This window comes from Miscanthus floridulus, chromosome 7, assembly GCF_019320115.1.
Source record: "Miscanthus floridulus cultivar M001 chromosome 7, ASM1932011v1, whole genome shotgun sequence".
Lineage (NCBI taxonomy): Eukaryota > Viridiplantae > Streptophyta > Magnoliopsida > Poales > Poaceae > Miscanthus > Miscanthus floridulus.
The window spans coordinates 93,833,581-93,905,296 of NC_089586.1; the positions used below are offsets into that span (position 1 = coordinate 93,833,581).

Consider the following 71,716-nt stretch of genomic DNA (forward strand, 5'->3'; position numbering starts at 1 on the left):
CCAGATCTGCGGCAAGGAGGGTCATCATGCCGGCAGATGCTACAAGAGGTATGACTCCTCTTATTCAAGGGGTGCACAGCAGCAAAGGTCCGCCTCAACTGCAACAACTGGCTATGGAGTGGACACCAATTGGTATATGGATACCGGTGCCACTGAGCACATCACCAGTGATCTAGAGAAGCTCACCGTGCGTGATCAATATCATGGTGGAGATAAAGTTCACACTGCTAGTGGATCAGGTATGAAAATCAATCACATTGGTCATAGTGTTTTGAGTTCTCCTTCCACTAAATTACACCTTCGTAACATCTTGCATGTTCCTCAAGCCAACAAAAATCTTGTTTATGTAAATCGATTTACTCGTGATAATCATGTCTTTCTAGAGTTTCACCCTGATCGTTTTCTTGTCAAGGATCAGGGAACGAAGAATACTCTTCTTCAGGGCAGATGTGAATATGGTCTTTACCCAATAAAAACTCCACACAAAGAGGTGCTCGGTGCTGTCAAGCCTCCTACCTCTCTGTGGCATCATCGTCTCGGTCATGCTTCCCTTCCAGTCGTCTAGCGTGTCATCAGTCGCCACCAGCTCCCCTTTGCCCAAGAGTCAAATAAAGCTCATGTTTGTGATGCATGCCAGCAGGGTAAAAGCCATTAGTTGCCATACCCTAAGTCCACCAGTGTGTCTAGCAATCCTCTTGATCTTGTTTTCTCGGATGTATGGGGCCCTGCTCCAAATTCTGTTGGTTGGAACACATATTATTTAAGTTTTATTGATGATTATAGTAAGTTTACTTGGATTTACCTTCTGAAGCATAAATCTGAAGTTTTTCAACGCTTTCATGATTTCCAACAACTTGTTGATCGACAGTTTGATTGAAAGATCAAGAGTGTTCAAACCGATTGGGGTGGCGAATATCAGTCCCTGAGTACCTTTTTCCAACGCATAGGCATAGCTCACCATGTGTCATGTCCTCATGCTCATCAATAGAATGGGTCAGCCGAACGCAAACATAGGCATATTGTTGAAGTAGGACTCACCTTGTTGGCCCACGCATTCATGCCTCTAAAATTTTGGGACAAGGCTTTCTCAACAACTGTGTTTTTAATAAACCGGCTGCCTTCCAAGGTCATTAACCATGATACACCTTTTGAACGACTTCATGGTCAGTCACCAAACTATTCTTTCCTTCGTATTTTTGGGTGCGCTTGTTGGCCAAATCTTAGACCATATAATTCTCGGAAACTTGCTTTCCGTTCTAAGCAATGTGTGTTCCTTGGTTATAGTGATCATCACAAAGGTTATAAGTGCCTTGAGCCCTCTACTAGTCGAGTCTATGTTTCACGTGATGTAGTCTTTGACGAACACGTATTTCCTTTTTCTAAACTTCACCCAAATGCTGGTGCTCAACTCCGAGCCGAGCTTCCACTTCTTCCTGATTTCTCCTTAATCCTACTTTCACTCCCGGGAGCAACTCATCACATGATCATGTGTTTGATTCTTCATTACCTGCTAATATATTACCAAGTTCTTCTGGAGATGTGTTACAGGATGGGGAACGTACTGGAGGAAATTTGGCTAGAAATTATGCTCAAAATGGTGCTCAGATCGGGTTAACCAACCCTTATTTCATGTGTCACCAGCCAGGAGACAACGGTGGCATGGCATTCGGAGCTGATTCGATCACGTCAGCGGATGCAGGCACGGCAGGCGGGGCCAGATCACCATCGGGGTCATCGCCGAGCCCCGCATTGTCTGGATCTGAACCGGCAAGCCCATCTGGATCCTCTGTGTAGCCTCATCCATCGCCGTCGCCTGCCTCATTGAGTGCAGCTACACAAACTGATCCCGGGCCGGGGGGATCAGGATCTCGGCTACCGAATGGATCGGCTGTGGCAGCTAACTCTGCTGGTGATACTACGTTTTCGCTGCTACAACCTGGATCATCAGGTGAAGTACCTACTGTGCCTCGACCTGCCACTCAATCTCAAAGCAGCATTGTCAAACCCAAGACCTACTCCAATGGTACGGTTCGGTGGTGTAACAGTGCTGCTGTTTTAGAAGAACCAACTATTCTCAATGATGCCTTGATTATGGCCATGAACGAGGAGCACCGTGCCTTGATTCAAAATGGTACATGGCACCTGGTTCCACCTCCTCACGGCAAAAATGTTATAGATTGCAAGTGGATTTATAAAATAAAGAGAAAAGCTAATGGTGACATTGAGAGGTACAAGGCTCGATTAGTTGCCAAATGTTTTAAACAAAGATATGGTGTGGACTATGAGGATACCTTTAGTCCCGTCGTTAAAGCTTCCACTGTTCGATTGATCTTGTCTGTTGCAGTCTCTCGAGGATGGTCTCTCCGACAACTCGATGTTAAGAATGCCTTTCTCCATGGTGTGCTTCAAGAAGTCTACATGCGTCAACCTCCTGGCTATGTTGATCATAGGAACCTTGGGTATGTGTGCAAACTTGATAAAGCCATCTACGGTCTTAAGCAGGCTCCAAGAGCCTGGCATGCTCGCCTGTGCGGTAAGCTTGAAGCCTTGGGTTTACTCCATCAAAGTCAGATGCATCACTCTTTTACTATAACAAGGGCCAGCATACATTGTTTGTTCTTATTTATGTGGATGATATAATTGTGGCTAGCTCTTCATCTAAAGCAACCGCCGCTCTTCTTGCTGATTTACAGAAAGACTTTGCTCTCAAAGACTTAGGTGACCTCCATTATTTCTTGGGCATCGAAGTCAAGCGGGGAAGCAATGGTATGATTCTCAGCCAAGAAAAATATGCTAATGATGTCCTTAAGAGATCCGGTATGAACAGATGCAAACCGGTTAACACACCATTGTCTAGTTCTGAGAAGCTAAGCATTACTGATGGTGACTGTCTTGGGCCTGATGATGCAACAAGGTATCGAAGTGTGGTTGGAGCCTTACAATATCTAACATTGACTAGACCGGACATTTCATTCTCTGTGAATAAGGTCTGCCAATTTTTGCATGCACCTACTACAGTTCACTGGAGCGCCGTGAAACATATCCTGAGGTATGTACAGGGCACCATCAAACTTGGGTTACATATCAAGAAATCAGAATCAATGCTTGTTAGTGCGTTCTCAGATGCTGACTGGGCTGGTTGTGTTGATGATCGAAGATCCACTGGTGGCTTTGTTGTGTTCCTTGGCAGTAATTTGGTCTCTTGGACAGCTAGGAAACAACCTACTGTCTCTCGGTCTAGCATAGAAGCCGAATACAAGGCTTTGGCCAATGCAACTGCAGAATTGCTATGGATTCAAAAGTTGTTGACAGAAATCGGTATTCATCATCCCCCAAGAGCACGGCTATGGTGTGATAATCTTGGAGCAACCTATCTCTCAGCTAATCATGAGTTCCATGCAAGAACAAAACACATAGAAATAGACTTTCATTTTGTCAGAGAAAGAGTGGCTCGAAAGTTGTTAGATGTGAGATTCATCTCAACTGGTGATCAAGTAGCTGATGGTTTTACCAAGGCTCTTCCTGTAGTCAAGTTAAGAAAATTTAGAGACAACCTCAACCTTAGAAGTGGCTGAGATTGAGGGAGGATGTTAGAAGATAGAAGTCTTCATGTAAGCCGTATGGCACATATGTAAACCGTAATCAGTTCCTAGATTAGTGGATCTGATTATTGTAATCTTGACAAACATGTAAGCCACGGTGGGGGCTCTTCCCACCTCTATATAACACGGAACCGTGTACCCTAAGGGGTGACACGTTAACCCTACTCCTTTTACGTGGGCCTTCCATGTTGGAGTTTGCAGCTTATGTACCACAGACACTGTGTACTCGTATTAGTAGATGATTTTTTATTTGAGCGACGTTGCTTAATGAAGTTGTAGATTGTTCAGTCTTTTCTTTATAAATTGTAGTTTGTCCGTTGTTAGTTTCTTTGTTTTAGTTGTTCTTGTAGATGCTCAACCCGTTGAAGTTGATGTCGCCGCTTCATTGTACTGTCCAGTCTAAGATTTTTCTTTTTTTAATATAAACTAGATAAATACCCCTGCATTGCACGAAAAAATATAATATCATGATAATGCTAGTATGAACGTGTTACAAAAAAATTATTTTCGAACGTGATGTTCTGAACAGCCTAGAACTAATATGAGCAATTATGTTTATTGAGTCAGCAACACCAGCAGTCAAGTAGTCCTTCCGTTTGTTGTAGTTGTGTTGGTAGCATCCTGCATATATTTTTGTTGTTAATATATATAAAGCTAGATTATTGTTGACCATATGGACTAAAATATGTATTGTCGAAACAAATTACCTCTTTTATAGAGTTAGAACCTCTTTATAAACGATATTCTTTGTGAATATATCATTTGCCAGTTTCTTCTTCCTCTTTCCCTTTTGACGCCCTTCTCAATCGCTAGCACGATCAAGATCCTAATATTCGATCTTGTCGTGACTCTTGATAGCGCTACATATAACTGGCCATGCGAGAACATTGGTTCTGGTAAGTACACCTCGATGTTAGGGATAGTTTGTCCCTGTGCCTTGTTTATCATCGTTGCGAAGCTGAGCCGAATGGAAAATTACCTGAGAGCTGGCGTTTTTTTAATAGACAAAGAGGTGAGAATTACATGAGAGCTGGCGTTGTTCCTGTTTGATTTGGCGTGAGGCGACACTTTTATTTATAGCCGAAGAGATATTTTTTTGAGACCGATCAGGCTTTTTTTTAGACCGAGCAGGCGTCGTTCCTGTTTGATCTGGCCGAAGAGTTATTTTTCAGACCGATCAAGATTTTTTGGATTTTTTTTACACCGATCCGGCTCCGTATTACACTAACTGTTTGCATGTGGGCATGCAACGGCCTGGGTTTGGACTCTGCATCGGTCTCGGTTCCGTAGACCGGGGACGGGGCGGCCGCACACACGAAATTTAGGCTCCGTTTGGCAGGATTTCTTCATCGGTTTCAAGAGTTGTTTGGAGCCGTTTTCTATCAAATGAGGTAAAGTAAAATAGTTTCACTTGTGAAGCCCCTAAAAACATGCTCTCATAGTGATTTGGGTGGGATGGAGCAAAAAAAAGTGGCTTCTCTCAGCTCCTCCTCCAGACCCCTAAAAACATGCTCTCACAGGGAAGCCATTTTGCCAAACGGTTTACCTAAACCGCTTCAGCTCCACTGGTGTAACTGTTCGTGGAGCTGAAGCAAAAAAAAAATGACTTCACTAGTGAAGTGAAGCCCTGCCAAACGGGGCCTTAACGTGGACTAAGCCACCTCTGACATTTTAGATGGTAATAGATAATGATCACCACTTTGGATTGGGTCATAAAAAAGTTTGCTGATTTGCACCTGCTGCATAATTTTTTTTCTCAAACACGCAAAAGACTTGTGCATCATTATAGTTAAGAAGAAGAGTTCAGCCATACAAACGACACGCTACTGACGAGCGCCCTTGGAGGTCGTACAACCTAGAAAACAATTTCAAGCTTTGATATTACATAAATGGTTTACAACCAAGCTAAGAGCAGGGCTACCACCTATGAGGTTGGGCGTCTCCGTTGCTGGCTGCGTGACCCTCCATCCGCATCCAAGAAGAGTGTTCTTCTGCCAGTCCTGCTGTTGGTCGCTGGAAACAACTCGTCTAGAGCTAGAATGTGGCTCGACGTGGCGTTCCCTGCGAATATGGCGTCGTATGTTTGCTTGGACGTGGATGAAACTGGTGCCGCCGGTGGTAGGATGCCCATCCTCTTCATGAGGAGTACTTCGGCCCGCTTGGAGGTCGGTATGTGCGCTAGCGGCTGAGCGGCAATCCGCGGGTTCCTGAGTGGCAGGGTTGCTTTGTGGTTGCAACCTTCTGTCTGGCTTGAGCTGTACCTCCTTAGTGAACCATGCGAGACGCCGAACAACCTCACCTGGTGTGGGCGTCGCGTCGCTCGGAGTGGGTGTGCCCACTGTGATCTCATATGCAACTCCAGATTGCCCCACCCGTGGTGGCGTGAGTTGTGGCAGCCCCTGCGGCGACAACATAGACGAGTCTAACACCCGTTGAGCCGTCGCCGGAGAACAAATGTCCACCATCGATGCTTCATTTTGAGGGACGATTGCCTGAGTAGATTGGCACCTAGGCGTCGGTGCTCCTTCTGGCTGGCTCACAACGAGCGAGGCGTCGAGCTCCTCCAGCATTGGGTGTACCCACGTGGGTGTCCCTGCGCTCATGCACAACTCCAACACCAGCGGGTCTGGCTCAGGGGAGCAATACGTAGCAGCAGAAGGGGGCGGTGTCGGCGTAGTCGGCAGACGCGCCCAACACATCAACGTGCCTGATCTAGTCTCTAGCAATGGCCAAGGTGAAGGCCGGCGCTGCCTGGGCTGCCCCTACTGACCCCCATGATGCCTCAATCATCGTCAGCACCGGCGACTGCCTTTGGCAGGAATGGCATTATCCATCTCGGCCCCACTAGAGTCTCATGAACCACCGTGGTCCGCTGGCCAAACAGAACAGGAGCTACGGGCACCACAAACAGGGCGTTGTGGCTGATGACCCACGGCGCCTGCTTCGCTCGAGCTCCTAGAGCTCGCGCGCCGTGGCTGCTTGCAGTCGCGCACAACGTGTTGAAACCCCATGCACCATAGACATCGTTGAGGCAGCTTGTAGGTTGCCACCAGATGCACGACTGAGACACAATTGGGGCACTTGTCGTGAAGGTCTACCGGGATGCGCCTCGGGGGTTGACGACTCGTAGGCTAGTTGCGTGTTGTCCCCTCGCCGCCGCTTTCCAGCACTTGTGGTAGGACCTTGCACAACCTTCTAAGCTTGGGGCAGAGATGTGGCTAGTACCCGCGGGCCAAGCCTCTGACGGACCAGTAAGCGTTGTGTGCCATTGTTTGTGACCCAGGAGGCTGCGCCACCCACGTCCCTGCCACGGACAGATAGCCCATGAAGGAGCTATGGCTGAGCCCAGCGATGCTTGGACAACCTGCGCCGTCCTTCGGTGTCGGCGGCAGCACCCTGACCACCCATCTCCTTGTCGTTAGCGCCGCATGTGCCCCCAATGACCGCGCGCGGTTGAGGCAACGCTGGTCGCGGCTGCTGCATCCGGCGACCCGTGTCAAGGTACGGGAACGAGGAGGCTATCAGCGAGGTCTCTTCGTCAGAGTCACCGGAGAAGCTGTCCTTTGCCCAATGACGGGCCTTGTGTAGGGTCGAGATGACGGACTAGAGGTGGGTGAATAGTCCTTTCTAAAATTAAATGTGTTGGCTAACCAAGATAAATGCAGAATTAAAACTAACAGTCTAGTCAAGACTACACCCCTCTATCTTAGTTCACAAGCACCTTATAAAGATACTAATTAAGCAACTAAGGTGCCGGGCTAGCTAGAGCTCACTTAACCAATTCTAAAAGCAATGTCATACAAGCTTATGCAACTAGTACTTCAAGCATGGGGAGCTTCTACACAACTAGTAAGCAAAAACACAAAGCTCCTAAGCTCACTAGCAATGCTCAATAACAAGGCAACTAATGCCAAATTAGAGAGCAAAATTACTTAGCTACACAAACTAAGCAATATGACTAACAAGGTTACTAAAACCAAATTAGCCATGCAAGGGAGCTACTTCTATGCTACACAAGCAAGAAGGCAACTAGCAAGCTACACAAGCAAACTAATTACAAGAGAACCTTCACAAGCATAATGTATATAAAAGTAAATACAAGCTTGTATAATGAGGATGCAAACCAACAGGAATGCAAGGATGACTCAGTGATTTTTCAACCGAGGTTCACGTGCTTGCCAACACGTTAGTCCCCATTGTGTCGACCACTCACTTGGTGGTTCGGCGGCTAATTGGCATCACCCGCCAAGCCCGCACGTCGGGCACCACAAGAACCTACCCACAAGTGAGGGTAGCTGTCGATGAAATCTGGTCGGTAGTCTTCCGAGGGCTATGTCCACAGTAGTAGATGAATTGGTGGAGGTGCGTGTGAGGGAACCAGATGGTGACATAGAACGCGAGAGACAACGATTAGACAGGTTTGGGCCGTCGGCTTGACGTAAGACCCTACGTCCTGTGTCTTTGTGGATCGTATTGTGTGTGTTCCGATGAAAATGAGAGGGGTCCCACCTGCCTTATATAGCCTGGGGGGTAGGGTTACAGATCGGTTATTTCTATGCTGATCGGTTTACAAGATAGGAAGTTACAGATATCACGGTAATCTAGCATATCCGTGCAGATTTCCTAGATCTTCGAGGATCTTCAAGCCATCTTGCGTGACATGCTGACTTACGCCGTACTTGACGCGGCGTCGTCTTGCATGCTGGGCCTCGACTGGCGGCATAGCCCCTACGTGGTCTCTTGGGCTAGGCCTCCCCTAGCGGCTCGACCCATATGTAGCCCTGTGGGTATCAGGGGTTATGCCCCCATAGCTAGTCCCCGAGCGCCTTGTATTCGCTGAGCAACGCCGTCTTGAGCTTGTTTGACCAGTCCAGCTAGTCGCCGATTGTCAAAAATTGGTGTTCGTCTAGATTGACTTGTAGCCGAGCTGTTGAAACAGGCGTCCGAGTTGTTGAATACATGAACCGAGTTGTTGAACATGGTGTCCAAGCTGTAGAAATGGATGTCCAAGTGTTTCAATCTAGGAGCCGAGCTCGGGCTCACTTGAAGCTTCAAGGTTTGCCGGCAGGATGTAAGGAGCTCAAGTAAAAAAAATTGAGGTCTTAGCCGGTGAAGTATACACACTTAAGTGCCTATTGCAATAGCTCTGGCAACATGGTCATTAGGGTAGAGCGGAGGCATCAGATGGTAGACATGACGAAGTTGAAACACCGTGGGAAAAAAGCAATACATGCACCACAAGGTGCATTGTACACAATGTAGTCCCCGAGCCTGCTAGAAGATGATGAAGGAATCTTGTAGCGGGTCAAAGAAAAATATATAGACCAAACAATCAGTACATTCACCACTAGGTGAAGTGTACACACTTAGTCCCTGAGCCTAGCACTAGGTGAGCAGTCTCGTGGTTGTAGGATCCAAAGAGGCAGTCTACGGGTGCTGAACCTGTTTCTGTCTTAGCTGAGAAAAATAGTATAGTCATCGCAAGATGACGTGTACACATGTAGTCCCTGATCCTGTTGTAGGATGATGAAGGTATCTTGTAGCAGGGTCAGAAAATATCTTGACTCCGTCAAAACAACACGTAGCATTAGACTCTGTTTCATCACTCCACGTTCAACGTAGTTTGGCACAGCGCCCTATAAGGCCCACTCGATGGCCCAACGACACATGGAGGTTTTGGGGGAGAAAGCGACAGGGGAGGCGCGGTTTCCCAAAAACCCTAGAAGGCGAAGGGTAAGGGGTCGAACCGTTATAAGAGCGGCGCAACCCCGGCGCACATTCCCTTCGTCTTCTTCCTTGCTCCCACACCACGTCACTCGGTAACTGCTCCGCCATCAAAGTAACCGCAAGCTCATAGTCTCCTCTAGGCCACAAATCTATTAGATAGCGCCCAAAAGAAACCACAGGAGCTCGAGTAGGGCATCACGCGAGCTCAATCATGTCGAGGAATAGGTGAGCTCCGTTAGCAATGAGGCGGTGCTCAACCAGTTGGTGGTGGAGGCATGCTACCCAATAGGGTGACGGCGGGATGGCGTCTGGCTCATGGTGAGAGCTTTCCTACCCCCACAATGATGAATTAGTGGTTTTTGAAGATTACTTTTATCGTGGATTTGGTGTTTCGATCCATCCATTCCTTCATGGGTTGATTGACTATTATGGGATTAGTCTCTATAATCTGGGCCCAAATTCCATCCTCCAAGTCTCTGTCTTTATCCATTTTTGTGAAGCCTATCTTGGCATTCTTCCACATTTTGATCTCTTCCGCCACTTCTTCTGTTTGAAAGCTCGAGGGGGATCTAGATCTAGGATAGTAGGTCACGCGTACTTGCAGCTTTGGGATGGGATGGTTGGCCAGTACATCGCTACCCTGTTGAACACAAACATGAAGTATTGGGCGCAGCGGTGGTTCTACATGCCACAGGGGGAACACCATGTGGCATATGACATTAATCAGATTCCCGTGAGCAACGCCAAGTGGTCAGAGAGACCTGGTGTCAATGGAATGGAGCAAGTGAAGGAGATCTTGACATTGATCGACTGAAGAAGGGTGGATAGGGTCATAGTGGTGACGGATTTTACTTTTCGGTGATGCCAGCCCAGCAAGGAGAGGGCACATCCCGCGTATGAATTATGCGGGAATACTAATGGGACCCGAGAGGTGCTCGAGCCAATTGACCAAGATGAAGTCATACGGCGGGTTGGGGTTTTGTTTAACCTTGTGGGTCGCCATAAGATCGACGACCAGCAGAGGGCCTTTAGTGTAGGGAACCTCCCACCATGGGTAAAAGTCTTATTTCTAGTTTTGTTTCAATCCTTTTTTGTTGCAGCATAGTCATTCGTGCTCTTGAAGATTCGTGGGCAGGACCAGACGATGTACTTCTCGGTAGTGCTGTCAGTTGACTGGCCAAGGGGTGTTGATGCTCAGCCGAGCAGTCCCCAGCATCGAGCCAGCTCAAAAGCTAGTGGGGACAGCTCGGATGATCATGATGACGGAGATAGAGGTGAGCGAACACCACATGTCCATGAGAAACTCCAGGGGAAGTGGCCTATGGGCAAGGAGCTATCCCCTAAGAGAAGGAGAATGGGAGGGTTGTCCCATTGAGAAAAGTGGTTGGTGAGCATCGGCGCTCCTACTTAGCACCGGAGGCCGCAAATGGTGGTTTTGAGCTCATCAGATGATGATGGGCCGTTGGCACCACCTTCTCTGAGCGTTGGGACGACCTCGCCAGCCTCGCTAGCTGGAGCAGAGATGTGTGAGATGCCACAGAGGAGGGAAACCATGGCAGCAACACCTGACAGTGTTCGGGCGACTTCGGTGGCAACAACTCATGTGGCACTAGAGGCAACTGCTCGAGTGGCCGCTGGAGTACCTGAGACCATAGTTATGCCCCCTATGAAAGCAGCTTGGGTGACCACCATAGTCCCTAAGACCACCCTGGCGGTTCCAATGGCGGCGATGGAGACACCGAGCGATTTGGCTGCTGGACAGACTAGTTCTAGGCGTGGGCGCTAGTTTCAGTCTACGTAGCGGAAGTCCCAATTGTGAATGCCTTATCTTATTTGATGTATTCTTTAGCGCGGTGGTTTATTTCTTGATGAATTTTTGTTTGTTGAAGTACGGAATTGATGAAGGACCTACAACCTTCTACTGCCAATGACGGAAGGCATGTGGAGGAGCCACGAGCTCCCCATGCCGAGCCAGAGTTGGCCAGAATGGATCCGGCTGCCCCCATCGTAGAGCAACTGACAGTTGCAAGGCCGACCACCCGTACTACGGAGGAGCCCTCAGCAACTAGACCGACGTCGCCTAGCGGCAGATTGCATGACGAGGGCGATCTTGGTGTGGAGAAGGTGTGGGGTGCGATGATGACGTCAAGTGGCCTTGCCGGAGTAAGTACGGAGCCCACAAGTTATGCGCCGAGTAGTGCAGCGCGAGGCCCACTGTGGTTGCTGAACAAGTGGTGGCGATGGTGGGGGCAATGCTCGGACACCCTGTCCGAGCATGACAGCAGCCGAGGAGGGAGCCTTTGCTGGTGGACGCCGTTGAGGTCGAAGAGATAATGCGGGAGCCCACCCCGCCTCCCTAACTTCTCCGCACGGTCATTCAGCATGGTGAAGAGTTTGAGATGCTGGAGGAGGGGGAGGCGAGCACGGAAACAAAGAAGCTGAGGGCCGATCTGACGTTAATGATTGGCCATATTGAGGTAAGCTTGAGGAGATCCTTTTTGTCCCTTGAAGAGCGTAGTCTGTTAATCTATTTGTCCTCTACAGAATGTGATGAAGGTGTCCGAGTAGTGTCGGCGGTAATTGGAGGAGACGACTCTAGTACTAGAGGAGAATAAGAGTCTGCAAGCATCGGTGAACAACCTCTAGGCATGCCTACTCTAAGAGCACCACCGTAAGGAGGACCTAGAGGTGAAGGTTCTGGCATTGGAGAAGGAGCATCAGCAAATGGAGGTGGAGGGCCAGCCGATGGCCGAATAGCTTAGCTATAGCACTGATCGGTAGAAAGGTATGAGTCGTAACTTTGCTTTGCTAGTAGTCAGCGTTGTGAAATGTCTACCGATTATATGCAGCACTGGAGATAGACCTCGACCTTTCCCAAGAAGCCCTCGGCCAGCTTCTGGAGGCAGAGGAGAAAGCTGATGAAGCCATTGAAGATCTTCAATGTGAGTATTTTTCATGCTATTTTGACTTGTGTGGTGTTAGGTGCATGCTTAGCATACGGATGTGTTGTTTGCAGAGTATCGACACCAGGCCCAGGCATAGTTCTAGGTGCTCATGGAACAAGTGAAGGCACATGATGATAAGCTAGAGTTGATGATCGCTGGAATCTAGCCCATGCTGGACTGTGTCGGTCTTGAGCAACCCGAGGGGGGACGTCTGTTCGGTGATGGGCCGTACCGATTGGTCGTGGATCGTTGCCGGACAGCATGGATATACTTCAAGGATTTCACGCACAGCATGGTCCATGGAGCCATCATCCATGCGCTCACGTAGCTAAGGTCACACTACCCTTCGGTGGATCTCCAACGGGTGGCAACCGGATACGCGCAGGGCACGAATGCGGAGAAGATTGCTAGGCTGGAAGATGATGCGGAGGAGCCAACAAAGAGGTTGGCTGAAGATGTCGAGCTGTTTGTTGAGGGGGAGAGCAGTGCTCCATAGATTAGGAAAAACTCATGTAATTATGGTATGTTTATGTTTATATTTGATATAAACCATCTGATCAGTGGTGTGTAGCTGAGTCCTCATCCCTAGCTAGCATGTTAATTGTAACTGAGGCATTGGGGCCATGTGCATGTGGGAAGAATAGGGCGTCACTAAGGAAGCGCTGCCAACCACCCATGACGTAGAGGGTGAACGCTTATGCACGTGCAGGGAGAAGTCGGAGACAGGGTCGTTTTTGGAGGTGCCCAAGCGTCAACGTGTTTGATCGGGTATTTGCATTAGGCGTAGTTGGCATGTCATCTTTGAGATGTTGTACGTAGAATCAGAATCACTTAGCAGAAAAGTGTGAAGAAAACAATATGGAGAAACATCAGTGTAAAAAACTTTATTGAATACTAAAATATGAAAGGTACATATCTTTGAAATGAACACTTTAGGGGTAGAAACATCTAAGCTGGTCCATGTGCCAAGAGTTTGGGACACCTCTTTCATCCATATCGCACAATCTGTAGGACCCTAGTTGGTTGACTTCCTTGACAATGAAGGGGCCCTCCCAAGGTGAGGAGAGCTTGTGCATCCCATCTGCCTTCTATTTTCTGCGGAGGACTAAGTCTCCGACCACAAAGAATCGATCGTTAACATTACGGTTGTAGTATCTTCATAGGCCATCGAGGTATTTTGCCATCCAAACACAAGTGACCAGACATTCCTCTTCTAAGCTATCTACTTCAACGAGCCAAGCTAGGTCATAGTTCTCCTCATTGTAATTCTCGACCCTGGGTGCTCGGAAGGCGACGTCAGCAGGCAATATGGCTTTAGAGCCAAAAACCATGGAGTACGGGGAGATGCCAGTGTTACGACTAGGCTAGGTCCTTAGTCCCCAGACCATGGCTGGTAGTTCCTTAAGCCATTTGCCCGGGTGTTTCTGTTCCTCCTCAAAGAGCTATTTTTTCAATGCATCTAGGATCATACCATTGGCGCGCTCGACTTGTCCGTTGTCCCTTGGGTGTGCCACAGAGACATACTTGACTGAGATGCATCTTTCATCATAGAAATCCTAGAAGTTGCTACCAGTGAATGTGGACCCTAGGTCGGTGATGATGCTATTTGGTAGGCCGAACCGGTGAATTATGTCGTCAAGAAGCTCGGTGGCTTTCTTCGCTGTTGCTTGGACCAGGGGTTTGTATTCGATCCACTTGGAGAATTTGTCGATGTAGACATAGACCTAGTGGAAACCTCTTAACATGGGCTTGAATGGCCCGATCATGTCCAGTCCCCAGCATACGAAGGGCCATGATGCAGGGATCATTTGCAAGGACTGAGCTAGAACATGGATTTGTTTGGCGAAAAACTGGTAGTTCTCGCATCGGTGAACGAGTGCTTGAGCATTCACTATGGCTAAGGGCCAATAGAAACAAGCTTGAAAGCCTTTCTGACCAGTGTTCTAGAGGCCGCATGGTTGCTGCAGGTGCCTGCATGGATCTCCTTGAGTATCTTCTCACCTTCTTCGATGGTGACACACTTCTAAAGTACCTCCTCTTTGGCGTTTTTGCAGTACAACTTCCCTTCAACTAGGACGTAATGCTTACTGTGGTGGGTAAGGCATTCTCTCTCTGTGTTGTCAGCCAAGATGTATGTAGTGGTGAGGTATTTGATGAAAGGTTCCCTCCAATCACTGCTCGCCCTAGGGACCACTGTGACTATCTACTCGGCAGGGGGTTTTCTACAACGCCTTCTTGTTCCTACTTGATGGAAGGGGCCACATGGTCCTGGATGAACACTTTGGCTAGAACTTCAGCCCGGGTTGATCCTATCTTTGACAGCTCATCAGCTGCTTGATTATTGGCCCCGACCACGTGGTGGTATTCGATGCTATAGAATTTGTCTTCTAACTTTCTTATTGCGGCGCAGTAAGCGTCCATCTTCTTGTTGATGCAATTCCAATCCTTATTGAGCTGATTGATTACTAGTACGGAGTCATCGTACACCTGGAGGCATTTAATGTTGAGCCCGACAGCTATACAGAGACCATGAAGTGCCGCCTCGTATTTAGCGGTATTATTAGATGCTCGGAAGTGTAGGCGGAGGACATAGCAAAGCTTATCCCTCAATGGCGAGTTGAAATATACACCTGCCCCAGCGCCATCGAGGTTGAGAGACCCATCGAAGTACATGGTCCAGTGCTCGAGGTGGTCGACCGGGGCAGGAGTCTACATATCCGTCCACTCTACGACTTGATCGTGTGGCGAGTACTAAAGTCGATGGTTTAGGTGCTGAGCTCGATCACCCATTTAATAATGCGGCTGCTGGCTTTCTTGTTGCGGAGGATGTTACCAAGTGGGTACTCAGAGACTACTGCTATGTGGTAGGCATCAAAGTAGTGGCAGAGCTTCTAGGATGTGATCAGGATGGCATACAACAATTTTTGGACCTGTGGGTAGTGAGTCTTAGACTCATTAAGGACTTCACTGATTAAGTAGACTAGGCGCTAGACTTCATATGCGTGTTCAACCTCTTCTCGTTCAACAACGATGGCGGTGCTAACTACCTGATTGGTCGTTGCAATGTAGATTAGCAAGGTTTCATCCTTTTTGGGGGTGGTCATGATCTGAGGTGTGGTGAGGAACCGCTTGAGCTCAGCGAATGCCTTATCAACGTCCTCCGACTAGACAAATTTCTCTTAAGCCTTGAGTAGCTTGAAGAAGGGGAGTCGCTTTTTGCCCAGATGAGATATGAAATGACTTAAAGTCGCCATGCACCCCGTTAGCTTCTGGACGTCCTTGACGTAGGTCGGTGGCTTCATGTTGATCACCGCTGCTATCTTCTTTGGGTTGGCTTCGATGCCGCGGTGACTGACGATGTTGCCTAGCAGGATATCGGATGGAACACCGAAAATGCACTTAGTGGGATTCAGCTTCCATCAGAATACTTTTAGGGCTTTAAAAACTTTGGTGAGGTCGGCGATGAGGGTGTCAGCAGTCCTAGACTTGACCACCACATCATTAACATAAGCCTCAATGTTCTTCCTGATCTAGTCCTTGAGGCAGCGCTGGATGGCTCTTTGATAGGTCACACCCTTGTTCTTGAGCCCGAAGGACATCGTCGTGTAGCGGTAGGCACCGAAGGGCGTGATGAACGACGTCTTGATCTGGTCTTCTTCTTTTAACATGATCTGGAGGTAACCAGAGTAGCAATCTAAAAAGCATAGGAGCTCGCAGGCAGCCATGGAGTCTACAACCTCATCAATGCAAGGTAGGCCGAAGGGGTCTTTAGCGCAGTGTTTGTTGAGATCGGTGTAATTAACGCACATTCTCCATTCTTTATTCTTTTTTCTTACAAGAACCGGGTTGGCTAACCACTTCAGATGATACACCTCTTTAATAAAACCAGCAACTAAGAGCCAGGTTATCTCTACCCTAATGGCCTCCTTTTTGTTCTGCGTGAATTGTCAAAGCTTCTGCTTGATCGGCTTGGCGGTCGCCGACATGTTTAAGGAGTGCTCGATCAGCTCTCGAGGAACGCCGAGCTTGTCCACATGTTTCCACGCAAACACGTTGACATGCTCCCTTCAGCCTCGATCCAAGCAGTCTTGGACTGGTCACCAGGGACGAGGGCCACTTCCTTCACCTCCTTGGACTTGGTCGATGCTCGGGTGGCCTCCGTGGATGGGATCTCTAGGTCCTTCGAAGAGATCAGCTATGAAGTCGCAATGTAGTCCTACATGTGGAGGGAGATGTTAGTTGCCTTAGCGAGCGCGAAGCTTTCCTTCTCATAGTTGTAAGCGACGTCGAGGTTGGTGCGCAAGGAGAGGACCCCCTGCTCCATCAGCATTTTCAGCACCAGGTACGTATAGTGTGGCATGGCCATGAACTTGGCAAGAGTTGGTCGGCCAAGGATGGCATGGTACACCGTGTTGAAATCGGCGATGAGGAAGTTGACGTAATCGACGCGAAAATGCTTGGCGGTGCTGAACGGAACCGACAATGTAATCTATCCTAGGGGTAGGGACACCTTCTTAGGAATGATTCCCCATAATGGTGTGTCCATGGGAGTGGGGTCTTCCTTCTTGAGCCCTAGCTCCTCCATAGATCCGGTGAAGAGGATGTTGAGGGCGCTCCCTCCATTAATGAGGACCTTCCGGAAGCGCACGTCTTAATTATGGGATCTAGGACGAGTGGGAAACGCCTTGGATTTAGGATGTCTAGCCATAGATCGGCCCTAGAGAAGGTGATCGGGTGCTCTGACTAGTCGAGGTACTTGGGATCAGTGATAGGGCCATCATATGTAGCGACCGACATGAGGTGTCAGGCTACAAGCTTCTACTCCCGCTTGTCTTTGGAAACAGCTCTCCCACCAAAGATGGTGGCGGCAGTCTTGGTGGGGTCCTGGTAGGTTGGGCCCTTGTTCTTGCCTCATTCACCACCCGTACCATCTTTGGTCTCATCATCATGCCTTGGCTTCTTCGAGGATTTGCCACCGAGCGCTGTCTTCAGGCCTCTGCACTTTTGCATACTGTGCTTGGCATCCTTGTGGATAGGGCATGAGCCATCCAGTAGCTTGCTAAAGTTAGCATCATAGGTGCGCTTGGCTTGAGAATGGGCGGTGTTGATTGAGTTATCAAGCTAGCGACAGTGGCCTTGTCTGCCCCTCGAGCTCTTTGGGCGGTCATCACACCGAAGATCGTGATCGTCTTGGCAGCAGTCATGGTAGTCGCGGTGGTCATGATCGTCACAGTGGTGGTCATGGTTGTCGTAGCACTTGTCTTCATGTCAGTCATCGTTGTGACGCTGGTGGTGGGCAGAGCAGGCAACCCGTTCAGCTTCTTCAGCGTCAGCATACCCATTTGTTGTTTGTATTAGTTCGCCAATGGTTGTGGGCCTCTTGTGGTACAACTTTCCATGGAGCTGCTCATGCTGGAGCCCTTTGATTAAGGCAATGATGGCCTTAGCATCGGTGATGTTGAGGACAGAGTTTCTTGTCTCCGAGGAGCACCTGATGAAGTCACGCAGGGACTCCTCGGAGGATTGATGAAGCTTCTCCAGGTCGTACTTGGTGCCAGGCTGCTCTCACGTGGCCATGTAATTGTTGGTGAAGACTTTCTTGAGGTCCTCCCAAGATTGGATGGAGTTCACCCACAGGCTAAGGAACTAGTTGTTTGCAGATTGATTAAGCATGATGGGAATATAGTTCGCCATGATGTCTTCATCTTCGCTTGCAGCTTTCACAACAATCTCACATAGAATTAGCCACTGAGCGGGGTTGGCCTTTCCATCATAGGTGTTAATACCAACAACCTTGAAACCAACAGGCCACTGGATGGCTCAGAGCCTTTGGGTGAAGGGGCGAAGTCCTGATGCGCCGGCAAGAAGTGGTAATTGATGGGCAGCAAATCCCTCATGTTCGGTGTTGAATTGCTGACAATGTTCCATCTCTGCTTCAAAGCGTGCGGACCTACCATTTTCAATGCGACCGCGGACATCTATGCTGGCGTTGATGTGGTCACGAAGGTCGTGGGAGAGGGGTTGATTGACCTCCTGATTACGGTTTCCACCCCGACCTCTCTCTTGGCATGGCGTGCGGTCATCATGGCATGAATGAGCTTCATAGTTGCCTCTAGATCTACTATAGAGGTAGGGACCTCTAGCCATAGGTCGGGGGCCATCGGCACTATGTTGCTAGCCTCCTCCGTCATGACGAGAGCGGCGGCTATGAGCTAATGCGGTGGAGTAAGACAAGGCGTCGTTTTGAAACTCATTGACTTAGACTTGCGCAGCTATATTATGTGCTCAGACCTTCTCGACCTCTTGAGTGTGAGGGAGTTTGTCGAGTTTGTTGAAAGCAATGGCTAGATTAGCGCTCGAGGTCTGGTAGACTGGCTGCTCGCACACCATGTCGAATGCTTCTTCTAGATTACATTGATGGTGGGGCGATCCACGACCATCCTCATCGGCCGCTTGGGCTACTTCTGCATCCTGGCGACGTTAGCGATCGGTGTTCTTCGCCAGATGAGCTTCGCGCTCTTCAGCGGTTTTGCCATCCTTGGTGACGCTGTTGTGGCTAATGTGGAAAATCATGCCCCTGAACCCCAGAAGGAAAGTAGGGCAGCTCAACATGATCTAGGTTGAGCCCTTGGAATAATCATTGGGGGTCTCATTCAGAATGTTGTGGAGAGACTCAGTCGGAAGATCTGAATCACACGAAAGTTGGCGAATAGCCACTATGTTGACCATGGGCGTCGGCTGACAGGAGTCAGTTGGGTCGATCATGTAGAGATTGGTGGTGTGGTCACGCTCAACGTGGTCGACGAAGATTTGGTGGATGGCCTTCTAGTATGTAGATCCTGTACCCTCCAACCCAAAAGGATAGGGCCTCGGTAGGTTCTCCGTCAGGGCCTCATAGTCGGCCAAGCATAGGCCGGTAGTGGGAAGTGGTCGGCGCCGCGCCATGTGCCCCTCTAGAGTAGTCGTGATCACCATATCAGAATCTGTTCACTTCAAATTGTGTGGCCGAGCAGGTCGCTCGGTCGTAGTGGCTTGGTGATCTTGGAGTGTAGGAAAATCGTCACCCGCTCTGGATTGCTCTAGGACTGAATCCATGAGGAGCTAACATTCTGCTAGGCAATCAGTGACCCGATCGATGGATGCGATCAGATTGTCACTGCTGATAGATCTCCTAACCCAGTAGCGGGGCACCGGGATCGGAGATGTCATTGTAGGTGTCGGTGTAGGGTGATCCTATGCCACCTCCATGATCCTCTCATTGCCGTCAGGGCCGATGACCCAAGTCATGGATCCGATCGTAAAGATTTGGCCTGGCTTGGGAAGGGTCATGGAGCTCGAAAAGGTAACCATCTGGTTGGCCATGAATTCAGTACGCACACCCCCTACCTGGCGTGCCACTGTCGATGGAATATGGACAGCAGTCTACCGAGGGGTATGCCCATGGTAGTAGATGAATCGGTGGAGGTGTGCGTAAGGGAACCGGATGGTGACACAGAACACGAGAGATAGTGATTAGACAGGTTTGGGCCATCGGCTTGACGTAATACCCTATGTCCAGTGTCTTTGTGGATTGTATTATGTGTGTTCTGGTAAAAACGAGGGGGTCCCTACCTACCTTATATAGCCTGGGGGGTAGGGTTACAGATTGGTTGTTTCTATCCTGATCGGTTTACAGGATAGGAAGTTACAGATATCACGATAATCTAGCATATCCGAGCAGGTTTCCTAGATCTCCGAGGATCTTACGTAGTCTTGTGAGGCACGCTGATTTACACCATACTTCACACGTGAAAGCTCTAGTTTGGTTTTGGTGAATTGATGAAACCCTAAGTGCTAACCTAGTTTATCAAGTGATCATGAGATAGGTAGCACATTTCAAGTGGTGAAGCAAATAAAGATCATGACATGATGATGGTGATGATCAAGTGCTTGGACTTAAAAAGAAGAAAGAGAAAAACAAAAGGCTCAAGACAAAGGTATAAATGGTAGGAGCTATTTTGTTTTGGTGATCAAGACACTTAGTGAGTGTGATCACATTTAGGATCGATACCCGTACTATTAAGAGGGGTGAAACTTGTATCAAAATGTGGTTATCAAAGTGCCACTAGATGCTCTAACTCATTACATATGCATTTAGGATCTAGTGGAGTGCTAACACCCTTAAAAAATATTTGTGAAAATATGCTAACACAAGTGCACAAGGTGATACACTTGGTGGTTGGCACATTTGAGCAAGGGTTAGGAACTTCACCGGCACCCTAGATAGAAAAGATGAAGGTCACTGTAAGTGACCAGACGCTGGTCTCGGTTGGACCGGCGCATCCGGTCAGTGGCAGCAAAGGGCGCGCAACGTCGGTCTCTGACTGGACGCTGAGTCACAAACTAACCGGATGCTGAAAGCCTACGTCCAGTCCTGTTAACGTGGCAACACACAGTGTTGTAGGTGACTGACCGAATGCTGGCTGTGTCCAGTCAAGCATGACCGGACGCGTTCGGTCGTGAAAAGTCGTCTCTGGATGCTTACTAGAAACGACCGGACGCTAGGGTTCAGCGTCCGGTCACTTTGAGCTGCTGCGTCCGGTCATCACTTGACCGTTGAGATCGGGCGATCAACATTTGAAGAGAGGGGACACGTGGCATGCATCGCGTGACCGGACGCTGAGGTCCAGCGTCCGGTCGATATGACCGGAGCATCCAGTCGCCCCGTGCTGTGCCCAGTGTAGGGGTACAACGGCTCTATTTCATGGGGGCTTCTATTTAAGCCCCATGGCCGGCTCAAGCTCACTCTCTTGGCCATTTGCATTGACATAGCAACCTTGTGAGCTTAGCCAAAGCCCTCCCACTCATCTCCATCATTGATTCATCATCTTTGTGAGATTGGGAGAGAATCCAAGTGCATTGCTTGAGTGATTGCATCTAGAGGCACTTGGTGTTCGTGTTTCGCTGCAGGATTCGCTTATTACTCTTGGTGGTTGCCACCACCTAGACGGCTTGGAGCAGCGAGGATCATCGAGCGGAGGGTGGTGATTGTCTCCAGCTCCGATCGTGGTGATTGTGAGGGGTTCTTGACCTTTCCCCGGCGGAGAGCCAAAAGGTACTCTAGTGGATTGCTCGTGGCTTGTTGTGATCCTCATCTTGTGTTGGTTGTGTGGCACCGTATTGAGGGTTTGGCATGTGATGCCAATTAGCTCGTGAACCTCCAAGTGAGTGAATCACCACAACGAGGAGTAGCTTGCCGGCAAGCAAGTGAACCTCGGTAAAAAATCATTGTGTCATCATTTGATTCTGAGGTGATTGGTCTTCATTGTTATTCATTCTTGTGATTGATTGGCTTCTTCCTCGACTCGACGATATAACCTTCTTGCTCACTCTCATTACATTACCTCAAACTAGTTGTCAAGCTCTTTAGTGTAGCTAGTTGTGAGAGCTTGTTAGTTTGGTTAGTGTGGCTCTTTAGTTAGTTTTTGAGAGCACACTAACTTAGTGTAGTGTCATAGCTATTGTGTGGATAGAAACTATATAAACTAGAATTGTGGTAGGTGGCTTGCTGTTTTAGTAGGCTAGCGCAACACTTGCTTCGCCTCATAATTGTCTAACCGGTTTGTTAAGTGTTGTTGTAGAAATTTTTAATAGGCTATTCACCCCTCTAGCCATTAGGACCTTTCAACGCGGCATCGTCTTGCACGCTAGGCCTTAACTGGCGGCGCGGCCCCTATGTGGTCTCGTGGACTGGGCCTCCCCTAGCGGCTCGACCCATGTGCAGCCCTGTGGGTATTGGGGGTTATACGCCCACAATAGCTCAATGACACGCTCTACTGGAGTTGCTCTTCGTGATCTCCATGGGGTGAGCACAATCCCCTCACATATCCTCCTCTAGAGCACCGCACAATCTTCTCGTCTGCTTCAACGGAGTCACAAGCCACCAAGCCATCTAGGAGGTGGCAACCTCCAAGAGTAACAAGCACCACTGGCTTGCAACTCGATCACCTAGTGCCACTCGATGCACTCTCACAATGCAATCGCACTAGAATCGCATTCACACTCAACCGGATGATCACTATCAAGCGTATGTGAGTTAGAGGGCTCCCAAGCACACCTACATAAGCCACCAAGGCCTAAGGGTGCTCAGCAACCAGCCCATGGCTGAGTTCCACCCCTATTTATAGCCCCCAAGCCAAATAGAGCCATTGGAGCAAAGCTGCTGCTTTCTGTGAGGGCACCGGACATGGCGGTGCCCCTCCCAACGGTCGAATTCCAACTAGCCGTTGGTCACCAGGCAGGGGTGGTGGTGCCACCCAGGCAGCACCCCGAGCCCGGTTTCGCCTCCTCTTCTTCACCAACTTCTTCACCTTTGCAAATGTGCCAACACCACCAAGTGTTCACCAACTTGTGCACATGTGTTAGCTTTTCACAAATATTTCCTAAAGGATTAGTCACTCAATTCACCATGCCACTCGATCCTAGCAACGATGCAATGTTAGATCACTTGAGTGGCACTAGATGACCAATATACAAACAAGTTTGCCCCTCTTGATAGTACGACCATCTATCCTAAACCTGGTCATAAACTTCTCTACACACCTATGACCGATGAAATGAAATGCCCTATAGGTTATACCTTTGCCTTGCGCATTCCATTCCATCTCCTCTAATGTTGATGCAACACATGCACCAACTTTGATCAACAAATGATATGATCCACTTCATATCATCATGTGACCTTGTTGGTTCATCGATCTTGACCTCACTTGATTTTTACCGTTGCCTTCGTCCTTCGGCGCTAAGTCTTGCTCATGCTTCACCGCCACGTGGTCCATTGCTCCCAAGCCTCCAACTTGCCCTTCACGCTTGCAACCGGTCCATCAAGCCTTGTCTTGTCTTGATCTTCTCCACCTTAGTCACATGACTCAATGTCATATCTCATATGCAATAAGATCCTTCATCATATGTGTGAGCCTTGCAACAAATCCAAGCCATCTTCACCTCTATGGCATGAGTTGCTCACACATGATGTACTTGTGGACTGATCACCTATGTATCTCACTCAAACATATATTAGTCCACCTAAGATTGTCACTCAATTACCAAAACCAAACAAAAACCTTTCACCTTAGGGCGCCCACTGGGCTGTAGGGTTTGGCGAAGGGAGAGCGTGGACGACGCGCTCACGACGGAGTAACCCGAGGCAACCTGCCATGCTGGGCTGGTTTCGCCATGCATTGGGTTCCCCTTGACGGACTGCGACCTAGAGCAACCAAGAGGAGTGGTGGAGGAGGGGGCCACCTACGCCGGGGCAGCGGATGGCGACGGTGGCGGCATGGAGGAGGTGGCAGCGCTGGATCTGGCGGATCTTCCCATCTCCATGCATCATGGGCGGTGCGGCGGGTGTGCCATCACCTGCGGCCGCAGAACCGGCTGACCGAGAGCTAGGGCGGTGGTGGCGGCAGCGGTGAGGGGGAGCCGGGCGCCATGTATCCTGTGGAGTCGAGGGTTGGGGAGGCTGGATCCACAAGGGCAGGGGATGTGGAGGGGGCTGCCAGCGCCGGGATGGCGGCCGACGACGGTGGACGGTGGGGGGCGGCCTGCGGTGGTTGGGGCCCGAGCGGCTCAGGAGAGGAGGGGGCGGTGGCCGGCGCCGGGGAGGCGACGGCGGTGGCTGGGGCGCCGCCAGGGAGCGGGCTAGGGTTGGGAAGGGTCGGACCCCCCAGTAGCGTCGTCTTGAAGCTATATCTGCTTCATAATGAATCTGCTGATTATTGTTAGTCCACGGATAAGTTGGTAGATTCCATTTAACGAATTTGTAGTTTGTTGGTTTTTGGCCTTGTATTGGCTACACATTTACATATTGTCTCTTTGCAACCGTTTATTAACGCCATGGGAGATTGTCGGTTTGCACCCATTCATTAACGCCTTGCAGTAGATTGTCGGTTTCCATTTTGAGAACTTGTAGATTGCCGGTTCACATATTGCTTAACAAATTTGCAGTTTGTCGTTTCACCCTCTTATGATAAATACTATCTTGCTTGTCCATTTGTATATTTTTTGTTTGCAAATTGTCAGATTCTATTTAACGAACTTGTATATTGACGGTTTTCGCCCTTGGCTTAACACATTTATAGATCGTGGGTCTGCAACCATTTATTAATGCCATGGTAGATTGTCGATTTGCACCCATACATTAACGTTGTTGATCCAAGGGCGAATCCGTCATTGCATAAACGACCCTATCCGTTTCCACCCGCTTTCCGCTCTCGGCCCTCCAGCGCGTATAAATCCACGACCCAAACCACAGGCGCACGCGCTCATTTCCCTCCCTCTCCACACGCTCGCTTGCGCTTCTTTTTCCTCCCTGGTCCTACCATCCCTCCCCCGAAGTCGACGGTAGACGTGGTGGTAGTAGGCACAATGGCGAGACCCACTTCGCGCGCGTACCTCCACTTCGCGCAGGCGCCGCACGGCGTCGTCGTGCCGACGGGCCCGGCTGCCGCGGGCGAGGAGTTCGACGAGTCGGACATCTGGGGCGCGTTCGCCCCGAGCGCCGCGCCTGCCGAGCCGGCGAGGGCGCGCCCGTTTCTGGCCGCGCAGAAGGCGCCGGCGCCGGATGGCAGGGCCGCGCACGGGTCTCTGCCGGTGAAGATCCCGGACTGGTCCAAGATCCTGGGCCACGCGTACCGGCCTGGCTACCACTACGGCGGCGGCGCTGGGGACTGGGAGCTCGACGACGACGAGGATTCCGTGGACCTGGTGCCGCCCCACGAGCTGGCGGGGCGGCGCCGCGCCGCGTCGCTGTCGCTGTCGATGAACGGGGTCGTCGGCAGGACGCTCAAGGTCCGGGACGCGGTGTGGAAGCGGACCACCGGGTTCCAGGACTGATGACTGGAGAGTGGAGACGACGACGACGACTTGGATGGCGCGGACGCCATTTTGCACTCCTAGCTGTGCTTCGCATTGACAGAGGAATTTCGTTTAGCTTTCGATGATCGGGACTAGCTAGCTAGTTACTTTGTTGCTTCAGGTAGTGAGTGGTGCAGGTAGTTGATGGATGTTGTCTTTTAGTGAGAATTTCTGCTTGTAGCAGCGTTTTAGTCACCCCTTTTGCTGTGGGGCAATTCGATTTAGTTGTGTTTCTCGCCTCGCGCGCGGTAAGCCTTTGGCAATGCCATTGAGGAGATGAGGAGGTCTAGGTCTAGGTCTAGGTTTGTATTTGTATCGATCATTGATTGTTCATCGTTGCATTTGCTAGTGAATCATATTTGTGTTTTCGAACAATGAACAGAATGCAGCACTAGCAGGTGATCTGACGTCGTGTATGAGCTATAGCTAGCTAGCAGTGACATTGCGTTTCTGGTAGAGCGTATATCATGCAATGCGAGCGATCAATTCGGTGTCGTTATCCGCGGACAGTAAAACTGATTTGTCCTTGTCGCGGCGCGGATTAATGTACTCGTGAGACGGTTGTTTCGATATGTTTCTCTTCAACTTCAAGTGCGTGTGTTGTCCTCATTCGTCCCCGCAGTGCAGTGTGCAGTGATAACAGCGCTTGCTTACCTTACCAGGGAAACTCACCTCTTGCTGGAGTCGTCGTATAGTTGCAGCTAGAGTGTACTGTAGAACAGTGCTGTATCATCCTCGAGTCATCATCACCTTGACCGTGTTTAAATTTCGTCCGCGCGGTCAGTGCACTGACTAACTGTGGCTCCAGCTCCACGCACGGCGCCACAAATATCAGGTTTAACACAATCTTGGCGTGATGGGTTACGTTACTGAATACTGCAGGCCGTTGAAGTTGAAACCAGCTGGACTAGCTGGAATGAGCGAGGACGCCCCTCAGCGTGAACAAAAAGACAATCCAATCTTAATTACAACCCCGGCCTAGCTAACACGGTGGAAGAACACAACGTAATTCATCGATCTCAAAGTTCATGAGGTGCAGGTTTGCAACCAGTCGAGTGTCAACACACACATACTGTATGTGTGGTGTATATGTACATACCCACCACAGGTCTCTAGAACTGAAGCAATTTCCAGCAGCGCGCGGGGTTACCGAGGCTAACAAAAAAATAATCAATTAATTCCATGCAAAGTAAACAGCCACAGTACAACCGACGACGAACATTAGGGCATGTACAGCGCGTCTTTTATCCTCGTCTCCATGTTGCTGATTTTGCAAAAGAACCCTCCTTTGGCTTGGAGACGGCCGCGTCGTCGCCTCGCGAGACGACGCAGAGGGCTCGTGCTCCGAGGTCCAGTCGCCGGCTGCAACGGCGTTGTACGAGTCGTCTTCTCGACTCGACGACACACGTGGATCCAGCATGGGCGCACGTTGAATCTTGTATTGGCGCGCGTAGGAGGATGTTGCCCGCCGTGACCGTCTCTAGCCTCGCGATTGAGCTCCTCCGCGCCGCCGGCTGTGCACGACGACCTCCGCCGCGAGCCGCACCACAGGCTGCGCGCGACCTTCGCCCCAGCCGCCACGAGACGCGCGGTTCAGCTCCGCCCCGGCCGCCACGAGCCACACGGGCGAGCTCCGCGCCGGCCGCCGTGAGCTGCGCAGGCGAGCTCCGTGCCGGCCGCCGTGAGCCGCGCCAGCGAGGTCTGCCCCGGCCGCTGCGAGCCGCGCAGGCGAGGTCTACCCTGGCGCTGCGAGCGTGCAGACAAGCAAGCTTCCTCCATGGTAAGTCTTTCATGCGTTCTTGTTCAGATATATCCATCATGATTCAGAAATTTGTGAAAACAATTAACCATTTTGTGAATCATAATTTCATAACCTGCTCTCATTTGTTTGTGAACATGCAGCTCTGGTTGGAAGACAGTGGCCACTGTTGATTTCTCTAATTAAATTGGGTGGGCAAGAGAGTTGTTTGAACACTTGATTCAGACAGTGCTTGTTTCAGGTGGTTGCTGCTAGTGCTAGTGCATCAGCCATCTCTGAGAGAGATGGGAGCACTACAGGATCCGAGAGACTGTTTTTTTTCTCTATTGATCATCCTGAGTATTTTCAGATTGCATGAGAAGTGATGCATTGGTCACTCAAATGGCGGACCACGGCCGGACCGGCGAGGAAGAGTTGGGCTAAGCCGGTGAGGAAGAGCTAGGTGGCGCGGCGGGGCAGAGCGAGCAGGGCACATCCCGATGAGGCAAGCACGTCCAGCGCGAGCAGGGTCATCATGGCGGAGGTGAGCTTGGCAGGCGGCAAGTCCATGGAAACTGAATGTTTCTATTCGGCTTCTGAAAACTGATAACTGAACGCACTTTTGTCAGTTACCTGCATGTGTTCAATTGATTTTGATTCTTACCTTTTAGGTGTGAACTAATTAAACATGCCAAGATGTGATTTACTTTATATATATAATATATATGATTTACTTTGAAGGATTTATTTTGTATCAATTAGCAACACAATGGTACACACAATGGTACATAGAAATGATATTCATGATTGATCATGGCTACATGCAAGCATTAAATGATTTGTAGATAGCCAAATAGACAACAACTATCTGTGGGTTGTATGAGTTGTCTGTTTAGCCGTCTATATTGTAAATTCCAAAAACTTACAAACAACAACTGTCTGTCTGTTGTACATGCCCTTACTTTACTGCATGCGCGTGCGCAGCTCCGACTCACAGCACGCCTCAACGTACACATCTAACGCCGTGTTTAGTTTCATCTAACGCCGTGTTTAGTTTCAGGAAGTTGGAATTTTGAGCTACTGTAGCACTTTCGTTTTTATTTGGCAATTAGTGTTCAAACATGGACTAATTAGGCTCAAAACGTTCGTCTCGCAATTTCCCACCAAACTGTGCAATTAGTTTTTTTTGTCTACATTTAATGCTCCATGTACGGGCCGCAAACATTCGATGTGATGGCTACTGTAGCACTTTTTGGGATTTTAGGTTGGAACTAAACATGGGCTAATTATTATATTCAGCATGGAACCAATGATTACATTATATTCGACGGGATAGATGATCCGATATTCCTGCAGATCTCTGTGCTGTAACTGAATGATGTTATGGAAGGCCGGGGCGATCTGCCCTCGAACTCTATCCACACACAAAAAAGAGCCAGCTGCAAAATACTTAGATGACGCTAGCGGTCAAACGTAGTGGAGTGCGTGGTGGAGTGCACAATCATTCACTGTTCCAGCTTTCATGCATGACTGTGTTCCAGCGTACGTACGTTAAGCTTGCTTAGCTAGCCCCTTGGCAGGATGTAGTCCACGTCCACCGGGTGCGCGTCCGGGCGTCATCACCATCTTAACCATCTAGGCCACCACACTCATCTCTCCAAACCAGCTTCCTCTCTTCTTTCTGTTACACAAAGGACAATTGATGCTCCCACCCTTCCAAATTATATAACGTTTCGGCTTTTCTAGATTCATAGTTTTGCTACGCACCTAGATATATATTGTGTCCAGATACAAAGTAAAACATATGTATCTAGAAATGCCAAAACGGCTTATAATTGAGAACAGAGAGTGGTACATGCCGACGAGTTACTACGAATCGTGTTGGACAGTTAGAGTATGTTTCTAGAGGAATATTATTAGAAGATTTGGGGGGGGGGGGGGGGGGGGGGGCACTTTGTGTTTGTGTACTCATATTAGATGATTTTTCGATTTGAACGACGCTGCTTATTGAAGTTGTACATTGTTGAGTCTTTTCTTTATAAATTGTAGTTTGTCGATTGTTAGTTTCTTTGTTTTAGTAGTTGCTCGACCCCTTAGAAGTTGATGTCGTCGCTTACTCATTGTATTGTAAAGCCTGAGCTTTTTCTTTTTTTAATATAAATAATCAACAGTTCTTTGAATTGGGTCATAAAAAAGTTTATTGATTCACACCCGCTGCATAATTAATGAACCTACAGATGATTGTTAGTCCATGCACGAGTTAGTTAAAACAGTTGTAAAATGTCAGATTCGATTTAACGAACTTGTAGATTGTAGGTTTCACCCTTGGCTTCATGCATTTACAGATTGTCGTTTTGCATCAGTTTATTAATGCCATAGTAAATTGTCGGTTTGCACCAATTCATTAACGCCTTGTGGTAGATTGTCAGTTTCCATATTGAGAACTTGTAGATTGCCGGTTCAGATATATTGCTTAACAAATTCACAGCTTGTCGTTTCACCCTCTTACGACAAAGGCTATCTTGCTAGTCCATTTGTACATTTTTTATTTGCAAATTGTCGGATTCCATTTAACGAACTTGTAGCTTGTCGGTTTTCGCCCTAGGCTTAACACATTTATAGATTGTGGGTTTGCAACCATTTATTAACGCCATGGTAGATTGTCGGTTTGCACCCATACATTAAAGACTTGCGGTAGATTGTCGGTTTCCATTTGACAACTTGTCGATAGTCAGTTCACATACATTGCTTAACAAATTTGCAGTTTGTCGTTTCACCCTCTTACAACAAATACTATCTTGCTTGTTCATTTGTACATTATTTCTTGCATGTGCTCAATGTCATCGAGGGGGAGGCAGTCGATGGGCCTATGTGCAAGCATGTGTGCTTAGGACAATGCGGTGGGATACAGTGTCCAAACGACCATACATGACCATCATTTGGACAATATTATTAGATGCTTTACTGGCTATAATATCATATTTTATAGTTGAGGGGTCATGCAATCAACCCTTGATAAGTTATGGGGTTATATAGACTTTTTAATATGTCATGTCATCAAAACCACCTTCAAAACTGCTTCAAGGGGTTATTTAGACGGTTTTCAATAGTTTGAGGGCAATAATACCTGGTTTTATAGGTGAAGGAGTGAAGGACAACCACCAATATTTGAGGGGGTTAAGTAGATTTTTTCCTTTACAGTTTGCAACCATTTATTAACGACATGGTATATTGTCGGTTTGCACCTATTCTTTGACGTCTTACGGTAGATTGAAGGTTTCCATTTTTAGAACTTATGTAGATTGTTGGTTCACATATATTGCTTAACAAATTTGTAGTTTGTCGTTTCACCCTGTTATGACAAAGACTATCTTGTTGGTCCATTTGTACAATTTTTCTTTGCAAATTGTCCGATTCCATTTAACAAACTTATAAATTGTTGGTTTCCTCCCTTTGCTTAACGCATTTACAGATTGTTGGTTTGCAACCATTCATTAACGCCATTTGATGAATACATAACACTGGGGTTACCTAAATCCTTGGGTTAGCATCATGACAGTACGATTAACTCCTGATCGACTTTCCTACTCGGCCCAGGGCTCAGGGGCTACACCCAACTGGTGCGCGCACGCGCCCCCACCAAATATCGAGAAATGCTCGCAAGGCTCAAGATAACCTGGGCGATGGGCAGTCTCGTCGTTCACAAAAGGCGCCTTTGGCTGAACTAGCAACACGACTCTCCCCCGGGAATCTAGGGGCTCCCTAGGAGCTCGACGCAGGCCTCCCTAAAGTGTCAGCGCCGATGCCCATGACTAACTGAAGGTGGTTCTACTGCAATGGGCCCACGTCCAATTGTCCTTACCAACTCTCAGCATATGCGACGATGCTGGGAATCTTCTGATAAGCATCAGGAGATTGAGACACGAACAGAGTTGCAGCACCAATGGACCTAGCAGAGCGTTGTCCCCTTGCTCTCGTGAGGCTTTGTCTCAACCACTCCTGGCAAGGGGTCAAGCCTGGGGCGTGACACAATGCGATAGGGGGAACATGCAGTCACTTTGCCTCAAGGAAGAGATGAGGGTGTGGGCCGGGCACTGTGTTAGTCTCTCCTAGGGGGGGCTTCTCCTTCATTGGCAAACGACGGACACTAAGAGAAGAGCAGACCCGGGGGAGACACAACGACATCTCTAGGCTCTGATGATCGGCTCCAGACCTCTGCAAGCGACATCAGGGATGGGTCCAGCACTATCGGCTAGGACCACAAAGGAGGCTTCTCATTCGTTGGCAAGCGACGGACACCATGAGAAGAGCAGACCCGGGGGAGACACAGCACCTATACGATCGGCTCTAGACATTTGCAAGCGACATTAGGGATCGGTCCAGCACTATCGGCTAGCACCACAAAGGAGACAACGTCGGACGCCCACTTGCCAACCAAGGAAGCTACCAGACCCAACTCCTTGTACTCCTCTCGCCCCTCAAGAGATATAGGTTAGGGTAGAGGCTCCTATGGACAGCAAGAGATCGATTTGACCCAATCCAAGAAAGAAACCCTAGACCAGAACTAGCTACTGCTCCCCTACCATATCTCTCTCTATGTGTGTGTGTGTTTGTGTCCGCGCACGTGTGTGTAAGAACTCGCTTGAGCCTTCTAACATGAAGAACTCGTTGCTGAACCTAGGGCTCATAAGCCCAAACTAGGATAAACATTTCGTGTCTTGAGTGCTAACCACCAAAGTCCCACACATTGACCCACTAATCAATCCTCTAATTACTAGTTGTGGTTACGAACCCATGACACCATGGTATTGTCAGTTTACACCCATTCAGTAATGCCTTGGTAGATTGTCGGTTTCCATTTTGAGAATTTTTAGATTGCCGGTTCACAAATATTGGTTAAAAATTTTGCAGTTTGACCTGTCACCCTCTTACGATAATAAAGACTATCTCTCTTATCCATCTGTACATTTTTCTTTGCAAATTGTCGGGTTCCATTTAATGAATATGTAGATTGTCAGTTTTTGCCTTTTTAGTGCCTTGGTAGATTATCGTTTTGCATCCATTCGTTAATGCTTAGTAGATTATCAATTTCCTTTTTGGAACTTGTAGACTGACGGTTCACATACATTGGTTAACAAATTTGTAGTTTGTCATTTCACCCTTTTACAACATAGACTGTCTTACTTGTCCATTTGCTCATCTTGTCCTTGCAAATTGTTGGATTCCATTTAGCGAACTTGTAGATTATCGGTTTTTAATGCATTCATATATATCGGTTAACAAATTTGTAGTTTATCATTTCGCTCTCTTACGACAAATTAAAGACTATCTTGCTTGTCCGTTTGCACTTTTTTTTTCTTTGCAAATTTGTAGATTGTCTGTTTTCGCCTGTTGCTTAATTCATTTACAAAATTGTCAATTTGCAAACATTTAATAGCACCTTGGTAGATTGTCGATTTGTATCCATTCATGCGCATAGATTGTTGGTTTCCATTTTGGGAACTTGTAGACTATTGATTCACATATATTGGTTAACAAATTTGCATGCAGTTTGTTGTTTCACCCTTTTCCGAGAAAGACACTCTTGCTTGTCCATTTACACATTTTTCTTTGCAATTTTGTTCGCTCTTGTCTGAATGAAATTGTGATTGTCAATTTGCACTAGTTGTGTCCCAAGTATGTTCACTTCATTATGTGTAGATTCTAATGGTGGGCAAGGTACAGTGAATGTTGTGGCTGCATGCTACAAAGTTTGTCGCAAAAGCAAGATGTAGGAAAAAACATAGTTTGGGAAGTAGGCTTTGGTCGACATTTTCCGGTACTATCTTTTTTTCTAAAACTATGCTGTTTTAGTTTTTTTTAAGGAAATATTTTTTTCACTTTGGCCAAGTTTATATGAATGAATATATTAACAATTATAATAATACCAACTAAATGCCCTAGCCTGGCTGTCCAGACATTTTATGGTGAATTTAATATAAACTTAATTTTTTATTACAGATGTTGGTGTATTTGTTTAATAAACTAGATCAAAATAAAAGAAATTTAACTTAGAAAAAAACTAACGGCCAACATTTTAGAATGGAGAGAGTATCAACGAATTCCACAGGGGAGGCCTTATGGTGGGGATGTCTTAGGACTTTGTTATGTCTGGAGTAGTATAAAGTTTAAAATCTCGGGATTTGTCCACATTAAAAGAGGTCCTATTATATTACTATGTATCAAGAGCATTTTGTCTCTTAGAGCAAGGCTAATACGACAGCTTGTTGCTAGATGTATGAATCCTTACAGTCCAATTCTTAGCCTACTCATATAATAGTTAGCTCTTCACAATTAATATATAGTCCACTTATTTCTCTCACAAAACTTCCATAATCTCTTCGTTTCTCTTTCTTCCATCTAAGCATTCAGCCAGCTTACATCCTGCTATTATAATTGATCTTAGCTAGATTAATAGAGCCAATCTAATTTATATCCATATAGTCTTTTATCATACTAAATACTTGCTTGACTCTAAAAAACGATTTTGTACAACTTCTTATGAATACAGATATTTCCTATTTCTAATTGAGTGGTGTGCCCGATATTTTTATTTTCATAATTAGAAAAAAATGGTGGCACATATTTGAGGTGATGCCTTTTTATGTTGAGCCCAAACTAGAAATGACACAAGTATTAAGTGCACCTCGAGAATTGCAGAAAATATTCCAACAAAAAAACGAATTGATAGAACATGTGATCATATATATATACTTTTTTTTGAGGAAGTGATCATATATACTTGAGCATGCAAAATATAAGCTTGAACAAAAACTTGTGCGGGGAGAAACATCAAGAGAAATCATTGAGTAAATAGTTGGCACAAATAGGAAAGTACTCGGATTCATCATGCCAGTAAGGATAAACTAGATCATAACCATAAACGACACACATAGGAAGTACTCGGATTCCACGGAAAGCGAGCAGTCTGGGTACAGCTGACGAACACAAGCTAGCTGCTGCCCTAATCGATCGGAATCACAACACACCAGAACAGCTAAATTATTATCCAAACATCCAGACGATTAATCAACTGAGAAACATGAACGACGAAATAAGAAACTAATAATTATTCTTAGACGGGATGATCCTCCTGCAGATCTAGGCCTGGCTCCCTCGTGCTGCTGCTGCCCTTGATTATTACTCATCTTCCACTGAAGGTGGCGTTGCCGCCTGGCTCGTGCCTCCGGTCTCCTTCTCGGCGTCGTCCAGGTCCTTGAGGAATCCCTTGATGGTCTCCTCCAGATCCTTGTAGCGCTCCCCTATTTCTGCCGGCAGCGGGGCGACCAGCTTCTTTGTTTCAGATTTTTTCTGAGAGAAGCAAGGAAGATCCAGAGACAAATTAGTAGATTATATACTCAGTTGCAGCGTTGCCTCCGTATATATGGTTTAGCTTAGAGCATCTGGTTCACAGACCGCTGGAAAGTCAAAAAAAAAAAAAACAAGAAGATTATGATTTGCCTACCTGCGGCTCGGAGCTTTCCATGTTCTTCCCCGTAGGAAACAGAATCTCCAGCTTCTCTAGCAGCACTGGGAGCTGCGTGTGCATGGCACAGAGAAACACATATGAAGATTTAGAATTCTCAATTCTTTGTCGTTCTCTTGAAGTCGTACTATTAATTATTCAATCAACCGTAGTGAAGCAGATTTTAATTAAATGACCAACCAGCCGATGATTATCTTGTTTGCCCACAGGATCTCCGGCACGGATGAATCGATCACTCACCAGTGTTGCCGACCACGACTATCGTTGTCTGATCACACACTATAGCTAGGGGTAGAAGAAAGGACGGAGAACAGAGCACACACACAGCACAAGCACCAGCGTTGGCCGGAGCTCTGCAGAGAAGATGGCAAAACTGAACTCGTTCTCTTTATTGAGTTGCAGTGGCAAACTATATATACAACTCTATCCATCTAGTCCTAGTACAGCTGTCATTCTGCTACAGTGGCTAGATATGACAGCAGGACTGACTCTGGCGTCTGCTCCTGCTGTGGCTACAGTGCGGCAGGTGAACAGTTCGGCGCCTGCCCCTGCTGTGGCTACAGTACCACAGCAGGGTACCTTTTCGGCACCGCCTTCCTCTGTCGTCACTTCTACAGAAATGAGATCTAGTCCTAGTTGGAAACTAGCTCTACTCCCAGTTTTCCAACCGGGACTAGCAATCCGGGGCTAAAGGTGTTGTTCTTTAGTCCCGGTTTGCCACAACCGGGACTAAAGATCCTCCCAGCTTTAAAAAAAATAATGCCTCCCACCGCTGCGCCCTGTGAGATTCGAACCCAAGACCTCATGCACTGCCTCGCGCGTAGCTTACCACTCCACCTACACAACACATCTAACAATGGATATGATGCTTTCCTTTTGAACTAATCCATCCAGGGACCTTTAGTCCCAGTTGGTGTTGCCAACCGGGACTAAAGGGTCCTTTAGTCCGGGTTGGTGTTACCAACCGGGACTAAAGGGTCTACCTTTAGTCTGGGTTGGTATTACCAACCGGGACTAAAGGTTGGAGGACTTTTAGTCCCGGTTTAACCGTTGGGCAGGGACCTTTAGTCTCAGTTGGAGACAACAACCGGGACTAAAGGCCTTCTAGTCCCGGAGGCAAAAAATACCGAGGCTAATGCCAAATTGGGACATCATTCTAAAGTCTGTTCTCTAGTAGTGCGTGTGTTCACACAAGGAAGCAGTAGATTATTCAACAAATCTTTCCCTAATTCTACTGCTAACCCTTGAACCCCCTCCATGCCGATCATCTCCTTCAGCTCCGTGAACCGAAGAAGACCGAGCGGCTTGGTGAGGACGTCCGCGAGTTGTCGACCAGTTTCGACGAACTCGATGACGATCTGCCCTCCATCGACACAGTCCCTGAGGAAGTGGAACTTGACGTCGGTGTGCTTGCTCCGGTCGTGGAGAACCAGATTTTTCGCGAGGGCGATGGCGGGCTGGTTGTCCACCATTAGTGCTAGTGGGTGAGCTTCCACACCGGTCAGCTCGCCCAGCAGCCGGCGCAGCCACACAACTTGGCACGCCACTGTGGCCACCGCCACGTACTCTGCTTCATACGTACACAGCGCCACCACCTTCTGTTTCAGCGACATCCATGAGATTGGAGTCGACCCGAGAAAAACGAGCATGCCAGAGGTGCTCCGCCATCCATCAATGTCCCCCGCCATGTTAGCATCGCTAAACACAGTGAGCTGTAGCCTACTTTTGCCGGTCTTGGGGAAGACGATCCCCTGATCCACCATCCCCTTGATATAGCGCCGTAGCCGCTTAACTGTAGCCCAGTGATCCTCTCTAGGATCCTCCATGAAGCGGCTGACGTAGCCCACGGCGAACGCAATGTCCGGCCTCGTGTGGACTAGGTACCGCAGACCGCCAATGATGCTCCGGTAGAGTGTTGCATCTACCTTCACCATGGTACTGGCCTTCGTTAGTTTTAGTTGCTCCTCCATCTGAGTCATGCACGGCTTGCACTCAGCCATGCTACTCTGCTCCAACAGCTTCGAGGCATACGCGCTCTGACCGAGCATGAGCACCTCCTTCTCCTGTCTCACCTTAATGCCGAGGTAGTAGGAGAGCGCACCGAGATCGCTCATTCGAAAATGAGCCGCCATCTCACGCTTGAAGTTGTCGATGTCCTCTGCACACGTGCCAGTGACGATCAAGTCATCCACATACACGCCGACGATGAGCTCCTCCTTCCCCGTCGCCGCGTGTAGAGCGTGTGCTCGGTTGCGCACCGTGTGAATCCAAGCTCGCACAACGTGGTGTCAAGCTTGGCGTTCCACGCTCGTGGGGCCTACCGCATCCCCTAGATTGCCTTGCGCAGTCGGAGCACCCTGTGCTCCACTCCCTTGATGGCGAAATCCAAAGGTTGTCTGACAAAGACCGTCTCCGCCAGCTCGCCATTGAGGAAGGTCAATTTGATGTCTAGGTGATGGACGTGCCAGTCCTTCGTTGCTGCCAAGGCCAGTAGCAGTCGGACGGACTCCATGCGTGCTATCGGTGCAAAGACTTCCTCAAAGTCGATGCCCTCGTGCTGGACAAAGCCTCGGGCGATGAGTCGCACCTTGTGCTTGACACTGGCGCCGTGCTCGTCTCGCTTGACCTTGTACACCCACTTTAGGCCAATCGGACGGCATCCTGGAAGTGGATCGACGAGCTCCCAAGTTTCATTTTCATCGATCGCCTTCATCTCCTCCAACATCGCCAATTTCCATCACGCTCGGCTAGCACGAACGTGGGTGGTTCCTCTGCACTGACGAGAAGCAGCTCTGGGTCATTGAGCAGCCTACCCGCCAGGCCTGAGGGCCCTGTGCCACCGATGATGTCATCCAACCTGTGGAACCGCACCTCCTCACCTTCGTGGAAGGCATCCACGAACTCAGTGATGTCACTTGGAGGTGAGGCGAACTCGATCGGCATCGATGGAGTTCCCTATTTCAATGGAGTTCCCTATTCCACCGGAGTGGTCTACACAGCACCTGGAGTGCTCGACACCCTAGCTGCAGTGCTCGGCACTACTCCTGGACCGCTTGTCACCACTCCTGGAGTGGTCTGCACCCCTCCCAGAGTGCTCAACACCCGTCTTGCAGTGGTCGGTACCACTGCAAGACCCCTCGGCTCTGCTACGGGAGTGTTCGGCACCCATCCTAGAGTAGTTGACACCACTGTAGGACCTCCTGGCTCCACTCCTAGAGTACTCGGCACCTCCCTAGGAGTGCTCGGCTCTGTCGCTAGAGTGCTTGGCTCTGTCGCTGGAGTGCTCGGCACCCCTCCCGGAGTGCTCGGCACCTCTTCTCCAGCGTCTCCACCACCATGGATGACTAAGTGCTCAACGATGAAGGTGCTGGTGAAGCCACCAGCTTCCCCCATGCTCGGACTGTTTCAGTCCTAAGCCACCTTCTCATCAAACACGACGTCGCGCGAGACAAGCACCTTGCCTCCGTGTGGGTCGTAGAGCCGGTACGCCTTGGTACCTTCCACATAGCCTAGGAACACCATCGGTGTGCTCCTGTCCTCCAGCTTGGTGAGGACCGGCTTCATCTTCCTAACGTGGCTGATGCAGCCGAATGTCCGGAGGAAGGACATGCTTGGCTTGCGCCCATACCAAGCTTCAAACGGCATCTTGCCCTTCAGGGCCTTGGTGGGTGCGCGGTTGAGGATGAACACTGCCGTGGTCACCGCCTCACCCCAGAACCTTGCTAGCATGCTCTTGGCCTTCATCATGGATCGAGCCATGCTGACCACCGTCTGGTTCCGCTGCTCCACCATGCCATTCTGCTGTGGCGAGTACGGCCTGGTGTGGTGTTGCACCACACCCTAATTCGTGCAGTACGCAGCGAACTCCACCGAAGTGAATTCGCCACCACGATCTGTCCTCAGCACGCGTAGCTTCTTGCCGCTCTCTGCCTCCGTGGGCGTCTTGAACTTCTTGATCGTCGTCGCCGCTTCGTCCTTGCTCATCAGGAGTTGCAGCCACATGCAGCAACTACAATCATCCATGAGCAGGAGGAAGTACCGCCAACCACCATTTGTGGCTGGCGTGATTGGCCCATAGAAACCACTGTGGACGAGCTCGAGGGCGTCCATCACGTGATACTTGGCCGCCTTTGGGAGCGGCAGCCTCCTCTGCTTCCCTACCAGGCAGCTGTCACACAGCTCGCCTGCGTGCTCGATGTGGGGCAGCCCTCGGACCATCTTCTCCAGCCGACCAAGCGCGTCGAAGCTGAGATGGCCGAGCCGAGCATGCCACAGCCATGACTCCTCGGTGTGCCTTGCCGCCAGGCACACCGGCTGCTCCACCTTTAAGTCGAGCAGGTACAACTGGTTCCGGTACCTCTTCACCTTGGCAAGAAGTCGCTGCTCCCGGTCCCTGATCCTAAGGACTCTGTCCTTGATCAATACCTCGCTACCACGCTCATCTAGCTATCCAATGCTAATGATGCTTGAACGCGGCTACGGGATGTAATATACATCCGTTAACACGAGGTGCTCATCTTTCTAGCACCTGTAGATGATGGTGTCGCGCCCTCGGATAACCACCCTTGAGCCATCACCGAACTTCACCATGTTGGTCACGTCGTCGTCGAGCTCGGAGAAGGCTACCTTAGAGCCCGTCATGTGGTTGCTGGCGCCAGAGTCCAGATACCACCACTGCTCCTGCTCGCCGCCCACACATCTAAGGTGGACTTGGGCACGTGGTTTGTCAAGGTTGATAGCCTTCAGGGCCTTCCTAGGCCCTGCCACCACCATCACCTCTCCCTTCTCCTCGACCTCAACGTCGTGCAGTGCACAGAACGTTGCCATCAGGATAGTGGCCTCATCACCATCATTAGCTTGCACCAGATGAGCCTCAGTCTTCTTCTCCTGCTTACGATTTGGGCACTCCCATGTCTAATGGCCCATCTTCCCGCAGCACCGACAGTCATTGGGGGCGACCTGCTTCTTCTTCTCCGAAGAAGCCTTGCCGCGGCACTTGCCATCGCCACTACAGCTGGAGGAGGTTACCCCGGAGTTCCTCCGGGCAGCTCACTCCTCCTCTGTCAGTAGCAGCTTGCTGCTGTCCTTTGTTGCTATCAACTGCTCTACATGCTCGTCCACCGCCCGCAGACGGCATGTCACATCCTCAATAGAGAGGGTGGACAAGTCCAGCATCGTCTCTATGGAGAGAGCGATTTGGATGTACTTTGTCGGCACGGAGTGGAGGTACTTGGAGACCGCCTCCTCTTCGTCGATGGTGATGCCGTGGCTCCTCAGCTTGCTGATGAGCGTCTACAGGCGGAGGGAGAAGTCCTCCACTAATTCACCATCCTTGAACTTGAGGTTGGCGTACTCCTGCTTCAGAAGCTGAGCCGTCGCCTTCTTTGCGCGGTCGAAACCGATGCGCATCGCCACAATGGCCTCCCAGGGTCCTTAGCGGAGCTCTTTGCCCCTAACGGCTCCCTGTACTCCGCCGGTACAGCAGCGAGGACAGCCTCCAACGCTAACATATTGTCTTCTTCATTGTCGGTGCCCTTGTCAACAACATTCAAGAGCCAACGGGCTCTGAGCTTGGCGTTCATGGTCACCACCCACTCTCCATAGTTGGTGCGAGTTAGTGTCGGCCAACTGGTGCCGCTGACCTTCCGCACCATGCGCACAATGACCTCCTGTCGTGGCTGGGCAGCCACAGCAGCTCCGCTGTTGTCGCCCATCTCCAAACCGTCCGTCATCGCCAGCGGTTAGTCCGGCACGGTGCTTGTACGGCTCCGATACCACTTGTTGGCCCACAGGATCTCCGGCACGGGTGAGTCGACCACTCACCAGCGTTGCCGACCACACACTATGGCTAGGGGTAGAAGAAGGGAGGGAGAACAGATCACACACACACACAACACAAAGCACCAGCGTTGGCCGGAGCTCTGCAGAGGAGATAGAAAAACTGAACTCGCTCTCTTTACTGAGTTGCAGTGGCAAACTATATATACAACTCTATCCATCTAGTCCTAGTACAGTTGTCATACTGCTATAGTGACTAGATGTGACAGCAGGACTGACTCTGGCGCCTGCTCCTGCTGTGGCTATAGTGCGGCAGGTGAGCCGTTCGACGCCTACCCCTGCTGTGGCTACAGTACCATAGCAGGGTACCTTTTCAGCGCCGCCTTTCCCTGCCGTGTGTTCACACAAAGAAGCAGTAGATTATTCAACACACCTGCTTGTAAATAATGTCATGTTCCCTGCGGCACTTGGCTACCCTCTTCTTGAAACTATCTTCCAGCGACATCGTAGGGGTTAACTCACTAAGCGCCTATCTCCTAGTTTGTGTTTGAGCCTGTCGCTCACTTCTGGATCTAGCTACTAGGAATTTTGAGGTCACGGGGCTGGCCTTTTATAGAGCTAGCTTTACTGTTGGGGTGGGAAGTGTGGCTGACACCCACCACACCCAGCTTGAATTATCTGTTTTTTTATTAATAAAAAACTATCTCATTTTTTATAAAGTACTCTCTCAAAAGGTGTATGGTTTTTCTATGCACCTATGTATATATTATGTCTAAATACATCATAAAAATATATATATTTAAAAAAGCCAAAAAGACTTTACTTCCTCCGTTGCACCGTTACAAAATTATAAGACATATTATCTTTTCTAGATACATTGTTTAAGTACATGGCAAAAACTATGTATCTAGAAAACTAACAATGTATTATTATTTGAAATGGAGGGAGTAAAATTTTGAATAGAGAGGGAGTAGAAGGTATCTTTTTTTCTTTGTGTGATTCTTTAGATGCATAAGACTATAGGAGAACCGCATGCTGTTGTACTACGAAGAGGTAAAAGACTATTTTTTCTGAGATTAATTAGATCCCTTTTCTATGCAAAAAGATAATTAATCAATACTCGGCTCCTCTGACCGGTTGGTCGGGACGTCCGCCTGGTACTCTCGCGGGCAGGGTTTGAGCCCTCACGGGTGCGCTCGTTCGCCTGCCCGGAGTTAAAAAAATCCCCTCACCTGTCTCGAGTTTCTCAAAGCACAGGCAACGGACCGGCCCACTTACAGGGTAACGGGCCCCTGTGTAAGGGCGGGACACGGTGTTCGGGGGTTTTCTCGGCCTGCGTGAGAAGGTCTTCTTCCTTAAGCACAAAGTTGCGGGGTTGTCTGCCCACCGTAGGCCGAGTTTTTTTTTTATATATATTGTGAGCCAGCTGCATAACACCCACATGCCGCTAGCGGTTAAACTAGTGAAGCACTGTACAAGCTAGCATCACACGTACAATTTGAGCTCCCGTGCATGGCTACATGCGCAGGCCTGCAACGTTAAGCTTGCATGGGACGCGCCTTGCATTGGCAGGACCGCAGGATGCTGCAGCCCAACAAACCCACAACGACGGCATGCAGACCCCGGGCGTCACCGCGCACTGCTCCGCGCGAGCGTTGCCGCTCGTCGAAACGGAAGCCTTTTGCCCAGCAAAACCGGGAAAGAGCCGGACCAGAGTTAGGTGAGATGACATGTGTAGAGTAAAATCTTTCGAACGACTCGTAGCGGCAGCGCCTTCTAGATTCTCCGCTCTCCGTTCATGTCGTCCTCTTCTTTGTGTTACAGAAACAATATGTAATGATAGATGAACAACTTAAGTTCATCTAATCAGGTTTTCATGAATCTTGTTGGACTGTTAGGAGATTCCTATAGGGAGCTCATTAGATCAAGATTAAGATTTTTCACATATATTGGAGTTTGCTATTTTTTTTGGACTGTGCATAAACACGTCGTTAAGAGGAGTTAGAAAGAGTTTACAGACCCCAAGGGTGGATCCAAGATCAAGCTATGGCCCGGGTATGAATGAAATTGCTACAGCCTAATCCTTCATCGTTCAAGTAATTTACTATTAATTTAGAGTTAAATGCACCAGAGGTCCATTAACTTGTGAAGAGATTTCGGTTAGGTCCATCAACTTTCAAAGTGGCTTTTTAGGTTCATAAACTTTGTACGCCGTATCACCTAGGTCCATACCTCTCCACGTTGGCTTCTCGTGCTAACGTGGCATGATGCCATGGCCATGCAGGCCAGCCGCAGCCCCGCGGGCGCGCGAGCAGAAGCCGGTGGACGACGCCGCGCCACCCCACTTTGGAAGCTTATATCTCTCCAACCAGGCCGAATTAGACTTTGACACTTTAAGCAAAGTTGGAGATCTCGCGTAGCTCTACAACATTTGTTACTACCTCTTGTGCCAAAACTAAACGGATTTAGAGTTAAGAGAGGACAAAGATTGATGTTTCCGTGTATTTTTGCGATAGTATTGGTTACTTCCTCGAGGATGGCCGCGTGCGCTTCGACCTCTCCGACGTGCCTGTCCGTGACCAGCCCGCTGGCGCTGCAGTGGTACAGGCTCGAGGGCGGCGAGCCCGGCATGGTGACGGGGGACATCATGGTGGCGGTGTGGATCGGCACGCAGGCCGACGACGCGTTCCCGTAGGCGTGGAACACCGACGCGCCGTACGCCGCGTACACGCGCTCCAAGGTGTACCAGTCACCCAAGCTGCTCGCCGCATGCTCTGCTTGCTGCTTGCTCCGGCGCCCCTGTGCTCTGCTCGAGGCATGGCTGCGCCCCCAGGCGACGGCGAACAAGGCGGCGGTGTTCGTTGTGAGGCCGGGGTCGTCGGCCAAGGACGCTGCCGCGGCGCCCGGGGAGGATCCGAAGAAGAAGCGGTCGTCAGGGTCGCAAGAGCCGGCGGCGCCAAAGCAGCTGCCGGTGGTGCGGTGACGAAGCAGCCGCCGGTCGGCAGCGACGACTTCATCGAGCCGAGCGCCACGCGCAAGCACCTGCTGCCGGTGCGGGACATCCGCGCGGAAACCGAGCCTCAGGACGCCCGCAGTGGCGGCTCGCCCGCGCCCACAACGGCTGGCCTGTTTTCGCGCCCGTGTGGCAGGGCGACAGCATGCACGGCAGCAGCAGCGCCGTGTACGTGGCCCACGTGTCCGGGAGCTGCGCCGGTGACGAGAACCGCACGGCGAGCTGCACCTCGCCCATCTTCTTCAGCCCCGACCGCAGCAGCACCAGCAGCGGGTACGACGCCGTGTACGCCCGGTTGCTCTCCAGCGTGAGCACAGTGCACGGGTCGTACACCTACCACGTGTACTGCTCGTTCCACCGTGGGTTGAGGCTGTCGGTAATGGTGCGCGTGCGCACCCACTTCTTGCCGCGTACTTGGTCACGCAGTACGCGTCCGTCGACCCCTTGGCAAGCCGCACGCTCCGATGATGCCGAGCTCCAGCACGCCCACCGGCAGCTTCCACAGTTGCTTCGCCGTCGGCCGGTAGTCGCTGCACACGTGCGCCGCCTCGTCAAGCACGTGGTACCCGCCTTCCAGGCAGAGCCGAAGGTGCAGCCGCCCGGAGCAGAAAGCCGCTCGTCGAGGCGCTGCTCTATGGTGGTCACCGGGATGGTTGCGTGGCCAAGGAGCGCGGGTTCCTTGATCATGGACCGATCCTCCACTAGCACGATGATGTTGTCATCGAGCGGCTCGGACGCGACGAACATGAGGTCTTCGGACCACGCGAACGCGGAGCCGCTGCTGCTGGCCACTGACCGTCGTGTCCGCGCCGACTGGAAGCCAAGCTGTATCTTGACGCGCACGTCGAACGGCAGCCCCGGCGGCGGCGCCGGGACGCGCAGGTCCTGCGCCTCGATGACGGACGCCCTCAGGTACCAGAGCTTGGGCGACTGGTACACCTTGGAGCGCGTGTACGCGGCATACGGCGCGTCGGTGTTCCACGCCTCCGGGAATGCGTCGTTGGCCTGCGTGCCCATCCACACCGCCACCATGATGTCCCCCGTCACCATGCCGGGCTCGCCGCCCTCGAGCCTGTACCACTGCGGCGCCAGCGGGCCATCGGGCTGGTCGCGGATAGGCACGTCGGAGAGGTCGAAGCTCACGCCGCCGAGGAAGGCTTCGTTTCTCAATCCTGAAGGAAGTAACCAATACTACCGTAAAAATACACGGAAACATCAATCTTTGTCCCCTCTTAACTCTGAATCCGTTTAGTTTTGGCACAAGAGGTAGTAACAAATGTTGTAGAGCTACGCGAGATCTCCAACTTTGCTTAAAGTGCCAAAGTCTAATTCGGCCTGGTTGAAGAGATACATGCTTCCAGAGTGGGGTGGCGCGGCGCCGTCCACCGGCTTCTGCTCGCGCGCCCGCAGGGCTGCGGCTGGCCTGCATGGCCACGACATCATGCCACGTCAGCACAAGAAGCCAACGTGGAGAGGTATGGACCTAGGTGATACGACGTACAAAGTTTATGGACCCAAAAAGCCACTTTAAAAATTGATGGACCTAACCGAAACCTACACATAAGTTAATAGACCTCTGATGCATTTAACTCGTTAATTTATTTGGCCAAGACCCGGGCTGCAGCACGGCGGTGTCCACCACTGCCCATAACCATTAAGCAGTTGCTTATCGAGATTGGAGTAGTAGTTGCATGATGAACTTGTGGATTGTCAATTTGCGTGTCTTATTTGCTTTAGATAACTACTGGTTATTGATTTCCGCTACTTGTATATTGTCGGTTTGAGTATGTTGCTTAACGCATCTGCAGATTGTCGGTTTAGGCCGGTCGTTATTTAACGTATTTGTAGATTGTCGCTTTCAGCGCAGACTACATGTAGATTTGTCGTGTTTTGCGTAAACTTATTAGTCGGTGGTTTGCACCTATTGTGATGAATTTGTAGATATAGTCCTTTTTGCCCCTTACCACAAAAGGCTTAGATTTTGTCAATTTGCGCTCTTTTATCTTAGGTAAACAGGTGTCTACCCATATCTTAACGAAAATGTGAGCCACAATATAATGGCATGCAGACTTGGACGTCACCACATCTCTGCAAGTGTTGACCATGCATCACCGGTTGGAAGGAAAGCTTGCCAACAAAATTATGGGAAGTTGTCTAGTGCCACTGTGCTAGGTGAGATAGCAAGACTAAAGAGTCTGTTTGGTTGCTAGCCACGGTTTGCCACGCCTAAGGTTAGGCGTTTGCCATACCTGTGACTTGCCACATTCTGTGACAAAGTTAGACCGTTTGGTTTATTAGTAAGGCGTGACAAAAATTACATGGCTATTGTTTGGATGGGTGCCAAAATTACATGGATTGGGGATGGATGCAAAAATTACACAGGTGAAAACAGTAGATTGAAAATATATATATTTTTTGAATGGATATGGATTAGTGTTGAAAAAGTACACAAAATAGCAGTGTGGGACAAATTTAATCATAGTGTTAAGCATACAAATTTAATTGTAGTGCTAAGCATACGCTTAGCCCTCAAATTATAGAGATAAATCACCCCATAGAATAAAGAAATAGATCAGCAATAGTGCGCTACCGGATTCTTCACGGAGAAAGCTGAAAGCCACTTACATGTGGGCCCGCACTACACGATCTTATCCATTCCCCATTATTTTAGGCAGCAGATGCGGCTTTCGAGGCTTGAAGCCATGGCCCTCCACTCCATCCGCCATGGGCGCACTAGTAGAGCTCAAGCAGGAGTCCAGTTCTACCCCCATCACGCTCGCGATGTCGCCGGTGCGCCTCGACTCCGCCGAGCGCGCCTTCGACTCTGCCAAGCCGCGTCTTCGACTCCGCCGCTGGGCGCGGTGGCATGGTGAGTTGGGCCCGTGCAGACGGTGGCCGTCGCGGACGAGCTCATGGTGGAAGAGGCAGGGCATAGCAGCAGGAGTGGCAGGAGAGAAGTGTGGGGGAGACAGAGGAAAAGCCCGCCACACTTCGACACAGAAAAACTATGGCGAGTGTTTCTTAGAAGCGTGGTGAGCCGTAGTTGAATCACGAACCAAACGCTCGCCTAAGCAACCATGGCGAGCCTCAACTTAGGCGTGGCGAGTGGTGGCCGGCAACCAAACGCGCCCTAAATCAATCGGACCATGCTTCCATCTCTATTCTGACACCATCTAGATGCCCCATCACTCTTCTCATGTTGTCTTCATATTTTTGCTAAAAAACAAAACATAAAGTTATATATATTGTAGATGGATTGAACAATATAACTTCATGTTATCAGGTCTTCATAAATCTTGTTTGACTTTTAGAGAAGGTTTCTATATACTATAATGCACATCGTGATTAAGTTTTGGTGTGCGGTATAGTGATAGGATGCTTATTGAAGCAAGATTAAGTTTTGCCACTTCGAGTTTTTCATTTAGAAATACTTTTAATACTTTTAATATCTGCACTCTGGGTTTCATTTAGAAGTATTTCTATTGAGTGCTTTCTATGTACACCTGGATTTAATAAGATCAGCTATCTATTTTTGCAGTGGCTATAGTGGTATTGCTACATAATGGTTTTGAACTGCACATAATGGCCGATGGCCGACATGGAGCACAGTCGCCTTCTGCTGCTCCTCCAGCATTTACATGAGCCATCTCGGGCGTTCGCAATATCAAGATCTTTCTAGCAGGCTCCAACGAGGAGGTCAATCATCAGGTTGATGAGTACATGTCCCTCGCAGAGTTTGCAGCCGGAGAGAAGCTGTCATCACCTGCAAGAAGCATGTGGGCTATGTCGGAGACGCCACCGCGACACTACGTCGAGGACTGGTCTCTTTCGCCATGCATCCAGGTATGCATTTGATTTGATTTACGTATTGCTAGCCATGATGCCATTTGCAGCCGCTTGTTGCTGTATTAATTAGCTAGGGTTTTTTTGCATGTTTCTCTATCTGCTATAAACAACAGAATGGTTTCGAACTGCACAGAATGGTTTAAAACTATGGTCTAGGAGATGGGTTTGGATTGGTTTTGGGTAAAGATTCCAGTAGGTTGGATTGGTTTGGTTTTGAGAACCAAAGTAGTGGTGTGGATGTGTTTGATCTATTCCGTTTAAGCATAATTTAGTTTGGTACAGATTTGGTCCGTTGTTGGCTCATTAGCAGTTTTATATGTGGGACAGTTGAATGAGAGATACAATGATGTGTAGAAAACACCAGAAATCAAAGATGTATAACCTATAATAGTATTCATGTAATGGAAAAAAGAGAGTCTAGCTCATGGAGCAGTAGAGAGCCTACGAAGATATGTCATCGCATGCTAAAATCTTATTAAATGATTAAATTGAAGGCATCTTGCAGTCCATCTCAATAGCCAACCTCAAACGTAGTTCAAATTTTTTGTGCAAACAAACATAGTTCAATTTGAATAAGCTATTGACTCTTGAAGTGTGTTGGAACTTGTGGTTCTCGACGGGGTTAGAGAGGAGAAAGGTGGAGAGGAGAGAGCTGGGTTTTGAACAAGTGAGAGAGAGTGCCCCTGCCCACATGCCCTTGGGCACTTATATAAGCAGTGGTCATTTACAAGTTACCCCTTGGTGGAGTTGGTTTTTACACAACACTACTCTTGCTAGTATTTGGGCCTGTTTCGGTGGGAGTCTTGATATACTTCATGGGCTCCCCAATAGTAGGCCCTCACCTACTAGGTTATGGGTGGTACTAGGTGACCTAGTAGATGCTCGTACTAGAAGAGGCACAATTGTAACTCTAACCCTAGTCGTGAGGATTGTCCTTCACAACCTACACATGTGCGTCTTACTAAAAACTCCATCCTAAAAACCCTATGGAAAACAGCATGGAAAAAAGAGCACACAAACCACTATAGTCTATAATAGTGCTAACTCTAGAAGCTACTAGCACTGTGTAAGGAAAATGGACCCTAGGCTCATTTACTTCAGATTTTGGTGTTTGATGACCAGCACAACCAAATTGGACTAATGAATTTACAAGTAATTGTTTTGTAGTTCAATAGGGTGCAAGACGTGACTTGGACGAAGGCGACATGATGATCCCACGATCAACACCATAAGCAAGACCCTAGAAGCACAAGAGAAGACCCAAGATATCAAGCATAGTCTAAGCACGAAGATGAAAACCAAGCCGGACGCAAGATCACGAAGAAATGAGCTCGGCAGAGGTGACCGGACGTGGCCCTTATAGGGACCGGACACGTCCAATTAGTTGCTCGGCAACAGCAGGCATTAGCAGCTGTGACCGGACGCTGAGCGAAGCAGTGACCGGACGCACCAATGACACTATTCTTCGTCACGATAATGTTTTTAGCGTGATCGGACGCAGCGGCACTGAATGACCGAACGCATAAAGTACAACATCTGATCAAGTCTAGAGAGGTTCCAGAGCGGCGCCAGCATGACTGGACATGTCCGATCGAGTGAGACCAGACTCAGCCCAGAGTCCGATCAATGCACGCGCTCTAATGGTTAGAACGACCGAACACATCTGTTCAGGATAACAGCAGCATCCGGTCAGTAGCAGAAAGCTGGGTTTTGCCCCCAATGGCTACTTTCTCAGTGGGGCTTATAAATAGACCCCCAACCGGCCATTTTAGAGGTGGAGAGTTGAGGAAACATTCCAAGGGTGTTGATATACCATTTTAGTGATCTCCACTTGCATAGTGCTTAGTGATACATTTGGTGATTAGCGTAGGTGCTTTACGAAGTGCTTAGGTTGATTAGACCACCGCTTATGCGCTTACTCTAGGTTTAGGCCTAGTGTTTAGTGAAGTTTGCATACCTCTTATCACTCGGTGCTTGCGCGCACCATTGTTGTACATCGGAGGGGCTTGTAGTCTTACAAGATCACACAAACTGCGTTTGTGGTGTGGCCGTCACCGTGTACCGAAGGGAATAAGGCCCACGGCTTTTTGGCTGAAAGCTTGATAGTGAAGACGGCGGGGAGCATCTGGGAGAGGCTTGTCGGAAGGCACGTCGGAGACCCACTTGCGCGTGGCGAAGGCCCAAGGCCATCCATGGAGTTACCTGACCGGGAGCTTGGCCCTTACGAGGGATTCCATATGAGGGGCTCCAACGAGGACTAGGGGAAAGCTTGCACGCTTCTCGATATCTCGGTAAAAATACCGGAGTCGTCGATGGGAGTTTGCATATCTCTACCTTACTCTTTAGCTTCCGCATTTACATTGCAATCTTGGTGTGTGCTTTACTTTCCTAGCTTAGTGATACGCTAGTTGATAGGTTTGGAACCTAGGTTATATAACTCCTTTTGCGGTAGAGATAGCAACATACTAGCAAAACCGTAGTTGCACATTTAGATAGTTTATCTTTTGCATAGGTTTTGCTAAGGGTAGAAAAAGAGGCCATAGTCTAGAGTTAGAGTTTTAAGTAGCCTAATTCACCCCCCTCTTAGGCGTCTCGTTCCCTTTCAATTGTTATCAGAGCGGGTTGGCACAATGTGGACCTTTTGTTTCACCGCCATTGAGCCAACACTATTTAGAGTGGTTGGGATGGATACCTCTAGGCCTCTGCACTTTGATGGCACTAACTTATCCTACTATAAACCTAGAATGGCTTGTCACCTTGAGGTAGTAGATTTGGGTGTTTGGAGAGTCACTCGTGATGAGATGAAACCCATTAAGAATCCCGATAAACCCACAAAGAGTGAAGAAAAAGAAATTCATTTCAATGCTAGAGCTAAAAATTGCTTGTTTGAATCTTGTAGCATGGATGTGTTTAACCAAGTGTTCACTTTAAATATGGCACATGAAATTTGGTTAAAACTCCAAGAGCTCCATGACGGCACAACTAATGTCCATGAGCAAAAACATTGTCTAGCTAAACAAAATTATGATTCCTTTAAAACGAATGATGATGAGCTTGTTCATGATATGTATTCTTGTTTGAATCTAATTATTAATGAGCTCCATTCAATAGGATTAATGAAGCTAGATGATGTGGACATCGTGAGGAAGATAATCTCAGTGCTACCACAAAAGAAATATGCAAGCATCATCACCATCCTTCATAACATGGAGGACGTGAGCACCATGACCCCGGCCATAGTCATTGGTAAGATAGTGGCATTTGAAATGTCACAGAAGATGGGTCAAAAAGAAGCCCCATCATCAAGCAAAGGCAAAGCTCTCGCATGTAGTGAGAAAAAGAAGATGAAGGGCAAGCAAGTTGAGACAAGCTCAAGCTCAAGCTCCTCAAGTGAAGAAGAAGAAGAAGAAGAAGAAGAAGAAGACGATGATGATGATGATGATGATGATGATGATGATGATGATGATGATGATGATGATGATGATGATGATGATGATGATGATGATGATGATGATGAAGAAGAAGAATCAAGTGATGATGATCAATCTTCCTCCTCCACCTCTGACCTTGATGAAGAATCAATCAAACTTATCAACAAGGTGGAGAGGATGATCCAAAGGCTTAATGTTAAGGGTGTGCCCATCCAAATTCAAGATTTTAGTTTCACCAATCAAAGAAATGAGCAAAGGAAGAAAGGATGCTATGGATGCGGTGAGTTGGGGCACTTTGTGGAAGAAGGCGTGCAAGGACAAAGCCCTCACATCAATAAGGTTATGGGATGATTCTTCAAGTGAAGAAGAAGACCATCACAAGAGGCGAGGGTACAAGCACTCATCATCAAGCACTTCACGAGTGTGCCTTATGGCACAAGGTAACAAAAAGTCTATCCCTAGTGATAGTGACAATAATAGTGATAGTGATGATGAGCTACCTTCTTATGAGTAACTTGTGCAAGAAAATCTTAAATATACTAAAAGTTGCACTAGTCAACAAAAGAATTTAAAAATGTTACAAGAAAAGCTAGATAGTTCACAAGAAGCATAAAAAACCTTGCTTGAACAGTATGTGTGGGGGTATGGCCCCCGGTATCCTCAAGACAAGACATGGGTCGCACCATCAGAGGTGGCCCGGCCCACAAGATCAAGGCGTGCACGGCGCTGCTCGACGTGCACCGTAAGACATTGTATAGTACCAAATAGGATACTTTACTTGTAACCCTGTCCTTCCAAACTATATAAGGAGAGGCAGGGGTCCCCTAGCGGGGAGGGTCCATCTAGATATATAGATCTCATTTACATACATCAATACAATCAGACGCAGGACGTAGGTATTACGCCTTCACGGCGGCCGAACCTGGATAAAACCTCATGTCTGTCTTACGTCACCATCTTGTTCATAGCTTGCGCACCTGTCTGCTAATAATCTACTACCTTGGGCATACCCTAGACGAACAAGATGGTCATCATCCCCGATTCCATGGCTACGCCGAACGGCCTCATGTTCACCATCAGCCAGATCACCTAGACCACTAGCTCCGACAACTTCATCATCATGACCACAGAGGAGGCGCAGATCCAATCTGCGTCGACCACTGCTTCACTAGCATCAGCTAAGGCTCTGACCACATTGGATCTGGCTCTGGCCACACCAGCATCGTCTTCATCCATGCCGACAACCCGTCATTCGCTTCCTCGCTATAAAGGGAGGTAGATTGACAACACCGACTTGCTCGACTCCATCGATTAGGTCGGCACCAAGCTTACTGAAACCCTAGCTCTAGTAGATTCGATTCAAAATCAACCTACCGAGCAGGTAACCACTACCCACAACAGATCTACCCGACCAGCTCGGGCCAGTCGTCCTACATGACTCGGTACAGATCTCATGATCACGTCTACTCCTGAAGGGCGCTCTGTTCGTCGTCGACCAGCCCCCGCAACAGGTCTCCGGCTCTCCGAGTGCGAAGCCTTGATGGAGAATTACCAGGCTCAGCCCTACGGCCTGCGAAACACTGCTTCCAACTACACGTACAATATACAATGCTGCTCGGATCTGTGTTTTATACATCGACCTCGGCCAAAGCCGAGCAACTTTGCCAACGCCGACCAGATAACGCCATACGCCGTCGATCAGACTTTCTGCCTAAAGCTAAGTCATGCTTTAATATTCTTTCAAATATTCTCCGATCTTCGTATATCGCCATAACATTTCTCCGAACTATTTTCTCCATATTTGCTCTCCAAACAATTTTTCGAACCCTCGAACAGTCGCGTTGATGCTTGAACGCCTCCAGAGACAGCCCTGTCTCCGGCTCCTCCCTACACATGCACGAGCGTCTGCCCTCTGCGTTATGGGTGGTTGGTAGCAGCTCCTTGGTCATGCCTGTTCCTCCTACACGTGCACGGGCTCCGCGCTCGATGTTATGGACTATGGGCTAGCTAGGGCTGGAGACTCAGCTACACACTAACTATTCGGGCGGTTTATATTAAACATAAATATATTTTCACGCCAACTGACCGCCGAACTGCACACGTCGTTTCATCACCATTGCTGATTTTTCTCCAGAGTTCATTTATTTTTACATCATGTACTACCCGTTCTACATGTTTGTATTACAAGATCATCGTCCACCTGGTGCTCAGACTTCTCCACCGATCAACTGATCGGATCGCTTGGCTCATGGACTCCGTCGCCGACTAGTTGATCAAACTGATCGTCAGCTACGCCGGTTACTCCTCGGCGCACGGATACTTCGTGCTCGAGGACTAAGTGGGCACACTTCACCGCACGGACATCGTCAGCTACGTCGGTGCTCGGACCTCGCCGCCTACGCCGGGGACTCCTCGGTGCTCGGACCTCACCGCCTATGCCGAGGACTCCTCGGTGCTCGGACATCGCCGCCTATGCCGGGAACTCCTCGGTGCTCGGTCATCACCAGCGACGCCGGGGACTCCTTGCTCCTCGGTGCTCGGTCATCGCCAGCGACGCCGGGGACACCACGCTCCTCGGTACTCGGACATCGCCAGTGACGCTGGGGACTCCTCGCTCCTCGGTGCTCAGTCATTGCCAACGACGCTAGGGACTCCTCGCTCCTCGGTGCTCGGACATCGCTAGCGATGCCGGGGACTCCACGCTCCTCGGTGCTCGGTCATCGCCAGCGATGCTGGGGACTCCTCGCTCCTCGGTGCTCGGACTTCGCCAGCGACGCCGGGGACTCCACGCTCCTCAGTGCTCGGTCATCGCCAGCGACGCCAGGGACTCCTCGCTCCTCGGTGCTCGGTCATCGCTAGCGACGCCGGGGACTCCTCGCTCCTCGGTGCTCGGTCATCGCCAGCGACGCCGGGGGCTCCTCGGTGCTTCCTTGGTGGTTGGATCTTGCTATGTCTCATCGATGTGCTATCAAGCTGCTCCATGCTGTTCGGATCAGGGTACTGGTCTTGGGTAGCACGTCTGGGGTCTTGATACGCGCATGTCAGACGACGTGGACAAGCTTTTAGACTTCCTTTTCTTTGACCCTACTATAAGATTCATTCTTCATCTTCCAGCAGGCTCGGCGACTAAGTGGGCACACTTCACCTTGCGGTGAATGTGCTTGTTCTCATCTCGAGGCTATGCTCGGGGACTGGCTGCCTGCTCGGCTGGTCTTCTACTTTCTGACCCTGGCACCACACGACTACGTCACCTACTGCCAGGCTCAGGGACTAGCTATGGGGGTATGGCCCCGGTATCCTCAAGACAAGACATGGGCCGCACCATCAGAGGTGGCCCGGCCCACAAGATCAAGGCGTGCACGGCGCTGCTCGGCGTGCACCGCAAGATATTGTATAGTACCAAATAGGATACTTTACTTGTAACCCTGTCCTTCCAGACTATATAAGGAGAGGCAGGGGTCCCCTAGCGGGGAGGATCCATCTAGATACATAGATCTCATTTACATACAGCAATACAATCAGATGTAGGACGTAGGTATTACGCCTTCACGGTGGCCGAACCTAGATAAAACCTCATGTCTGTCTTGTGTCACCATCTCATTCGTAGCTTACGCACCTGTCTGCCGATAATCTACTACCTTGGGCATACCCCTAGGTAGACTGTCGACTATATTTTATCGATAGTATGAGACATTTGCTAATCTCAATATTGAACTATCTACTAAAATTGAGCAACTTGAGGCTAGTGCAACAATAAATGCATGCACAATCAATGATGAGCAACTTGTAAATAAAAATGAAAAATTAAAAGAAAAGTTAGCTAGCTCACAAGATGCTTATAAAAGTTTGCTTGCTAAAATAGAAACCATGTGAAAACATTGTGATGAACTAACTAAAGTTCTAGCGGTGTAGTGGAACAGAAAAATGCTTCTACTACATACCAAGTCAAGGAGGGTTGGATAAGAATGAGTCAATTTGGTGCATATCACTTGAGTTAGTAATGGCATTAGTGTTGGTAGAGAACTTTGACAAACAGCTATACAGACAAATTTCTTCAGAGAATGTAACATGTCTAGAAATATACACTCTACCTGTAGTTGGGTAAAGACAACAAAAACCCTAGTGTTTACTCAACAGACACATGGAAGAGATCTTGGGGAGAGCTTGTGTGGTGCAACATCTTGAAGCCTTCGGTACAACCCACACCAAGGCACCTAAAAAGAAAAGTTTTATCTTTGACATGCCTAAAAAGGATGCTTCTACTTCTTGCAATGATTTATGTTTAGACTCACCCTTGTGCAACCAAGTTTGTGTTGGGAAAGTTGTTGTAGATACATGCACACAAGAGGTCGCAATGGAGAATGAGCAACTCAAGCAAGAAGTGGCTCGCCTTACCAAGGACTTGACTTAAGTAAAAGGCAAAATGGAGCAAGCCCAACATCATCAAGATAACACCATTAAGGGAGCGAAGAAGCTTGATGAAGAACAAACCATGGTTTGCTATGTGTGCTACAAGGAAGGCCACAAGTCCTATGAGTGCAAGGTGAAGAATAGGGGCGGAGCTAAGAAGAAAGAGAAAAACAAAAAGGAAACAAGCAAGCTCTCCGACACCTACACCAACAAGGTGGACAAAAAGCCTCCACACCTTATCTCTTGAAGAAGAAGAAAAATGACAAGGTGGTGGCCATCAAGGTGAACAAGCAAGCCAATAATGAGGCCAAATGCATTTGGGTGCCAAAGGAGATCATTTTAAACATTAAGAGCACCAAGAAGGTTTGGATCCTGAAAGGGAAGTGATAAGTCCGATAGACTTCAGGGAATTTGGAGACTTGGCAAAGTATAGGTGTATTTCATGGGGTGCATCATTATGAACAAGGAAATTGCCAAGTGGGTTAGTGAATACTATGGACCCAAATTCTCCTTCCTATGTTAGGTAACTAGATTTAATTTCTTGTAATTTCAAAGAGCATCTAGTTCCTTTTCATGCCTAGATTTGCATTTGCATGTTTAATCTTTTGTCATGCATACACTAGGTATATCTTATGGTAGGCTTGCTCGGTTTCATTCTTAACCCTTGGAGCAAACCTACATGGTTTAAATTGTTTAGGAGCACGACACATAGCTTGTTTTACAATTGTTCATCTAATATGTGCCAAAGTCCAAATTGTAGATAATTTCTCCCGAATATCACCTTCGAAAATGATTCTCACATTCATGTGAGGTCATCTTTCAAGTGGTATTTTTTATTCTAAAATCAATGTGCATGTCTCCTACAAGTATTCCATACTTGTGTGCACAAATTTAAGGGGAGTGAAAGTGCATCTAGCCCTTTAGTGGGTTTTGGATGATTGAATGACAACGTGATTAAAGGTCTAACCCATTTGCTAAGTGTGGACAGGTAATAGGTTATCTCATAGGTACTTAATGAAAGCCAAAATGATGCGTTGTTGTATAAAACAATCTAGTTCAAGCACAAGACAACAATGCAAATGGAATTCATGCAAAGGCTTATTTGTTGTGGGATTTCCATGTTCTATGTGAAAGCAAGCTCGTAAGAATTAATTAATGAGACATAAGGGATTGCATATGGAATGGTCTCATATTTGAAGCTTGCTAAATTGAAATGAAAAAGATAACAATACAAATGAATAGTTGATTCAACACAAGATGTGACTTGATGGCTTGAGATGGTGAAGATAGCAAGGAAAGGCTTCGAGGTACTAAGCAAGGGTGAAGGGCAACGACGGCTTGGTGGCTGAAGAACCTAGCTAGGGTGAAGAAGGGAGTACTTGCATTTAGTTGAGGTACTAATCAAGCTACGATGGTCATATTGATGTGGAGGATCAAATCTATATTGGACAAAGTGTTTGAAGTGACTTGATGCATTTGGAGTTATTCATATTTGATGAATGAAATCAAGTCATGTGCTCAAGATGGCTATGCTCAAGTGACAAGATCAATATCAACATGTTGGCACCCTTACTTGATGAAGATTGAAAGAGACGGCATTAATTCAAAAGAGGTCAACTCAAGTGGTATAAATTCATTTTTCCTTTAATCTTGAGTTTAATAGGTATGCCGTACTATTAAGAGGGGTGCATCATGTTGATAGATAATGTTTCATAAGTGCTCAAGCCAACCCATGTGAGTATTGAGTATTTGAGAGACAAAAGAGCTAACTGATTTCTTGATGGTCTAGCAATACCGGACGTGTTCGGTATTTGCCCAGCAATGGTAAAATTGTTGTTCTCGGGTTGGTTCGTCGGGAGTTCCGACATAAGTCGAGAGTTCCGACGGTCGGGAGTTTCGGCAATGGTTGGGAGTTCCGACGTCTCGTGCTTTAACTGACTTGGAGAGTTCACTGTGGTGGTCATACCGGACATGTCCTGTATTCATACCGGACGTGTCTGGTATGGACGACCAGAGGCCAACGGCTAGTTTTCAAAAGCCTTGAGAGTCGGGAGTTCTGACATAAGTCGGGAGTTCCAATAGTCGGAAATTCCGGCATGAGTCGGGAGTTCCGACACCTCACGTACATTAACTCAGTTACATGGTTTTCAAATATGCTGAGGGTCGGGAGTTCTGGCATTCATCGGGAGTTCCGATGCCTCACATTGTCACTGTAACTTAGTTACTGTTGGAGCAGTATAAGAAATACCGGACATGTCCAGTATGCATACTGGAATGGCAATGGCTATAAAATGGCTAGTTTTTCCAAGGGGGCTATAAATACCCCCAAGCCTCCACCTTTAGAGGCTACTGATTCTGCTGATACACATACACGTTTTGAACCTTGCCAACTCTGCCAAACCCTCTCTTAGTGAGTGTGTGATCCAAATAGCAAAATCCATTTGTGGGTTAAGAGAGAATTTTAAAAATAGAGCAAGCCACCACTTGAGCACTTGTGCATATTGTCTATTTCGTGATTCGCATTTGTTACTCTTGGACTCTTCGGTCCTAGAAGGTTAGGCGTCACCGGAAAGCACCCGAGAGATTGTGGTGTGCCTCGAAAAGTTTGTAACGGTCGATTCCGCCGCCTTGGAATCAACTAGTGGAAGGAGGAAAAGGAGTTGGAAAAGACTCCAGCTAGAGTGACCTTCATGGTATCCTCTAGGGCTGACCTTCGCTGGGTCACCCGTAGCCCCCTCAATGGAGAGTAGGACTCGAACGAGTCTGAACTTCGGTAAAACAAATATCATGTCTCAATTCACATTTCATTCAATATTTGTGTTGTTTTTGCTCTTGTGCATGTTATCTGTGTATATTGTCATATCTAGTAGGTACCTACAATTTGATTTGAAGTTAGAAATCGAAAGAAGCAAGTTTAGGGCTGTTTCACTAAAACCGTGTATACCGAACACATCTGGTATTGATCACTATGCCAGGCTGTTCTGCAGAACACGTGCATACCAGACACGTCTGGTATTTCCTGCCTGTGCTGAATATATTCATTCTCTGTTCTAACTTTGTATTGTAGGGTTGTAACTTCTATATATATTCTTTATACCTTGTTTACTCTATGGCTAACTTATGAGGGGTGGTACTACACTTAATTTGGAGTTTTCATTTTGGAAACTCTCTCTACTAATCGTTTCCGCATTTAAAGGTGTTAATTTTTAGAAACGCCTATTCACCCCCCTCTAGGCGGCATCTTAGGTCCTTTCAATTGGTATCAGAGCAAGGTTCTCACCTAAAGCTTCACCGCTGTGAGAAAAAGGATGTCGACACCTATCAAGTTAGAGCCGGTGCTTCTTCAAAATGATGGTTTAAACTTTCTACCTTGGTCAATTCTTGTACTCAATGCTTTTAGGGATATTAGTCCTCTTGTTGAGCATATTGTGGATGCAAGCATAACTCTTCCTATAGTTGATTGGAGCAACTATAAAAATTTATCAAAAGAGGAAGAGATATGTGTGCGACTCAATGCTCAAGCTATTAATGTCATTTTGAGTACATTAAGTGTAGAGGTTCAAGATGAGGCAATCTTCAATGGACAGCCACCTCTGGAGAGTGCTCATCTCATTTGGACTAGACTTTTTGATTTATACAGAAAATCCAAATGTGATGATGCATTTGAGATTGAGTCAATGGAAAGTATGTCCATTGTGTCTTCATGCAGCGAAGAAGCCTCACAAGACCTCAAGAGCGCCGAGCCAGAGCAAGAAGTGCAAGCAGTGCATGACTTGTTGTCTGCCTGCACATACTGGACGTGTCCGGTATGGCCGAGGTAATAGAACAGCAAGCAGTTGTTTGCAACGATGCTCAAGCCCGGTGGCGACCAAGTGATGAGTCAACCTCAATATCTCATGATACTCATCATTTGTGTCTCATGGCCAAGAAAAGCAAGAAAAAGAGTAACAAGAAAGATCAAGAAAAGGAGAAAGCACAAGTAGATGATCAAGATGAGAGTGATATTGAAGTTAAAGACAACTACAACCTTGATCATCTCAATCGTAAAGACAAGTTCATCATCATGAAGATAGTTGAAAAGAATGATGAACTTGAAGAAGAGATTGAGAAACAAGAGCAATCACTTCAAAAGAAAGAATTGTTTCTCATCTCCAAAATGGAAGAACTAAAGGCTCTAAGTGAAAGGTATGAAAAATTATCAATTGAGCATGCTTTAGTTACTAACTCCTCTTCTAGTGTTTCACAACTAGAGAAGGAAAACATTAAGCTCAAGGCAAGGCTAGATGAACTATCAAGCAAGTGTAATGTGCTACAAGCAAACTATGTTCATCTAAAGTGCTCTCATGATGAAGTAGTAGAATCAAGCATCATGCTTGAGGTAGCTCATGAGGTTGTGATCACATCGGTAAAATTTTCTCAACCTCTCACACATTCACTCACTAGTACACCATCTCAATTAAATATTTCTTGTATTAATGAGTGTGCTCCTCAAGCAAGCCAATCTTCGATTGAGCTAAATCTTATAGAAAACATAGAGCTCAAAGAAGAGGTGAAAAGGTTAAAGAAAGATGTGATTCGGTTGAAGGGTAGTGAGAAAGCACAACCTTCTCAAGATAACCGTGATAACATGGTGAAGAAGCTTGAGAAGGGTTCAAACCTTGCTTCCTCCAAAGCCCAACAAAAGAATCACATTTCAAGTAAGGCCAACACAACCAAGAGCAAGAAACATGGAAAAAGGTTATGCTATGGTTGTGGATTATATGGATATGAGTGGGCAATGTGTCCACATAAGAGTTGGTCCGACAAGTGTGAAGTGGCTGAACAAAAGGCCTCAAACAAGTTGGCCAACCAAAAGAAAAGTGATGGACAAAGCGCTTGTCGGATACCATAAAAAGGGGTACCCTAAGCAAGAACCGAGAAAATTGCTTAGGCCTTGTAAATAACGAAACCAAAAAACAACCGCAGGCAAACCCACCACATCCGAGGCCCGGCTAGACCGCCCGGCCCACCTCGAACAATATCCGGGCTCACCCAAAGCGGGCTCGGCCTAGGACAGAACCACGAGGCCTTGGACGAGGTACCGATTCTCCGACTCGCCCGAGGCCCCACACCACAAGGCCTCGGATGAGGTATCGATTCTCCCACTCGCCCGAGGCCCCACACTGCAAGGCCTCGGATGAGGTATCAATTCTCCAACTCACCTAAGGCCCCGTGCCCAAGGCCTCGGACGAGCTACCGATTCTCCAACTCACCTGAGGCCCCGCACCACGAAACCTCGGACGAGCACTCAGTTACCGACTCACTCGAGGTCGGCTCGGCATCAACCCTATCACCACCGCCTTGATCGACTCCTCTGACGAGACATCACATCCAACTAACATGTTCAACCACTCCCATGACGTTAGCTGAACGATGGCACGATACAGCAGAGTGGCCAACGAGACGGGAGTCACATCGACGCCATGCCGTCCGGGACAGGACGGGGCAGAGGTTACCGGCCGCTGTGCTTGGCGCTGTGCCCACGATTGACACCCATGTTGCACTGTGCTGCCTAACCCCTGCTCCAAGGACAGCGCGACGTGGAAAGTCAAGTCCAGGTCCCTGTAGCCTCAGAATCGACATACAAGACCAACTGCTCCCTCCGAGCCTCGGCTATCCGCTTCTGAGCTCCGGTAGCCTCGGGACTCACGCCCGCCGAGCCCCCCACAATGGTTTAGCCTTTGCACCAACTAGGCCTCAGCTCTCTACGTTGTCAGCACTCTAGGACCGACACGTCGTCCGCAGTATGCACCATACCCTGTGTCAAGTTGCAGGAGTTCCCATGTCGTGCACAGGGCCAAGCTCCTGTATCCTCAGAGTTAGCACACCCACGCCGTCGCATCTACCTAGCCTTGGCTCTCCATGTCGGTCAAACATACAGTGACCAGCACGTCTCCAATAGAAGAAGGCGCGCATGCCACCACAGGAGCTCCCACGTCGCACAGGATCAGGCATGACCGGCGCGTCGCTCCAGTGCATCGAGGACAAGTCCGCTCCACCGACCATGCTGCCACAGTGACGAGCTATAGGGATCGGACATACCATCTCTGCTCACAAAACGCCATGTAGCAAATACATGTATCTCCCCTGTGCCTCCCTTCAATTATAAAAGGGAGTGATCAGGGCCGCTTCTAGAGGGGAGACCGATGCAAACGACGCACAACACTCTGTAACACGCACGCTTTCTCACTACAAAAGATCAACATCTCAAGCAACCCATGCCATCTACGCAGAGACCTGGGACTAGCTCCCTCTCTCGCTCAGCTTGTAAGCCCCTACTACAAGCACCTTGGTGCAAAGAATACAAGATCGCTCCCTCAGACTAGACATAGGGCACCTATTGTCTGAACCAGTATAAACCTTATGTCTCTTTGCATCACCATCCGGGATTAGGGACACGTAGTACATTTTCACTAGTCGGTTGAGGGCCCGCTGGTCCAAAACATCGACAGTTGGCGCGCTAGGTAGGGACGCTACTGCGTGTCAGCTTAGTCACCCCCAACAAGTTCTGGATGGCAGACCCTGTGCGACCACTGCGTCTTAGCACGGTAATCTGGTTCAGGAGCCTAGAGTTCATGTCTCTAGGATATGAGTATGATATGGTACTCCTCCCACCTAGAGCCCCATCAACCGACAACGACATCACGCACCAGCAGCCTAGGCGCAGGCAGTGCCCGGGCCACCGCTCTCATCGCGCTCACCAGGCACGACGCGGGCGGGATCACCCCAACACCACACGAGCTCAGGGCGATGCACCGCGCTCTGCCAGTATCCCATGCCTGGCTGTTGGTAGAGTCCCTGGCTGGGGACCTGTCTAGCTTAAGCCTAGGCAAGGGAAAGATGTCTATGGAGCATAGCAACGCCCTGTCATCAAGCTCTGCCCCGCCACCTCCTGAGAAGTCGACTCCAGCAGAGCAGAGCCCGACGATGACACCATCCCCGTACCCCTTCAAATTGGGCAATGCCGCCGCCGCCTACGCTTCTGCTCACGCAGAGCCCCCAGGATGCCACCAACGTTTTGCCCTCGACCTCATCGCCACAACCTTGACCCACACCCACACTGACTCCTCGGAGGAGGATGAGGCGTGGGCCGGAGCAGACTTCTCTAGGCTTCACGACCCTAAAGCCATGCGTCGCTTCATTGCCGCGAGCGACTACTGCTTCGGCTACTCCGACTCCGATGATGAAGACACTTACGATCCCACTCGTGAGTGCTTCAACGTTGAGCTCGAGATGCCGAGCGCGAGCAATGAGGATGAAGGGGTAGGCAATTGCTCCCCGCCCCACGAGGGGGCAGGTGACGCCGCACCTCCACGCATCGAGCCCCCGGTAGCACGGAACGAGAACCCCACCCACGAGGAACTTCGACGCCTAGACCTGGAGCAGCTCCGTGAGCTTCAGGCCAAGGTTGAACAAGACTGACTCCTTCTGCAGCAGCTCTGAGACACTCTCGAGCAAGAGTAGTGGGGTTGCGGTGATGGCGGAGCAGCCCAGCAGAGGGCTCACGACGTCAACCACCGCATCAACAACAACGAAGGGGGCGAGCAACCCCCTATCTTCAATCGCGCTAGCTAGAACGTCATGGCAGTAGCGATGCTACTCTGGACAATGCCCGAGCCCTCTACCTCGGAGGGACGACGGGTCCACGGCGAGCTCCGAGACCTCCTCGAGACCGTCGCGGTACAGTAGGGCAAAAGTTCTGCCTCTCAACGGCGCAGGGGCACCTCGAAACTACCCACGGCACCGCCTCGGCAGGATAGAGAGGCCTCGGTTCGTCCTGAGCCTGCCTGGGCACCGAAAGCCAACAAGGCCACCTCGGTGCATAGCCGCCTCAGCGATCGACATGAGGCACAAGGCGACCACGATGTGGTTAGCAGGCGACGGCGCCACAACAATGATGGGCCCACCCGAGGCTACCACCCGCACCGAGGCAGTCGCTATGATAGTGTGGAGGACCACAGTCCTTCTCCTAAGCCACTTGGCCCTCGAGTCTTCAGCAAGGCCATCCATGGCGCCCACTTCCTGGCCCGGTTTCGGCAACTGGCCAACCTCTCAAAGTACAGCGGCGAGACCAACCCCGAGCTATGGCTGGCCGATTACCGCCTGGCTTGTCAGCTAGGCGGCGCAGACAATGACCTGCTCATCATCCACAACCTCCCCTTGTTCCTATCAGACTCGGCGCGAGCCTAGCTCGAACACCTCCCTCCCTTATAGATCAACAACTGGCGCGACTTGGTAAAGGTCTTCGTCAGGAATTTCTAGGGCACATACGTGCACCCTGGGAACTCCTGGGACCTTAAGAGTTGTCACCAGAGGCCGGACGAGTCTCTCTGAGACTTCATCTGATGCTTCTCCAAGCAATGCACCGAGTTGCCCCACGTCGGCGACTCAGAAATTGTCCAAGAATTCCTCTCCGGCACCTCCTGCCAAGACCTGGTCCGAGAGTTAGGCCGGAACGTACTAACCACGGTGGACGCGCTCCTCGACATTGCCACCAACTTCACCTCGGGCGAAGAGGCTGTCGAGGCCATCTTCCTCAACAACGACGCCAAGGGGAAGCGGGAGGGCCTCGAGGCTGATCTAGTCGCGGCCGTAGATCGCAAGAATCCCTAAGGCCTCACTGTGTGGGGGCTGGACATGGTTGGGCCTCTACAGAAGGCCCTCGGGGGCTATACCCATTTGCTGGTAGCTATTGACAAGTTCTCCAAGTGGATTGAGGCTCATCTGATCACTTGAATCAAATCCGAGCAAGCGGTGCTGTTCTTCACTGATACCATCCACAGGTTCAGGGTTCCAAACACCATCATCACTGACAATGGGACACAATTCACTGGCCACAAGTTCCTGACGTTCTGCGATGACCACCACATCTGTGTGGCCTGGTCGGCCGTGGGACACCCTAGGACAAACGGCCAAGTAGAACATGCCAACGGCATGATCCTACAGGGTCTCAAGCCAAGAATATACAACCGGTTCAAGAAATTTGGCAAGAAATGGCTTGCCGAACTCCCGTCGGTCATCTAGAGCCTGAGGAACACTCCGAGCCAAGCCACGGGGTTCATGCCGTTCTTCCTAGTCTATGCAGCAGAGGCCATCCTCCCCACTGACTTGGAGTATGGTTCCCTGAGGTTACAGGCCTACAACGAGCAAAGCAACCGCTTAGTCTATGTAATGTGAGAGTCCAATTTTGTAACCTATTCCACTCCACATACAAAGGATCATAAAGTTTGACCCTCTCTTGTGCTACTAATGTCTTCCTTTTCGGTGTTTGATTCCAAAGGGAGAGAATTTATAGGACCAAAAGCAAGCTCGATCATAATAATTTACAAGTGGTAATGGTCTGAAAAAGGGAGGATAGTGGATTATGGAGTTAGGGGGAGGCTTAAATCCATAATGCCACATGGGGACATTTGCAAGGGCAAGATAAGTTTCCAAAGATGTTTACATATGGTATTTTTTAGCACCATATACCTTGCCCTTTGCATTGCATCCTAGCAAGTAAATAGTTTTTAAATTTGCATCCTAGCAAGTAAATAGTTTTTAAATTCCAAATTTTTTATTATTTGCTTGCTTTGGTCGTGTTGTCATCAATCACCAAAAAGGGAAGATTATAAGGAAAATAGACCCTAGGCCCATTTACTTTAGATTTTGATGTTTGATGACCAACACAACCAAATTGGACTAATGAATTTACAAGTAATTATTTTGTAGTTCAATAGGGTGCAAGACGTGACTTGGACGAAGGTAGCATGATGATCCCACGATCAACACCATAAGCAAGACCCTAGAAGCACAAGAGAAGACCCAAGATATCAAGCATAGTCCAAGCACGAAGATGGGAACCAAGCCGGACGCAAGATTGCGAAAGAAACAAGCTCGGCAAAGGTGACCGGACATGGCCCTTATAGGGACCGGACATGTCCGATCAGTTGCTCAGCAACAGCAAGCGTCAGCGGCTATGATCGAACGTTGAGCGAAGCAGTGACCGAACGCACCGATGACATTGTTCTTCATCATGGCAATGTTTTCAGCGTGACCGGACGTAGCAGCACTGGATGTCCGGACACACAAAGTACAGCGTTCGATCGAGTCCAGAGAGGTTCTAGAGCGGCTCCAACACGGCCGGGCATGTCCGATCGAGTGAGACCAGACTCGGTCTAGAGTCCGATCAATGCGCGTGCTCTAACGGTCGGGACAACTGGACGCGTTCGGTCAGTAGCAGAAAGCTAGGTTTTGCCCCCAACGGCTACTTTCTCGGTGGGGCTTATAAATAGACCCCCCAACCGGCCATTTAATAGGTGGAGAGTTGAGGAAACATTCCAAGGGTGTTAATACACCATTTTAATGATCTCCACTTGCATAGTGCTTAGTGATACATTTGGTGATTAGCGTAGGTGCTTTGCGAAGTGCTTAGGTTGATTAGACCACCACTTATGCGCTTGCTCTAGGTTTAGGCCTAGTGTTTAGTGAGGTTTGCATATCTCTTATCACTCGGTGCTTTTGTGCACCATTGTTGTACATCAAAGGGGCTTGTAGTCTTGCGAGATCACACAAATCATGTTTGTGGTGTGGCCGCCACCATGTACCAAAGGGAACAAGGCCCGTGGCTTTTCGGTCGGAAGCTTGATAGTGAAGACGGCGGGGAGCATCTAGGAGAGATTTGTCGGAAGGCACGTTGGAGACCACTTGCGTGTGCGTAAGGCCTGAGGCTATCCATGAAGTTACCTGACCGGGAGCTTGGCCGTTGCGAGGGATTCCTTGCGAGGGGCTCCAACGAGGACTAGGGGGAAGCTTGTGTGCTTCTCGATACCTCGATAAAAATACCAGAGTCGTCACGGGAGTTTGCATATCTCTACCTTACTCTTTAGCTTCCACATTTACATTGCAATCTTGGTGTGTGCTTTACTTTCCTAGCTTAGTGATAGGCTAGTTGATAGGTTTGGAACCTAAGTTGCATAACTCCTTTTGCGGTAGAGATAGCAACATACTAGCAAAACCGTAGTTGCACGTTTAGATAGTTTATCTTTTGCATAGGTTTTGCTAAGGGTAGAAACAGAGGCCATAGTCTAGAGTTAGAGTTTTAAGTTGCCTTATTCACTCCCCCCCCCCCCCCCCTCTTAGTCGTCTTGATCCTTTTCACACTGAGTGCCTCAATGATGATCTTCTCAATATCTTTGTCTTTGGGCTTTTTCTCCCTTGGCCGCTTCCATGACTTGGCTTGTTGGCTTTCCCCGATGCATATATTTCCACCTTTGGGATGTTCTCATGCAAAATCTTCACCGTTGGAATCTTCTTGTGTAGATCTTGTCTCGAAGATGCTTCTTCTCCTCAAGACTAAATATCGTAGTCATAGTCGATATGGACGAAGTAGTCATAGCCGAAGGTTTCCATGAAGCCTCCATATTTTCTCTCACTAGCACCGGGCAAAAGATTTCACCCTCTAGAGTGGTTGGTCGTCCAGTATGCTCTACTAGCCCCTCTTGGCTACTGCTCATGACTAAATCTCCAAACATTCTTTGTGTAGTCAACATAGTCGTAGTAGCCGTAGTAGCGGAAGTAGATGTCCGAACCAAAGTTTTTGGTGAACCTCTCAAGCCGAAGTGATCAATGAAGGTGAAGTAGACCTCGGTGCCAAAGGAAATGAGTAGCCCCTCGAGCTCAGCGATGATGTCGAAGGTGTCAAAGAGGCCTTCTTACTACAAAGACTATCTTGCTTGTCCATATGTACATTTTATTTGCACATTGTTGGGTTCCATTTAAAGAACATGTAGATTGTCGGTTTTTCCTCTTTGCTTAACATATTTACGTATTGTTGGTTTGCAACGATTTATTATCGCTAGGGTAGATTGTCGATATGCAACCATTCATTAATTCCTTGGTAGATTGTCAGCTTCTATTTTGAGAACTTGTAGATTGCTAGCTAGTTCACAAAGATTGGTTAATAAATTTGTACTTTGTCGTTTCACCCTCTTACGACAATCGACAAAGACTATATTGCTTGTCCATTTGAACACTTTCCTTGCAAATTGTCGGATTCCATTTAATGAACTTGTAGATTGTCGGTTTTCGCCTTTTGCTTAATGCATTTACAAATTGTCAGTTTGCAACCATTTATTAACGCCTTTGGTAGATTGTCGATTTGCATCCGTTCATTAACATCTTGGTAGATTGTTTCCATTTTGGGAACTTGGACACTGCCGATTCACATATATATATTGGTTATAACAAATTTGCAGTTTGTCTTTTCGCCACCCTCCTACAACAAAGACTATCTTGCTTGTCCTTTTGCACATTTTTCCTTTGCAAATTTGTTTGCTCCTCATCTAAATGAAATTGTTGGTTGTCAGTTTGCACCGGTTACGTTCCAAGTATGTTCACTTCATTAGGTAGATTTTAATGGTGGGCAAGGTATGGTGGATATTGTGCCTGCTAAAAAGTTTGTCGCAAAAGCAAGTTGTAGAACAAAATTATAGTTTGGGATATAGGCCTTTCCTCGACATTGTCCAGTACTATCTTGTTTCTAAAATGTACGCCATTTTAGTTTTTTTAAATAAACTTTTTTTGAACAAACAATAACCAAGTTTATACGAATATATTAACATCTACAATGCCAACAAAATGCCATAACCTAGGTATCAAGACATTTCATGGAGAATTTAATAAAACTAAATTTTATTGTGGATGTTTAATTGTATTTTCAATAAACTAGGTCAAAGTTAAAGAAATTTAACTTAGAAAAAAAACTAAAAGAACCAACATTTTGAAATGGAGAGAGTATCAACAAATTCCACTGGGCAGGCCTTCTGCTAGGGATGTTTTCTGGCTTTGTTATGTCCCGAGTAGTAAAGTTTAAAATCTGGTGATTTTCCACATTAAAAGAGGTCCTATATTATATTATTATATCAAGAGTTTTTGTCTCTTAGATTTAATAGAACCTATCGAATTCATATTCCGCATAGCCTTTTACTGATTAAATGTTTTTTATAAGTTGAAACAGAAAGATGCCTGACTCTCAAAAACATGATTTTGTACAATACAGATATTTTCTATTTCTAATTCAGTGGTTTGCCCGATATTTTTATTTTCATAATTAGAAAAAAAAATGTTGGCACTTATTTGAGGTGATGCTTTCTTGTTGAGCCGAAACTGGAAATGACACAAGCATTAAGCGCACCTCAAGAATTGCATAAAATATTCTAACAAAAGTACAAATTGATAGAACATGTGATCCTACTTGAACATGCAAAAATAAGCTTGAACAAAAACTTGTGTGAGGAGAAACAAAAAGAGAAATCACCGTGTAAATGTCTTTAATTCTTTATTTGTTTCGCCTTATACAGGCTGTATAGCTCAATGCAAGTTTAAAACTTTACAATGTTGGTTTATCTTTTTTTTTTACTTCTCCTTGGTTTTGGGTTCAGACAAACAGGACGAACATGCATATATGGTAGCATCATCCCAAACCGCGGTAGGACTTGAGTTGTTCTGGTCTGGAACGAGTATGCCGTGGAACATCAACTATGGACCGAGATTGGCACCGCTGTAAACATTTCAAAAATTGGCTTCACGGCTGTACCTATTTCTTTTAGGCCCAACCGTGTGCGTAGGACGCGAGAGTGATAATACCTCGTATGGTCTTCGCCCGGTTGATCCTTGTTCTCCACTCGGCACATCATCAATTCATATATCTTGCCAGCAAGGATAAACGACAGACACACACATAGGCAGTACTCGGATTCAGCGGAAAGCGATGATCAGTACTCGGATAAACGACAGACACCTAACGAACACACGCTAGCTGCCCGACTCGGAATCACAACACACCAGAACAGCTAAACTATTATCCAACATCCAGATGATTAGCAAACTGAGAAACATGAACGAAAGAAACTATGATCCTCCTGCAGATCCAGGCCTCCTCCTTGTGCTGCTGCAGCTCTTGCTTATTACTCGTCTTCCACTGATGAAGGTGGCGTTGCCGCCTGGCTCGTGCCTCCGGTCTCCTTCTCGGCATCGTCCAGATCCTTGATGAATCCCTTGATGCTCTCCTCCAGATCCTTGTAGCCCTCCCCTATTTCCACCGGCGTCACGGCTGGCAGCGGGGCGACAACCTTCTTTGTTTCAGATTTGTTCGAGAAGCAAGGAAGAAGATCCAGCTGAGATAGATTAGTAGATTATACTCAGTTGCAGCGTTGCCTACTACGTATGATTTTTTTTATTTTTAGATAATGACCTTCGTATATATTTAGCGTAGGGCATCTGCTGTGTGTTTCTGGTTCACAGTGACCGCTGGGAAAGTAAAAAAGAAAAAGAAAAAGAAAAAGAAGAAGATGATGATTTGCCTACCTCCGGCTCGGAGCTTTCCGTCTTCTTCCCCGTAGGAAATAGAATGTCCATCTTCTCTAGCAGCACTGGGAGCTGCGCGTGCATGGCACAGAGAAACAGATATGGAGATTAGTATTCTCAATTCTTTGCCGTTCTCTTGAAGTCGTACTATTAATTATTCAATCAACTCTAGTGAAGCAGATTTTAATTAGTGACCAACCAGCCGATGATTACCTGCTCATAAATAATGTCATATTCCTTGCGGCACTTGGCTGCGCTCTTCTTAGAAACTATTTCCAGCGACATCGTACGGGTTAACTCACTAAGCACCTTTCTTCTAGTTTGTGTTTGAGCCTGTCACTCACTTCTGGATCTGGCTACCGTGAATTTTGAGGTGGCGGAGGTTGTCTTTTATAGAGCTAGCTTTACTGTTGGGGTGGGAAGTGTGGCTGTCACCAACCACATCCAGGTTTGAGTTGTCTTCGACTCAAATTGTATTATCTATTTTTTAATAAAAAACATATAGTTTTTATTAGAGTGGTTTTATTTATTTTATAGTATACTCCCTCAAAGATATATATATATATATAGTTTTTTTTTATGCACCTAGGTATGCATTATGTCTAGATACATCGTAAAATCTATATATTTAGAAAAGCCAAAAATGACTTACTCCTTCTGTTCCGTATTTTGTCTTTTCACATGTATCTAGATATAGTATATATATCTAAGTGCATAACAAGATATATATATATATATATATATATATATATATATATATATATATATATATATATAAAGCTCAAAACATATTATAACTTGAGATAGAGGAAGTATAATTTAGAACAGAGTGAGTAGAAGGTATCTTTTTTTCTTTGTGTGAATCTTTAAATGCATAAGACTATAGAGAGAAGCCCATAAAAAAAGGCATAGGAGAACTGCATGCTGTTGTACACGAAGAGGCGGTAAAAGAGTATTCTTTTCTGTGATTGATTAGGTACCTTTTCTATGCAAAAAGATAATCAAAACTACATAGTGTGAGCCAGCTGCATAATCCTCAGAATGCCGCTAGCGGTTAAACTAGTGGAGCACTGCTACAGCTAGCATCACACGATTTGAGCTCCATGCATGGCTGGCTACATGCGCAGGCCTGACCGCCTGAAGCGTTAAGCTTGCATGGGACGCGCCTTGCGTTGGCAGGACCGCACGATGCAGCCAGAAGCCCACAAGAACGGCAAGCAGACCCCGGCGTCACCCCGCGCGGCTCCGCGCGCGACCGTTCCCCGTCGCTCGTCGAAACGGAAGCTTTTTGCCCAGCGAAACCGGGAAAGAGTGGACCAGTGTTAGGTGAGACGGCACGTTAAATTGTTTCGAACGGCTCGCAGCGGCAGCGCCGGTGCCGTCAGCATGTTCGTTTGACGTCGTAAACGATCGTAAATTTTTAATCAAAATAGTATTTTTCTCTCACACAAACCAGCCAGCAGTACTTCTTCACGAACCACCAACGATATGAACCAGCCAACCAAACAGGCTGTAGATTCCCTGCTCTCCGTTCATGTCGTCGTCCTCTTCTTTGTGTTACGGAAAAAAATATATGGCAACGTATCAAGTGCAAACCAACCTCTCCGTGCAAACCGTGCAAACCAACTGCGGGTGAGAGGTGAGAGGGGGGATTTGCAAAAGTGTAATTAGGAGCGGGCGTAATTACACTTTTGCAAATCCCCCCTTCCGCCTCTCCCCCGCAGTTGGTTTGCACGGTTTGCACTGAGAGATTGGTTTACACTGGATATGTTCCCAAAAAATATAATGATGTGCTAGATGAACAACTTAAGTTCATCTAAACAGGTTTTCACGAACCTTGTTGGACTGTTAGGAGATTTCTATAGAGGGCTTATTAGATCAAGATTAAGATTTTCCACATATATTGTAGTTTGCTATTTTTTCACAACTGTGCATAATCACGTTTTTCATTGAGAGGAGTTTTTTTACGAGAAACAAATGGAAGTACAAGGGAGTTCAGGAGTTCTCAAGAAACAAAAGAAGAGAAGAAACACAAGAGGGGAGGGGAAATCACAAAATTGTCAAATTTTGTGTGAACTTGTTACTCGCAGGTTTGCACCTATTATGGTGAATTTGTAGATAGTCATTTTGCCTCTTACCACAAAGAGCTTGGATTTTGTCAATTTGCACCATTTTATATTTGGAAAACAAGTTTCTACCCATATCTTAAAGCAACTCCTAGAGAATCTCTACATCCTCCCTAATTGCTAGGAATAAAGATTTCGATGAAAAAATACCGTCCAACAGCTTCTTTAACTGGTTACCTAAATATAGCCATATTCTATTCTATATTTTTCGCTAGCTAAAGATAGAAAATGAGAATGGCTCTCTAGAGTATACACAAGATATAGAAAAACTTTTGGAAAGTGGAAAGACATCGAAA

General features: G+C 48.1%; 3 protein-coding genes and 2 pseudogenes across 3 annotated transcripts; 2 read left to right on the top strand and 3 right to left on the bottom strand.

Annotated features, from left to right (window-relative positions):
- LOC136465877 (uncharacterized) overlaps positions 1–3,575 on the top strand; it is a 4,432-nt pseudogene extending 857 nt beyond the window's left edge.
- A 21,104-nt stretch (positions 3,576–24,679) lies between these two features.
- Positions 24,680–25,147, top strand: LOC136463848 (protein S40-4-like). Its single transcript, XM_066462824.1, has one exon. It carries the CDS (start codon positions 24,680–24,682, stop codon positions 25,145–25,147), a length of 468 nt encoding a protein of 155 aa, XP_066318921.1.
- Positions 25,148–34,085: 8,938 nt separating this feature from the next.
- On the bottom strand, positions 34,086–40,714 carry LOC136463849 (uncharacterized). Its single transcript, XM_066462825.1, has 3 exons — positions 40,643–40,714; positions 34,411–34,482; positions 34,086–34,256 (listed from the first exon to the last, which is right to left on the bottom strand). Exons 1-3 carry the CDS (start codon positions 40,712–40,714, stop codon positions 34,086–34,088), a joined length of 315 nt encoding a protein of 104 aa, XP_066318922.1.
- A 1,291-nt stretch (positions 40,715–42,005) lies between these two features.
- Positions 42,006–44,662, bottom strand: LOC136465878 (protein QUIRKY-like; annotated as a pseudogene).
- A 24,232-nt stretch (positions 44,663–68,894) lies between these two features.
- LOC136463850 (uncharacterized) lies at positions 68,895–69,579 on the bottom strand. Its single transcript, XM_066462826.1, has 3 exons — positions 69,508–69,579; positions 69,295–69,366; positions 68,895–69,104 (listed from the first exon to the last, which is right to left on the bottom strand). Exons 1-3 carry the CDS (start codon positions 69,577–69,579, stop codon positions 68,895–68,897), a joined length of 354 nt encoding a protein of 117 aa, XP_066318923.1.
- Between the last annotated feature and the right edge of the window lie 2,137 nt (positions 69,580–71,716).

Excerpts from the sequence above, each read along its gene's own strand:
- LOC136463848 (XM_066462824.1), top strand. The coding sequence starts at position 24,680 with ATGGCGAGACCCACTTCGCGCGCGTACCTCCACTTCGCGCAGGCGCCG.
- LOC136463849 (XM_066462825.1), bottom strand. The coding sequence starts at position 40,714 with ATGTCGCTGGAAGATAGTTTCAAGAAGAGGGTAGCCAAGTGCCGCAGG. Across the intron at positions 34,483-40,642 it reads ATGACATTATTTACAAGCAG|CTCCCAGTGCTGCTAGAGAA; the intron begins GTGTGTTGAATA and ends ATGCACACGCAG. Across the intron at positions 34,257-34,410 it reads TGGAAAGCTCCGAGCCGCAG|AAAAAATCTGAAACAAAGAA; the intron begins GTAGGCAAATCA and ends TGCTTCTCTCAG.
- LOC136463850 (XM_066462826.1), bottom strand. The coding sequence starts at position 69,579 with ATGTCGCTGGAAATAGTTTCTAAGAAGAGCGCAGCCAAGTGCCGCAAG. Across the intron at positions 69,367-69,507 it reads ATGACATTATTTATGAGCAG|CTCCCAGTGCTGCTAGAGAA; the intron begins GTAATCATCGGC and ends ATGCACGCGCAG. Across the intron at positions 69,105-69,294 it reads CGGAAAGCTCCGAGCCGGAG|CTGGATCTTCTTCCTTGCTT; the intron begins GTAGGCAAATCA and ends AATCTATCTCAG.